The sequence below is a fragment of the Dipodomys spectabilis genome, unplaced genomic scaffold, assembly GCF_019054845.1.
Source record: "Dipodomys spectabilis isolate Male_0828 unplaced genomic scaffold, ASM1905484v1 ptg000169l, whole genome shotgun sequence".
In the NCBI taxonomy this organism is placed as follows: domain Eukaryota; kingdom Metazoa; phylum Chordata; class Mammalia; order Rodentia; family Heteromyidae; genus Dipodomys; species Dipodomys spectabilis.
Window position 1 is genome coordinate 460,765 of NW_024870846.1, and position 71,448 is coordinate 532,212.

The following is a 71,448-nucleotide window of genomic DNA, read 5'->3' on the forward strand; positions in this document are numbered from 1 at the left end:
CCAACTGCACACCTTGTGTCTCTCAGGGAAAGATATCTGATATCTGGTCCTTAGTCCATAGATGCTGACTCTCTTTGCCTGGAGTAGGAGTTGGGACTAAGTTTTTTTAAAAAATCATTTCCCTCTAATGTGCTTTCAAGATGCAAAATCATTGCTCTAGAAAGGATTTAAAAAATATTGTAAAGGGGCTGGGAAGGTGGCTCAGTGGTAGACCGCTTGCCTTGCATGCCTGAGGCCCTGGGTTTGATTCCTCAGCACCACATAAGCAAAAAGAAAAAAGCCGGAAGTGGCGCTGTGGCTCAAGAGGTAGAGCGCTAGCCTTGAGCTGAAGAGCTGAGGGACAGCGCCCAGGCCCAGAGTTCAGGCCCCATGAGCAGACCCCCCCCCCAAAAATATTGTCAAGGTGATGTGCAGAGGGGTTACAGTAACATAAGTCAGGTATTGAGTACATTTCTTTTTGAACAGAGTCACTTCTTTCTTTGTTTTCTGCCAGGTTTTTCCCTCCCAATGCCACTCCCCCACAAGTTGCACAGTTCATTTTTAATGTAGTGTCTAGTGACTATCACTGTTGAATGAGTTCCCTTTGTTCCCTCATTTCTGTGCTTCCCCTTCCCCTCTTCAAATCAGATAAGCTTAAGTACAAGACAAAAGATACAGAAATGAAAAACAGGGACAAAAGGGGAAAAACAGAAACAAACTCAACTAAACAAAAAGTAAAATAAAAATGCTACTTTTCCATAAGAAATGGAGTTCCATTTTGATGAGTATAATTTTATATGATCATAAGCACATAGCTATTAAGCCCTTGTGATCCTCTCCTAAGAATATCATTTCTTTGGTCTCACTGTGAATGTTTAGAGTCCTTAAACAGGATTTTTCCCCTGAATGATTCTCAATATCATTGGAGATGAAGGAAGGTACTCTCATGCCCCAGCCCCTCTGACTGGTCATAATTCATTATACTTTGTCACTTCATCATTTTAATTCCTTCCATAGTCTTATTTTGTGCTTCTACTTCTAGTCTTTATATTGGTTAATTTGGGTGTCTTAAATGGTCAGGTTCCAAAAAAGCATTTCTCATTGCTTTTTGGAGATGTTGGAATTCCAACTTGTTTCCCCTCTGCCGAAGTGCATACTTATTTGAGCTGTAATTAAAATACACTTGTTGACAACTTCAAGTATATGATTTATAGCTATAAGGAATATATAAAGAATGAAGCCCTCAGTTTTGACATAAAGTTTGCATGCCATTTTTATTAGGGAACTTATCATTGAGAAACCAAAGGTTGTTTCACTGGAAATACAAACTGTAATGACTAGGGAGAGGCAGGGAGAGAGAGCTAGAGCTATAAATTAAGGACTTCAGAAACTCATTTTGCATAGGTCCTTGTTCAGCAGCCTTTGTGTCTCCAAGAGCTGGGTAAGTTTTTTCTCTCCAGCTTAAGACTTTTGTATTGTGAGCACAGCATGTGTGTTGATTTGAAATAAATATTTTTATTGTGCGTAGACATTCTTTGAGGTGGCTTTATTTAACTCAATACTTACAAGGCCATGGTGCTGGATCTTCTTTGTTTTATTTGACTGAAAGTTGATTTGTTTGTGATTAAACCTTCCAAGAGTCTCTGTAAGGGAACTGACTGGAAATGGAAGCTGGGTGCAGTGTGGGTTTCCTTAGGGGATTAACCTCAAAGGCATCCAGAGTACATGGGTTTTCAATAACTTTATTCTGCACTCATTTTAATTTTTCCTTCAGGAGTCTTTTAAAAAGCTTTTATTAAATAGTTACAAAGCAGGTAGTGAAGAAACCAAACAGCATGCTCATGTTGTTATTTTGGTAATATGAGCTGCTCTTATAATTTGTTTATTTTTGTGTTTGAGAGAGAGAGAGAGAAAATCTGTTAGGTCACAAGTAAAACCAGAACAACCCAGAAAAATACCAAGAGCAAATCCTTGTACATTCTTTAATGACCTATGCCTAGTTGCATTAATAATCCCTTGCTTTTTAGGGAAAAATTCAGCCCAGAGTCACGTTTTCAAGGGGTGAATGGTTGGGGCTTAAGAGAATGAGTCTGGGCTGCCACCTTCTGGCTTGGATTTTGGGTCATCTGATAAACAGGAAGCATCAGATAAAGGTGTGAGCGCTTTCTTATTGTTAGCCTGGATTGGGGACACTGCTTAGACTTGGGGCTAGCGGGGGTGGGGGGGTTGGGGGGGGTGGGGGGAGAGGGCTTCCCAACTCCACGTTCTCACAGGCCGAGCAGCTGCCAAGCCAGATCTCAGTAGAATGCAGGGTTGCGTGTGGGAAACTTATCTCCACGAGGTCGGCGTGTTCAGACAGAGAACAGGAGAGAGAAAACCATTAAGGAATTAACCCTGCTCCCTAGGGAAGCCAGGGGACTTCATCCCCCTTGAGGAGGGGGCCGAGGCGGACACAGGAATCTTGCACTGGGGGCGTCATCACCTTTTTCTGGACCCAGGGAGGAGAGATCCTGAGACTCAGAGAAATGGACCCCAAATCTTCAGTGTTAACTTGCTATTGTTGCGGTTCCAGGTCTGCTCCAAGTCGTCATGGCTCCTTTCAGTGCAGCCTCCGCTCAATTCGGCTTCGCTCTTTTCAAAGAGCTCAAGGAAATACAAGACGGCAACATCTTCTTTTCCCCACTGGGCATCTCAACCGCCATTGGCATGATTCTCTTAGGGACCCAGGGAGCCACCGCCTCCCAGTTACAGAAGGTGGGCGCCGCCTCCCTGGCTTTGCGTGCAGGGTCTGGGTTCTGGGCGGGCGCTGACGTGTCCCACATTCCCTGGAAAAGATGCTCATCTCGCCCCATACACCAGGAAACAGACCGCGAGACATGCAGTGCCTTCAGGAGTGTCTCATTCCTTTCCCCAAACATCATCACACATGCCCCTTGATGCTTGGGACGCCTTTGAGTCGGCGCTGAGTGAGTAGTGGCCTTGTTCAAAGCCACGACTCTCCTAATTAAAGTCAGGACATGAAAGACAAAAAGGACTGGGAGGAGCAGCTCAGTGTAAAGCACACATCAAAGATGAACACAGAGACAGCTCCAGGGAGGAGATGCATGGGCAACTCACATCCTCTGGGGACTTTGAAAGGAGAGAGCTAGCTCTGAGATGTCTAGTCCACTCACCCTTTCCCCTGATAGGCTCTGTGATGTTTGCCCTTCTCTGATCTGCCATATTTTCTCTCTACCAGGTGTTTTACTCTGAAAAAGACACAGAAAGCCTTATGGCAATGACTGAAGACAAAGAGGTGGGAATATATATTTTACAACCTTTTTGTATGTTTGCTTTTAAGGTTGGTTTATTGAGACAAAGGACAGGCAAAGTCACAAAAGAGTAACACATTGACTTATTGATACCTGTGACCAACTTACCAATATTATAAGTCACGATCAACTTATCAAGTAACACTTACGAATAAGCAATAACACTCAAGTGGCCACATAAAGTTGCTGAATGGACTAGCCCACTTTTTGTTGCTATACAAACACACTGTTGTCTGGGTACTTTATAAAAGGAAGAGGCTCTTCAGCTTAACGTGTTGGAGACTGCACATCCATGCTTGGATGGTCTTCTGTGTTCAGTTTCTAGTACAGTACGTTGCACGTACCTTTGTCGATAAGGGGAAGGAGAGCTTGCCGCATGCCGAAGGAGGACAAGCTCAGGGCTGTCCTTGCTCGAGGACAACCCAGTCATGCAAGAACGAGCACACTTTGTGAGGTAGTGTTAGTCTTTGCTGAGGACAGTATCTCTGGGGATCTAGCCACAGGTCCCTCGAGGATCTCTTTCTCTGCCTCTTATTATCATAGAACCGGGCAACCAAAGCCTTTAGAAAATGATCTCTGGGAGACAAACCACTTTCAACTCAGAGTGCATGACAGTAGTAACAGATATTTAAAGGTGAAGAGGAGACTACCACCTTAATGGACAATAACTACTATAAGGACTAGTAGATGGAAACGTTCTTACCACAGTGTAGAGGGGCTTTGGAATTTGAGCTCTGAGTTCTAGCATTGACTCAGTAACACTAGGGCTAGGCTCCCTTGGACAAGTTACTACCATCCTTGAGGCTCAGTAATGTGTCTAGTAGGAATCTGGAACACACAGGTGATAGAGTGGTGATGATCGCTGTTGGTGATATTATCAGTAAATTTCATCCATGCTTGGTCCCTTCTGCTGCTACGTTATTTTAAAAATATTGCACAGGACAATTGGTCTTCTGGGTTCTCTTCCAGCTCTGGTGCTTTTGTGTAGCTTGGTTATTCTTGCCAAATGGGAGCAGGGGAGTAAGTCCATTGGGTCCTGGCTGATAGATGGTCAGAATTTCCAGGACGGGCGCAATTGCTCATTGCTCTGACGGTTGTCATCATCCAGTTCGGTGCCCTCCTAAGGGCACAGTTCAAACCACCCAGAAATGTGAGCTGTTCATTTCATAATCGCCAAAGGCTGGGTTTTCTGGGCGGCTCAGCTGCTTCTGTGGAGAGTCAGGTTATGTTCTAGGCTTTGCTCAACAGAGCTCAACAGAATTGGCTGGGCATTGTTTCCAGGATGCTTTCCATCCCAAGTGTGGTAGTTCATGCAGAACCTTCATGCAGGTTCGCCAAGGGCACATTCTCATGCTCCTCTCAGGATGGAGGCTTGCTGACTGGGTGGGGCACAGCCTCTACAATCCTGGGAAGCAGCTCTGTCCCTTCCCTGGTGTTTTGTGGGAACTGCAGTTACAAGGAATGGTAGCCATTCTAGGGGCCATCAAACTCTTAACCTTAACCTCACAATGCTATCTAATAGGGAGGAGCTCTCATTTATACATTTATCAAAAAGGCATTTGCATTTCTTTTCTGGTTAATTTGATAGTTTGATAATTTGATAATTTGGGAAAAGTGGCTTAAAGCATCTGCTCCTAGCACCTTGCTAGTGTCACTTACTGAGAGTTTCTTTTTCTTTTTTTCTTTCTTTTTGGTTAGTTGTAGGCCTTGAGCTCTGGTCCTGGGTGCTGTCTCTGAGCTCTTTAGCTCAAGGCTAGCACTCCACCACTTGAGCCATAGCACCACTTCCAGTTTTCTGGTGGTTCCTTGGAGATAAGAGTCTCACAGACTTTCCTGCCTGGGCTGGCATTGAACTGCGACGCTCAGATCTCAGCCTCCTGAGTAGCTAGGATTACAGATGTGAGCCACCGGCACCTGGCACTGAGAGTTTCTTGCATGAAGATTTACACATAGCTGCTGTTGTTAGGTCATGCTTGCCTCTGCTTGTCTGAATGAATGTTAAACTATATACTGAATTAGAAGCAGATACTTTTCTCAACCCTTTGAAGACAACATTCCATCCTTTATTTCTAATATTACTGTCACTAAGTTGATTTAATTGGCATCCTTCATAGGTAATTTATCTCAGCTCTTTTATTAAAAAATTACTACAATGTGTCTAGGCAGGTATTTCCTTTATTATTTATCATAACTTTGATTTGCTTCATGTTCTGAATATGAAAATATATACCTTTTTTAATTCATTCTCAAATGCTTCATTTTTGAGGGAGGAGGTAGGTACTGGAGTATGAACTAAAGGCTTTCCACTGGCTGGGCAAGTATTCTGTCATTATAGCCAGGCTTACAGACTGTTTTCTGCTTTATTTATTTTCAGGGAGGGATTTTTTTTGGGGGGGGCAGCTTTGGATCATGATTCTCCTACCCATGCCTCTCTTGCAGCTGGGATTACAGCTGTGGACCATCATATCTGGCTTGTTCGTTGAGAAAGGGGCTTTGTAACTTTTTGTTTGGACTTGTCTTGAACTGCAATCCTACTCTTCATTCCTATAGGAGCTGGGATTACAGCATTATACCTAGCCTTACTTAAATCTTTAATAATTCATTTCCCCCATTTTCTACTTTCTTGATTTTTGAAAAAATACTAGAATTTTATTCTATTGCCCATATATATATATATATATATATATATTATTCTATTCTCTCTCTATATACATACATACATATATATATATATATATATATGTAGTCCCTACTTTTTGTTTTTGTGTTGAGTTTTGAGACAATTGCTTAGCTCAAGCTTTAGTTTACTTAGTAATATCTGTCAGGCAGTTTAATCCTTTATTCAGGTATTTTTGTTTCCTTGAGAGAATTTTCCATGCAACCTAGTCTGTCTGAATTTCTGTAACATTGGCTGCCCTTGAACTTTTCTTCCCCTTGCCTCAGTTTCTTGACTAGAGGCCAGGACTAGAGGCACATTTCACCATGCTTACCTCCATGTATGGAGATTTTATATTTAATACATATTGAGCAATATCTATTTCTAGAAATTTTAGCTCATTGTTAAACCAATCTAAACACAGAATAGTTACTTGTTCCTTAAATATACTTTCTCTTTCAAAGGGGTTAACCTTCTCACTATAATTTTATTTCTCAAGGGGATAATGATAACATCAACTTCTAAATTCCTTGTGGCATTTTTATAAATTTTCTTTTTTTTTTTTTACTGACTTTTGATTTGGAACCTGTTTGTTCATGATTTATAATTTTGGAATATGAGTTCATTTTTGACTCATACTCTGTGAGTTCAGTGAAGCCTGTGATAGAATCCTTTTTCTAATGAATATATATACATGTGTGTGTGTGTGTGTGTGTGTGTATTTTTTGTGGAGTAAGGTCTTTGGGTATTACTAACTCAGGACCAATTTAAGTCATTTTCTTCGCTTAGGTTTCCCAGGATATAGAGGTAACAAAGTCAAACACAAAACCTGTTTGACAGCAGGCCTCTCTTTCCTTCCTTCCCCCCATTATCAGGTCAACTCAGTTACAACTTGTTTCTAGGAGAAATATGCTTACATCAACCCCTCCTCGCCCAAAGGCTCCAATACCTTGACCTGCTCATAGCACACCCCAGTCATTATAGGTAGTCAACAATAATGATTGTCAGCTACTTAAGGCTTAGTAATAGGAAGCAGTTGAAGGTCAAATTCAACCTCAGAGGCTTTTGCTACATTTTCAATTTGAATGTTTTTAAAGAATGTTTATTACTTATTCACAAAGATTAACTTGTCTACTAGTTGTCAGATACTGTTAGGCATTGGGGAACCAGAAAGGAAATAAAATGACAAAGCAAAGAAAGAAATGAACAATGGTACATGTAGAGGAAGATATTCATTCCATTCTCCAGGAACAGGTTGTTCACTGCAGATCTATAAATTCTCTCTCTTGTCTGCACTGTGAGTTGAAACAGACAGACACCATGCAACAGTCAGTGGGAGAATGACCCCCTCAGGGTCAGCTGGCTTTGCCATAGAGAGCTTTCTAGAACTCCACCAGAAACCTCATAGACTCTACAGGATATCCATAAAAGTATGATTCTCTTCACCTGCCTAGGATCAGGGATAAATCTTATTTTAGTCCAATGTCTAGCTCTATCAAGTAGCTACACAATTCATCAAGGAAGACTATTTTTATCAGTGATCTACAACATAAAGGTATAAACTTTATATATGATAAGAGATTACCTAGAGATTATGTATGAATCATACTGGACAGTTGAATTTATGACCAAAAGTACAGCCTAAATTAGAAAAATTGTAGTGCTGCGTTAGTGGCAAGCCTTCCTGTGGAGTGAAATTAGATGTGACTTGATTATGATTTGTATAGAAGTCAAAAAATAGTCATGAATATGCCAGAAAAAAACACATGCTCTACCTTCAAGGGTGTCAAACTCATGAAAAAAAATAGGCTTTCTTTTGCCAATAGAACTCAATGAGTTTTTGTGTTTGAAGACTGAGAAGACAGAAGAGATACACCAACAATTCCAAAAGCTTTTGACTGAAATGAGGAAACTCACGAATGATTATGAACTGAACATAAGCAACAGGCTGTTTGGAGAACAAACCTACCTCTTCCTTCAAGTAAGTGACTGTGTTTATAGCACCTTGACTGGTAGCCACAAATGGTCAAATGTCACTGTTAGCACCCGAGATCCTGGGGACAATCTGCCTAGGTTGTCTGCCTGGATCCATTTAAATCATGGTGGTCTCTATGGTCTGCTGTCCAGACATTTGGCTGCTTTTGAGTGCTGGGAATTTTGTACCTGGTCTATTTTGCCTCAGTCTCTTTACATTTATATAAAAATGTGCAGAGGGGTGATCTAAATCATCATCCTAAGGTTTTGAACATTTGTTCTTGTGTTAGTTGTCCTAACAAGCAGAGACATTTATTTGGAGATGTTGACAATTGGTAAATTGACTTTCAACTTCTTTCTATTTCTTCCCTATTTCTCCTATAGAAATACTTAGATTATGTTAAAAAATATTACCATGCATCCCTGGAACCTGTTGATTTTGTAAACGCACCAGATGAATGTCGAAAGAAGATTAATTCCTGGGTTGCAAGCCAAACAAATGGTAGAGTATGGATAGTTTCTTCACCATTAAAAAACAAAAACAAAAACAAACCAACTACCAGAAAACACTTCTTGCCCACTGGCTTTGAGTGAGATCCGTGGGCTTGCAGGGCACCAGGGAGACGTGTGGGGAGGGGACTGGAGATGAATTCTGCAGAGCTGAAAAGGAAAAGGTGGGCAGAGGGGAGGGGGAGGACACTGCCAATGTGGAGAGACTCAAGGGGAAGCAGCCACGGGGGAGCAATGGAGAATTATTTGTGCATGACCGTAAGACACGTGCCTTTAGGACTCCTGAAAATGCGACCATGCTTGCCTTAGGCTTATGATCTTTTCTTAATCGGAGGTGTGGTTTTGTTTCTTTTTTCCTTTTCTTTCCCCATGCGTCTGAGTGCCTTAATCATCATTATAGAGAATTTCATGTCTTTTTGATAAGTGAGAAACAGATCCTTCAAAGACCATCCAAACTTATCTTTGCTACCTGTGGCTGAGGTTACCTGGTCTTGTCTCCATTTGAGCATCATGCAGGGCAGGTATAATTTTCAGACCATCCAGCAGAGAATTTGGTGTATCTCTCACCCTGCCTTTTTCTCTTATCCCTTAGTATGAGCCAAACATAAAATCCTGGAGAGTAATGTTAATATAGATATATACTTTGAGTAATGTTAATATAGATATATACTTTGATGTGCAATAAAAGGCACTATTTGGAGTGCTCAGTTGCCTTTTTATTTCAGTTATTAAGAAGCTCACGATGATTACAGAGTGCATGTCTCATCTTGCTTCATCTAAATAGAGAAAATACAGAAAATAAGAGTCTATCCAGAGGTAGTCGGAACAGTATGATCTAGAGTTTAGTGTGGGAGGAACCAAAACCCAGAGCCTAAAATATCAAGTCCTTATGCAATACAATCAGTAGCATCTGAATCTCAGGTAGGGCCTACATCATGTAGGTTTGTATAATAATTAACAATGGGTACTGGTGGTGTGCTGGGTAGAGTTTTGAGGTTTTGTATCTATTAAATCATTCCCTCCTTCAATGACCCTACGATGGAGATTTGATGCTGACATTAAGCTCAGAGAGCTTCATAACTTGCCTAGGGTTTCTCTGCACATTTCTCTGCATTCTCATGAGGCAACGTGAACTCAGAGCCTGGACAGGCAGCCACTAACCCAGTGTATCCCCTAGGAATGAAGAGATAATGGGAGAGTGAGATCTCTACACCCTCTCTTCAAGTGAACCCTTTGTTGGAAAGGCCTGTAGGTTAATATCAGTCCAGTCTGTCTGCTTTGTTTCTGCTGCACATTAACAGACTTTTCTGTTTGTTTGCAGAAAAAATCAGTGACCTCTTTCCAGAAGGCTCCCTTAACAGCTCAACCAAGCTGGTGTTGATAAACACTGTGTATTTTAAAGGGCAGTGGGACAGGGAGTTTAAGAAAGAAAATACCAAAGAGGAAGAATTTTGGGTGACTAAGGTATGAGGCTTCATTTATTCAGTGTGCTTATGTGGAACGTAAGTCTTATCTGAGCAAAGATATGCTGTTAGACAGCAAGTGTTCATTCTGTGACTCTAATCCTGAGCAGTATTTTAGGTCAAACTGGTCCTTTCAGTGAGCAGCTTGGTAGCTGTGCTCTCACTCTTACGTCTTTGACATCGGATGCTCTGTTGGTTTGTTACAGAGCACAAGTAAACCTGTGCAGATGATGGCACAGAGACAAAAACTCAGTTTCGCCTCCCTGGAGGACCTGCAGGCCAAAATTGTGGGGATTCCATACAAGAACAATGACCTCAGCCTGTTCGTGTTTCTGCCCAATGACATAGATGGTCTGGAGAAGGTAAACAAAACACCTCCTGGTCTATTTCCTTAGACTTCTCATCATTTCCAAGGCTTTTCAGGAAAGCCACTGAGTGAGCCTGCTCATGACGTCTGAGTGGATACTGGTGCCCAGCATATCACGTAGAAAGTGTACCTCATCCTGCAGCCATAGATGCATATCTAATGAGGAATATTGATCAGTAGTAACTTGATTAAGATGAACCACTTAGCTGAAGTGAACATTGAAGGTTAATGTGGGAGTTCCGAAGATTCTCTCACATTCGAAGAATGTGGTTAGTACGTATAGACTCTCCTTTCCTGGGAAACTATTATAGAAGCACCGATAGAGCCAATTTTGCTGCTATTCAGCAGGCCCTTGGAGCTTTGACTTTTTTCCTTGGACCCTTAGTATAAAATTCATTGACTTAGACCCACCCACTTTATAATTTTACATTTTGTATTCTGGAAGTCAGGAAGAGTTTGGTTCAAATTCTTGTTCTTTTAAATTCTTTATCATGAAACCTCTTAACTTCCTTAAATCTTAGTATTTTCCCATCTGTTAATTGGGCTCCATGGTGCTCTATGGGTTGTGTTGTGTGGTTAGCAAAACATAGCCTGGAATGTGCACAGAACATAGAATGCACTCCACACATTATAGCCCTTGGCTGGGAAGCTTCTCTAGTGGCATTATAAATTGGAGAAATCTTCAGAACAAGTGGCAATATATATGAGAGGTTTAAGAGTATTTATACTCTTAAGTCAAAAGATTCAAGTGTAGTAATTACTCTTAGGAAGTAATTCAAAGATAAAAATTGCCTCTGAGTCAAAATCAGTAATTTCAACATCAAATACATTAGGATACCCAGTTTGAAATTTCCAAAGTGCTGCTTTTGTGTCTTCTCGATCTATCAGAATTCCCCACAATGCCTGATACATGCTACATATTTGAAAAGTGAATGGATTGATGAATGTTGGCCAGAATTTATCAACTGGTAGAAGGAATGTTAACAAAAGCAGTTTGGAGACATTTGGGGGAGATATGCAATAATGTGGAAAACTGAATTTTATAAAAGGGTGTTCCTGGTGGCTGCAATTATATATAAATACATACTATATCAAGTGCATGTGTTATATTACATATGACCATGTGTATGGATATACATACATTTATACATGTATACCACATGGAACACATGTGCACTCATAACAGCTGTACATCTATTACATGCATTCATGTAACACATATTAATATACAGTATGTATATCAGTATCTTCACATATATGATTCACTTTGTATTCATATACACACACACACACACAATCACAAATACTAGAGGTGGATAATAAGATAAGAAATGACATTTTAAAGGTAGTATGGTGATGCATGTCCATAGTCCCAGCACTCAGGAGGCTGAAGCAGAAAAGTTGCAAGTTCAGAGCCAGCCTGGGCAGCCACACAATGAGACCTGTGTCACAAATAAAATCAGAAACCCAAACTTTACCAAAACCCAAATGACAGTTTTCAATCTTTAAAAATGTAGCGGGTTTTCATGACTGCACAGATAGAGAGATGGAATCATGAAATGGAGAAACGTTAAGACAATTTAGCCTTCTACATACAGAGTCACATGGTGGAGTGCATGTCGGAGACACATCCTTTCTCATGGATACAAATCGGGGTTAGCCTTTCTGAAATGTTTAACTGATAACCGCGCTGATCTGGCTTCCAACCCTGTCGTAAACAGATCATAGACAAACTGAATCCTGAGAAGGTGGTGGAGTGGACCAGCCCTGGGCGCATGGAGGAGAGGATGGTGGACCTCCGCCTGCCCCGGGTGGAGGTGACCGATGCCTATGACCTGGAGCCGGCGCTGCGCGCGCTGGGGATGTGCGCAGCCTTCAGCGAGCACGCCGACTACTCGGGGATGTCCGTGCGCTCCGGGATCCGCGCGCAGCACCTGCTGCACAGGTCTGAGCTGCTGCTGAGTGAGGATGGCGCACAGGCGGCAGCCGCCACGGGTGTGGACTTCGCCCTATTCTCGGCCCCCAGCCAGGAACATGTCCACTGCAACCATCCCTTCCTGTTCTTCATCAAGCACGCCAAATCCGACAGCGTCCTCTTCTTTGGAAGGTTTTCTTCTCCTTGAGGAGTGCCTCTGAATTTTGTCCTACATCTTGCCTTCGGCTTTAGGATTAAATCTGTGATGGAAGGGCTGTAGCCAGGTTTATTGATTAGTGATCTTGTCCCTTCCTTTGAAAACAAAGCAGGGTTGCATACGTTTTGTGTGTCCTCTGGGGAGCAAGGCCCCTCTGGGGGGAATGCATTCCTTGGGATTCTGAACACTCCTTTTGGTTCCAATGTTTTGACCTCATACTCCATTTGCATGTTTCTTTTTTCTTTTCCAGAGGATATTTTGATAATCTGGGCCTAGGAAAGGTAATTTAGAAATATTAGCAAACTACAAAATAAGATTCAAGAAGCCAGATAGAATTTTCTTTCTTTCTTTTTTTAAAAATTAAATTGTTATTATAAAGGTGGTGTACAGAGGGGTAACAGTTACAAAGTCAGGTAATGCGTACATTTCTTTTTGGACAATGTCACCCCTTTCCTCTCTCTCCCACCCCACCCACAAGTTGTATAGTGCATGTTAAACATAGTGTCTAGTGGGTAGCACTGCTGCATTTGTTCACTCTTTCAGAGTTTTCTTAATCTCCCATTCTAAGTGCTTTAGAAACTTATCTTTGTGTCTCTCTGGGTAATTACTGGGATTTTAACTCAGGGCTTTTGAGTTCTCAGTCTGCCACTTGAGCCATGTCTCCAGATCGTGTTTTTGCTGGCTGAAAGGAGATAGAGTTTAGTAGACATTTCTTCCCCAGATGGCTTTGGACAGTAATTCTCCCTGTCTCAGCTTCCTAAGTAGCTAGGATTATAGGAGTGAGCCACTGGTTCACTTAACAGCCTAACTATCCTATCCTAAACATTTTGATTTTAGAAATATCTTTGATTATTGAGAAGATAAATGTAGGTGATCAAAATTCCTACTTTTTTACTCTTTGGAAAGTAAATGTTTAGAACAAATTTTAGAAGAATAACTGTTTTCTTTCTTTATTCACATTTATGTTTCCTGCTATGTTTATGTAAAATGATGTTTTAGAAAAATCTCAGAGTCAATTGCTAGTGTTCTTGATTGTGAACTTTCTAATCAGTTTTTTTTTTCTGGTCCTGGCCTACACACTGTCCCCGAGCCTCTTTGTGCTTAACGCTAGCATTCTACCATGTGAGACACAGCTCTACTGCCTTTTTCTGAGTAGCTTATTAGAGATAAAAGGCTCATAGACTTTTTTGCTTAGGCTGGCTTTGAATTCTAATCCTCAGATCTCAGCCTTCTGAGTAGACAGAATTAGTTTTAAAGTTTTTTAAGCTATAATTTACCAACCATGACATCCATGCATTCATTGTAACTTGCAATTCATTGAGTTTTGGTAAATCTCTGGAGGCTGTCCATTGATCACCATACTCCAGTTGTAGATTATGTGCACTGCCCTAAGAAGTTTCTTCAAGCCTGTCATCATCTCCACTCTTAAGCAACCAGATGTTTTTCTGTCTTTATGAGTTTTCCTTTTCTGCATCTCATATGAATGGAATACTACAAAATGCATAGTATTTTGTGACTGCCTTCTTTCACTTAATATAATGTTTTTGAAGTTCATCCTTTTGTGGTATGCATTGATTCTTAATTCCTTTTTATTGCTGAACAGTATTCCATTTCATAGAAACAACAGTTTTCTTTATCCATTCATCAGAAGATTGGTTCCACTTTTTGGCTGTTATGAATAATGCTGCTGTGCACACTTGGATAATGTGCTTGGTACATTCCTAGGAGTAGAATGGCTAGGTTATATGGCAAGTTGTTTAGCTTGTGCTTGTTTCATTTCACATTGCTGCAAGCAAAGTGGAAATTGTCCGATCTTTACAGAAAACATGAATATTGCATCTTCACATGTATTTATAGTCATTCTAGTGTGTACGAAGGAGTGGTTTTGATTTGCATTTCTCTGATGAGTAATTAAGTTTAGGCAGTTTTTCATGTTCACATGGGTTATTTGTAGGACTCCATTTGTGAAATGTATTTTCAAACCATTTGCTCATTTTTCAATTGAGTTGTCTTGTTTAATTATTAACTTGAAATTTCTCTTCATATATTTTGTATACTTGTCCTTTTCAAATATATGACTACAACTTTCTAGTTTTTTTCAATGTATGTATGTATAATCAAATTTCCACAATGTGTATGATTCAGTGATTTTAGTATAGTTGCAGAGTTGTGTAAACATGTTCATAACTGATTTTAGAACATTCATAACACTCTGAAAAATCAACTCCATACCCATTAACTTCTTTCTTTTCCAACTCATGAAAATACCATTTTATTATCAGTCTTAAATTGACATCATATATTTCATCTTTTGGAACTTGATTTTTTGTTTCACATAATAGTTTTAAGGTTTATCTAAATTATAGCCTGACTTAGAATTTTATCCTTCCTTATGATTAGTATTGGATAAATGTATGAGATTTGTAGGAACTGCCAAATTGTTTTCTAAAGAAGCAGTTCCATTTATTCAGTATCACAGCAAAACAGAATGGACTTAATTTCTCTACATCTTTGCCAATATTTATAGTCTTCTTTATTTTATTTCATTTTTTAGCTATCTTAGTGACTGTAAAATAGTTTGTCACTACAGTGTTATGGGACTTTTTGGAGCATAATCAGATCTTGCTTATCAATGTAACTGTTTAAGGATCACACATTTGGTGTTGAAACTAAGCCTTGCTCCTAATCCATGACTGACTAGCTTTCTTTCTGCTTTATTCTAGTAGGTCAATAGTCCATGGGTTATTTATTGTTTATGTATATGTGTGTGGTGGGGTAGGGGTGAGGTAAGTGTCTAAATTCATTTTTAATATTTGCATATATACATGTAATTGTTACAGCATTGTTATGTTTTGAGACTGCCATTTTGTCTTGGCATTTTTATGAAAATCAATTGATTTTAAATTTAAGGTTATATTTCTGAGCTCTCAGCCAATTCCCTGGTTTGATATTGCTGTTCTAAAGATAATGCTTTCTTGACTACTACAGCTTTATAACAAGTTTTCAAGTCAGTGAGTGTACTATGTTCCTTTTCAAAATTGTTTTGATTACAACAGGCCCTCTGCCTCCCCTCCCCCCTCCTTCTCTCCCCTCTCCCTCTCTCTCTTCTTTTTTAATCTTAACTCTATGGCTGGCCTCCAGCTCATGATCCTCTGATCTGAACTTCCTGAGTGCTGGAATTACAGGCATGCATTAACCATGCTGGAACCCTCTACATTTCCATATGGAATTTAGAATAAATTTGTCAATTTCTGTTTGAAGCCTGTCAGTATTTTGTTATGAACTGCATTAAATTTATATACAATTTTGTCAGTTTTGTCCTTTAGCCCACACTTGGGAAATGTCTCTCCAATTATTTAGAAATTTCATTTTTTGCAACAATATTACATAATTTTCAGTATACTGAAATTTATTACTGAATTTATTTTGAGTCGCTTTTCATGCTTCCATGGATGGAATTATTTTCTTAGTTTTACCTCTGACTACTCATTATTAGCCTATAGAAGTATGACTGAGTTTTTATATTGATTTTATTTTTCGCTTGCTAAACTCATTTATTAGTTGAATTACATTTTTCGTAGATTTCTGAGATGGAAAAAAAAACCTGTACCCTAGATATTGTTTATCACAGTAAATATAAGTAATTCTTTTCTATTCCTAGTTTGTTGAGTTATTATTATTGTTATTATTATTATTTGTAGTTGTTGTTGGTCATGGGGCTTGAACTCTGGACCTGGGCTCTGTCCCTCACCTCTTCAGCTCAAGGTGAGTGCTCTACCACTTGAGCCATAGTGCCACTTCTGGTTTTCTGGTGGTTTATTGGAGATAAGAGTATCATGGCCTTTCTGCCTGGGCTGGCTTTGAACCGCAATCCTCAGATCTCAGCCACCTGAATAGCTAGGATTACAGGCGTGAGCCACCAGTGCCCCGCTATTATGATTATTTTTGTTGAATCCTTAGCTTTTTCTTGAGATGGTTGTATATTTTGTTCTATTTTTCTATTAATAGGTGTACTGTATATTAAATAAGTCCTGAATTCCTTGAATATCTACTTCTAAGTTGGGTCTCATAGGCTCTGGGTTATTGGATTCATTTTAATAATATTTTCTTAGAGACTTTGCACTTACGTTGCCAAGGAAGAAGGCCATTATGTTCATAGAGGCCTCAAGTGACTGGAAATGGACTCCCTTCTCAAACACAGGATGGGAAGGTAAAACCAGTTCTGCTGCTTCCTCCACTCAGCTGGCCACCCCTTCTCAGTTAATTAAAAAAGGCAGAAGAAGAGAGAGGCGGTGATTCATCTATGTTGTTAGTAATAAGCCTTTCGGAAGTGCAGTGACTCAAACTGCATTAGGGATCGGCCAACCAGTAAACAGCTACCACAGGGGAGTGGACAGTCACAACAGCAGCCCCGGTTCATGATCAGGGCCTCCCCCAACAGCTACAGAAACGGGGCCTCATCTCCCCCCACACCCTGGAGTAACCATTTAAGTTTTCTTTCCTTGCGTTTACAAGTGTCCTCAATGGGTCTGGGCATCTCTGAAATGGTAAAAAGATGATATTGGGAAAGAAGCGAGCAAGCCACATAGTTTGCTTGGCAAAAAGAAGAGGTGTTTCTGGTTAAACCCTGTCTGAGTGCCACGTGGTGCCCATTACAGTGTACCCAAAGTCCAACTGATCATAAGGGTCAGGCCTGGCCAATCGCTGTTCAACCACAAAGAGGGAAGGATGGGGCCTGGGACTTGATGGAAAATGATGAGAGAGATTCTATCCTTCCTTGGGGGCTACCAAGGTGGAATTGAGCTAACCTAGGTATGGTTAGAAGACATTTACAATTTTATTCTCCTAATCCAAGGGAGAGGACAAGGTGAATACTGAGAAATAGAACAAAAAAGCAGATCTGTTCATCTCTGTCTCTGTCTCTGTCTTGCTTTGTGCCTCCCTTTGTCTCTGTCTGCCACTGTCCCTGACTCTGTCTCTGTCTCTCCTCTGTCTGTCTCTATCCTCCTCTCTCAGACACATACACAGAGAGAGGGGAAGAGAGGGAGGGAGAAAGATGGGAAGAGAGACAGTGGGAGCTACAAAGCGAGAGCGCGCATGATCTACTGTTCTCAGTTCCAGACACCAATGATTTCCTGCAGTGCGTTCAGCTAGTTTTAGAGTTTTAGCTGGATGTTATGACTTGGTACTGAAAGAACCTGTGGAATACGGAGCCTCCTTAGACAAACACCTGGCAATGCAGGCAAGTTAGGGCTAATGTCCAGGAGATGGCTAAAACCATATTCGTTTGGAGGAATTCATTGACAAAAAGCACTTGCTTTTGGGATTCATGGTGCCAATGGCACAGCTAATCCATTTGTGATGAATGGAAATCTTGACATATTCCTTTCTAGATAGAAAACTCCTACTACAGGAGAAATAAAAAGAGAAAAATCTTATAATTAAGCCATAGAATTTTCAACCTAAGTATTCATTTTCAGATGAATATCTTATTTCTTGTTCTCATGTGTGGTGCTTTGTGAACTGGATAATTCATGTCTGTTAGAAAGTTGGAGTTTGGTAAGATTTGAGTGCAATTTGTCAAACTCTGTAAGAGTTCATCAGAATGAGCTCCGAGCTCTAAGCACAGAAGAAAAAGAAGTAACCCAAGATAATTGAGAATCAAGTGTGCATGATTGCTGGTTGATTTATGATAATGACATTTTGGCTTTTATAAGTATGAATCACCTTTACAGGAGTATTTGGGTCAAATGTAAACTACGGCCTCTGTTGCGTTCTTTGGAGGCTGTCTTTGTCTAGGAAGGTGCAGAGTGGCTGAAAGACTGGTCATTGCTGGGATGGGTCATGGTGACGAAGGGAATGAGGGGAAAATGCTTCCAAATGAAGATTCTGGGGCAGATGACCTCAGCTGGATTCTCCATCCTGCCACATAGTCACTGCATCGCTTTTAACACATCTGCAAAATTCAGAAATTACCTATTAAAATGCTTGCAGACAGACTTGGAGATCAAATAAGACTGTTTATTCAAAGTGCTTAAGAAAATATCTAGAGCTTAATAAATGCTCAATGCTCATTCATTCTTTTTATTATTATTTTTATGGTGTTCTTTTTCAATGTCAAGGAGATGTACAGAGGGGTTACAGTGACATAAGTAATGAGTACGTTTCTTGTCAATTTTGCAACCCCTTCCCTCATTTTCCTCCTACTTTTTCTCCTCCTAACCTCTACCCTTAAGTTGTTAGATTATTTCCAACATATTGTCTTGTGTATATCGCTGTTGCATTGGTTCTTGCTTTTTCTCTTCTCTCCTTAGACTTGAAATCTTCATCTTCCTTTCCTATCTATTGTTTGCAGTTTGAGGAAAAAGATGACATATGCAGTTACAATTATGAGTTTGAATTATTTTTCATATAAATTTAAACTTAGAAGCACTTCAGATTACAGAAAACACACAAAGTCAGTACAGTGAATTGATTCATGTACCTACCCATTATTCCCTAATAGTTATGGTACCTTTATTCCATGTAAGAAAGCAACATTGATCTATCATCAGGGTAAGCAGCATGCTAAGATGGCTCCTAAGACTCCAGGGCCTGATATAATCATACCTTCTCTTTCAGTTATTTAAACACTAATTTATGTGTTTCTCTGAAGGAACTTGAACGTTAATCACAGGAGCCCTTTCCATTTTGGCCTAGTAGTTAAAGACAGAGAAGGTAGAGAGAGGCAAAGCTTGGAATGGATTTGACAAGAGAGAAATTTTCTTACTAGCTTTGAAGGTAGGAATTCCAAGTGTTAAGAGGAGTCTCTAGTTCTGACAGAACTTCTGCTTATGAAGAAATGGGAAGCTCAGCACTATAGTGGCAGAAAAATGACTTTGGGGGCAGGTGCCAGTGGCTCATGCCTGTAATCCTAGCTACTCAGGAGGCTGAGATCTGAGGATCATGGTTCAAAGCCAGCCCAGGCAGGAAAGGCCATGAGACTCTTTTTCCAATAAACCTCTAGAAAACTGGAAGTGGTGCTGTGGCTTAAGTGGTAGAATGCTCTCCATGAGCTGAAGAGCTGAGGGACAGCGCCCGGCCCAGAATTCAAAAACAAACAAACAAACAAACAAACGAAAAATAAAAGAAAAAAAGAATTTGGGTAGCAATTCTCTGGGTCTCCACAAAGAGCCAACATCTAGATTTCTGCTTTGTAGAATAAAGAGCTGACAACTGGGCCCACACTGGCCAGGACTTTAGAACAGAACACAAATAAACCAGTGCTGATTTGTTAGGCAGAGATGGAAAGCTAATGCAAGTATTGTTAGATAAATTTCATGATTATAGTTAACTGGTGTTTTAAAATTAATATTCCTTTTTTGTAACCTCTGTTGTACAGGGTATTAAAAATGCATTTAGTTACCATGCCATAGTATCCTCTAATCTGAACTGTGACAGGTTTTTAGACTTTCCCCATTTTTTTATTACCTTGCATGTTTTGAGGGGCAGAAGGAAGGTATTTCACACTTTGGGCATGGCCCATGGATTTTCCCACTGGCGGAAGGGGCTTATGAGTGATGGGAAATGAGAAGTCATTTCATCATGAGCACTCCCTGATGTCTGTGCGATGTGCCTGGAGATGTTGTCTTTGACTATAGGATTTCAGCCGTTCCCGTTCCTCCAGAGAAACGTTTTGCTTGTTCCTTTCCTCAGTCTCTATTGTTAGAGAACAAGTCACTAAGTCCAGTTTCACCTCCAGAAAGGGAGTGTACCTACATATATTATTAGAAATGAGTTTTTTTGGTCTGAAAAAGGTAGATGAGACTTTTAATAATAAATATATATTGAATTTATCAAACAGTGTATGTAAAATACATATTTGCTAGACCATATAATATATATACACACACAATGGGTGCACACACACATATACATATATAGCAGTGTAAAAGCATTCTAGCTGCTCATCATCCCTACGTAGGATCAACCTTCATGAAGCCATACTATAATTCTTGTTCTAGATTTAATTTTTGCAATTGATGTATGACTACTTATGTTGCATCTATTTTTAGGTTCTAGCTGGCCCTGTGCCTACCCACTTTTATGAAGTGTTTATTCATATATGGGTCCAGTTAAAATTCTTATTATTAATCTTACCATTGCTTTAGTTTCTTTTAACATATTCTGAATAAAAGTCCTATATGAGATGTGTGTATCACATTTTCTTACTGGTATTTTAAATGTTGACTAAGACCATCATGGGCTTTTTATTTGCTGGCTTCTACTTTTCTCTATCTTCAATAAGAAGTTTTTTTATAAAACCAATCTAAATTTTGTTAAAAGCTATTTTTTCCCTAGAAATTTTATAGTCTCTGCACTTGCATTTAGACCTATGGTTTATTTTGAAGTAATTTTTGTGAAACAATATTTGCAATTCACTGTTTTCTGAGTCAGTTGTTTCAACTGTGTTCACTGGAAACATTCCCTTCTCCAATGGATAAAGTCCCTTAGCTACTTTGTGACAAGTGAACACATGGGTATGTTTATGAATCATCTGTCTACAGATCTCTATCACAAGCATCCTTTGAATTCCACTCCATCCTTGATAATAGTATTTGTGCTGACATTTAATTGGTCTCCTATTCGTGTAACCTCTCAAGCTTTCATTGGTTAGCATTGATTATTTCTTTTCTCATTTTTTTTGGAATTAGATGTGTCATTGTATTTACATAAAGGTTTAAACAAATATTACATAGCTGGAAGCTGTAGTCAGCCCAGGGAGATTGGAAGAATCCCATCTCCATACAACTGATCAGTTGTGACCGAGGTGCTACACATGCGCCCCCCCACCCCCACAGAGCTCCCTGGAGAGGGCAGGGAGGGTCCCACAAAGACTTGTGAAAACATTCAGGTCAACTGGTTATGGCTTTTATTGTAAAAGGGCGGAACAGGGTGAGGATTTTTACCATGGGTAGGACTTGCTCGGTTTGACTTTCCCATGGGTGCCAAGAGAGGGAGCTCCAGAGCTTTCTTACCTTACAGAAGCGGCTCAGAGGAAGAGAGAGGGTGGGTGGTTTGATGCTGCCAAATATCAAAAATGGAGTCAGACTGTTGTACTGGGTCTTGCTTTGTAATGCAGTTTAATAATTATGCCAAATAATGCTTAACCCATTAACTTTTGTTGTTAGTGTACTATACTGCAGAGTGTTTCCTGCTGGTCTCAATGTTCTGTTGTCCTCTTTTCTATTTTGCTGGCTTCTTTCTTATTAATTTTAGTGTTCTGTTTCATTTTGTAGGGTTTAATATATATAATCATATATATATATTTCACACATCAAAGTTTGTCTTTACATACACATCTTATTGTGTGTGTGTGTGTGTGTGTGTGTGTGTGTGTGTGTGTGAGTGTGTCAGTATGGGCTTGAACTCCTAGCTTTGTGCTCTTGCTCAGCTCTCTTGCTCATAGATAGTGCTCTACTATTTGAGTCATGCTTCCAGCCTAGAATTTTGCTGTGTTTGCTTCAAAATTTAGTCCTCCAACTTGAAGCCTCCTGAGTAGGCAGGGTTACAAGTGTAAGCCATTGGCACCCAGTTACACATCATAACTCTATGTGACAACGTTAAAATATTCTTCTTTGCCACCTTATCCTTTGTGTTCTACATTTTTTATGAACTCCTCAGTAGCTCCTTAGCTCTTTGCTTCAAACAGCCAGTTATCTTTTAAAATGAACAAAATTTCCCCATGTACTAACTTTGATTACTCCTCATTGTTCTAAATATATTCAAGTTTCTATTTAGTGTCATTTTCTTTATATCTAAATAAATTTAGGGGAGAATTCAAATTCTTGGATCATAAGTGTGAAGGTACCCTAACTTCTGAGATTATGTAATGAACACATGAGGATTGACCACTGGAATTTTCTCATGTCTGAGACTGTGAATTCATGAACAGAAGCATGGAACAGAAAGCAAGAAGAACCTTTAAACCTGTGTTCTTCAATAGGACAGCCACGAACTATATATGGCTACATTTATGCAAATGAATTAGATTTACATATTTATGCATTGATTGTCATTGATTCATAAAAAGCATACTGAAGTGCAGCAACTCACATTTCCTGTTGGTCAGGGTCTACCAGCCCGATGAATAACTCTGTCTCCCATGAAACCATGATCAGATGTCAGAGCATACTGGGTATCTCTTGGCAACAAGCACTGCAAATATTGAAAGTTTATTTTTCTGGTTTGCTTACTGTTTTTTTCTAAGAAGAAATATACATTGAAAGGCTTCTAAAGTAATCCTTCTACATTTCTCAAAAGATTCAATGACCAGTGGGATGTTGCTAGGGATATTAGAACTCATCGATTTAATTCCATTAGTTAAACAATGAGGAACAGAAGGGCAAAGGGATCAACACGAGGACAGGAAAACCTTACCATGACAAAAGTACTATCCAATGTACCAGTTTGTCCTCTTTAATTAGTACAATCTCTATAAACTTACACTCTCCAGCTGTTGAAAACTTGACTTTTATCCATGTGTGTTAGTCAGCCTTTCCTTACAGTGATAAAACAACTTGATATAAACAAACTAACTCAGTTTTGGCTCATGGTTCAGGGATGTCAGTACATGGTCAGCTGTCTCCATTGCTTTGCAGTCCAAGGCAAGGAGAAACATCATGGCAGAAGCACATAGCAGAGGGGCGTGAAGGAAGGACTCTGCTCACCTCGTGGCAGTCACCTCATGGCAGTCAGGAAGCAGAGAAGTAATAAGAGAGTTAGACACAAGACACAGCCCTCAAACGCACATTCCCAGTGATTAGCCTTCAAGTCCTAGTTTCCACTGCCTCCCAATAGTTCCATCCAATTGTGAGCTATGAAAAGATCCATTTACCATTTACCAATTAGGTCAGGAATTTCATGATCTAATCATTTCCCAGAAACTCCACCTCTGAATATTGCTCTGTGAATGAAGTCCTCTCTCTATGCCTGAGACTTACTTTCTGGGTCCACTTCAGAGGTAAATCAAAACACTAAGAGTCAAGTACTGAGTGAATCCCTTATTGGTTTGTTCTTTTGTCTGGCAGGTAAATACACTGTTGTATTTCCTGGGCACTGGTGGCCTTTGCTTAGTGCTTTGACAGGGTATATAGCTAGGTGATCCAGAAGTGGGAACGTATGGTCTGTTATTATGACTCTCATTGATAGTAATCAGGATGCAAGACTGATGTGTGTGTTTTTGCCACATGGGTCCAGCGGAAGCCAGAGAGGGGTGGATTTAGTGAATACAGAGTATATTTGTAATAAGTTTAACAAGTCATCAGACAATTTCCATCCTGCTAATTAGTTTTTTATCAGACTCACCACCTTGGAATAAGATTATGTGCAAAATCCAGGGGTTTGGACCAGTCTTACTTGTGAGTTGGGTTTACTTGAATAGAATAGAAACCCAGGATATTACAGGATCTAGTCTCAGTTTTATGGGATCAAATGCATTTGTTGTTGTTTCCACAGCAGATCAGATCCATGGGACCTAGTTCAGTTACCCTAATATCTCTCAAGCACTTACAACAAAGAGTATCACCATGACCAGGGCAGACATTTTGTAAAGATGTCCATGAGTGTTAGAAAAAAAATACATGAAGAGAATATAATCACATGATGAAGTTACTGATCTGAGACTTGCCCTTAGTTCAGTGGGAGGTTAGACAGAGCTCACACTGGGAAGGACTGGGAAGACTTTTGGGAAACAGCTTGTCATAACTCAAATCCCCATATATGACCTATCAACTGAGAACAGGGGAATTTATTGATTTATTGTCCGGCTATATTGTAAGCTGGGCATAGTTATCTTTTAACATCTTCCTTTTGGACAAGTATGCTTATGGACAATGAGTATAGTTTGAAAACGTGCTTGTTAAGTGAAGGATTCAAACAGGAAATGGAAGTTACCTGTGATGCTAATTACACACATAGAGACCATTGCTTTTTTTCTGCAAGGCAGCTGACAATGGAGAGCTCTTGGAAGCGACACGACTGGTTTGCATATGGAGTGTTTCCCATTTGCTACCAAAGGAGCCTAGAAAGGAGGTAGTGGTATGGCATTCTATCCCAGATTTCAGTGAAATTTGTGGCAACCTCTTCTACTTAAAATCAGCTTCTGTTGCAGAAAAGAAGCACTGATTTCCTCTTGGGCCCATGAACTAACTGAAAGCAGGGCAAAAGCTAGGTATCCCAACATCCAGCTCATGGCTGTGTCCTTCTGTCTGAGCCATTCTCTCCTGCCATGGCTTCTGAAGCACCTGACAGGACCAGAACAGCACCTGCCAGCAGCTGTGCCTCTTACTGCTGACACAAGGCCCCACCTGATTCACCTGACCCATCTTGAGATAATGACCTACCAGTCCACCAGTGAGTGCCATCTAAGCCTTTGGGGCACCTGTGATTGGGACAGCTTAATAATAATAATAGTAGTAACAGAGAATTTGTCTCTTGTTCTAGGTTTCTTTGTGTCCTTACAAACTTGACATGGGCTTTATGTCTTTTTAACAGAATATTCACTGAGATTTTGTTATGACCCTGACATCATAACTCAATCACCAACTCATGTAACGCAATATGGTATTCGTATACTTTTGTATTGTTTTCTTTGCTATAAATATTTTTGTTTCCTCTCTCACTATTTGTTATCTGAACTAGCATTTCCAGATTTTGTTAGCTAGTTGTTCAACCTGCATTTTGGAAGTAGAGTATAATAGTACATCTTTGTAGACAGGAGTAATCTAGTATAATTACAGAGTATTCTCCTTCAACATATGTTATTCTAGAAGCCATATTTAGATATGCTCTGTTTTCCTGGAAAGTTGGTAGTGCCTTAATGGACTACAAGTTAGTCCTAGATATATGAGTAAAATTGATGAATTAGTTAACTTTTGTTGTTGTTGTTGGTTGTGGGGCTTGAACTCAGGGACTGGGTGCTTTCCTGATTCTGTTTGCTCAAGGCCACTGCTTTTCCACTTTGACCATAGCTCCACTTCTAGTTTTTGAATGTTTAATTGGGGTTAAAAGCCTCCCAGGGACTCTTCTGCCCAGGCTGGTTTTGAACCACAATTCTAAGATTTCACCCTCCTGAGTAGCTAGGAATCCAGGTATGAGCCACCATTGCACAGAGCTAGTTAACTTTTTATTAATGTTGATTTTATTGATGTTTGACAAGGACATGCACCTTACTCAAGATGCAAAAGATAACAAAGCACTTACAGTACCAAATCTCTCTGTCACCCGTGTCATCAAATCATTCAATCATCCTCCCTCAGAATAAATGTAGTTTCCTTTTCTTTTTTCTGTTTTAATTTCACAGTGGTCCTCGTGGTTGAACTCAGGGCCTTGAGATTGCTGGGGAGACTCTATGGCTTGAACCCCGCCCCCCACCAGCTCTTTTTTTTCTGCTACTTTTCTGAGTAGGGTCTTGCATTGATGTCTAGGTTGATATGAATGGTGATCCTCCTGTTTTTGCTTCTCATGTAGGCGGAATAACAAATGTTCACACCACACTCCATCTTATTGGTTTAGAGCTCAGGAAGCTTTTTAGCCAAACTGGCCTCAAATCATGAGCCTCCTGGGGTTAGAGGCATGAGCCCTGCACCTGGCTGTTGTTTCTTATATATTCCTCGAGACATAGGTTGTATGTATACACCCAAATACGTGTACAGAGTATATTATTCTCAAAAACAAAAATGACATCACAGTATAAACTGATCTACTCTCTCTTTTAAGTGAATTTATTGTCAAATAGTTGTAATATTGATTTTCTATTTACCATTCAAACTCAATTCTTGTAGTATTTCCTATTCAATTTGATACTTGATTTAAAATTTTGGTAAATTTTAATGGATTAAAAAGTCTGGTTTATTTTGTTAAGAACATTACAGGGTCAGCATAGAAGATCTTCTCACTTCAGTGACCACAGCTGCTCAGAGTCTGTGATGATGGAAATGTTCAGGAAGCACATGCTTACTATGGGGTCTGCTAGCCATGTGCAAGTAATTTATGGTTAGTGAGATGAAAGAGTCACATTTTTAATTTTGTTTAATCTTAATTTTAAATGATCACATGACTAATGATTACTGCTTTGGACAGTACAAGCTTCTATAGTGTTTCCTGACATCTACTAATATGACAATTATATTAATCCATTTTCTTAGGTAGATATCTGTAGCTATTGTCTTGTAGAATTCTAAGTTTTCCTTGGGCTGGGGTTTAGCTCGGTGGTAGAGAGCTTGCTTAGAAAGAATAAGGCCAACCCTGGGTTCAGTCCTCATCGCTACAATAAACAAACAAATATTTCTTCATTTGAAACAACATACAACGAATATCTAAAATAAGCTACCTGCCTACTGGTCCAGCATGTCTGTATTGATTTTGAATTTTTATTTCTGATATCTTCATCACTCATCTTTCTAAGATGATATTGGTCATATGCATTTCTTGAGGTTAATAAAAGGCAAAACCACAGATATATGGTATGACATTGTTTATTGATATTATATTTTATAGAATCACAGACTAAGAAATATAAGCAAGTTCTCAGATATTTCCTAAATTCAGGTAAATCAGAAAGTGTGGGTAAATCAACTCTTAGACTTCTTTTAAAGATAGTCTTTTTAAAAAAATTTGTATTATGAAAATACCATACAGAGGAGTTACAATTACATGGGCAAGATAATGAGTACATTTCTTATCAAGCATTGTTGTTTTCTCCTTTGTTTTCCCTTCCCATCCCTTCCCCATATCCCGTTCCCCCCACCCATATCACCCCTCTTCCCCCCTCCCCCATGGAGCAGAAAGATTTCCACTTCTACTCCCAACCCCACCCACCCCCCCCCAAAAAAAAAGAAGGAAGAGGAAGAGGAGAAAGAGGAGAGGGAAGAAGAGGAGGAGGAAAGAAGAGGAGGTCCACCCCAGCTTTTCCTCATCTCATAAAGATAAAGACTTATTTGGTTTGTTTCATCTAAAACAGGTCACAAACAGATCATTTTTCAAATTTACAAGAACCAGTATTGAAATATCACTTTGTCCTAACTTTGTATTTTTTGTGTCAAGAGAATTTGTTATGAGAAAAAGAGGAGTTGTATATATGTGGGTTGAAAGGGAAAAATAATCCTGCGCCTCCCACTCCTGAGTTTCAGTGGTGTCTATGAAACTGGAAAGGAAACGAACGAAAGGGAAGCTGTTGTCTTCATCCATGCATTTACTGGGATAACTTTTGTGAGCTTTTCCCAAAAGTAGGGACAAAGCCATCAAGGGGAAGCAAATCTGCCAATGAAGAGGATGCAATTGGTCTTATTTTCCTTGATAAAGAAGAGGAAAGGGTGATCACAGCAAAATTCTTCGCGTGTCATTGCTGATGTCTTACTAATGCGTACACCTGTGGCCGCTGCAGCCTCTGTTCCTTCCTCAGTAACCTCCACAAAGGACTGGTGCAGGGCTTTGGTCACTACAAGACCCCCTTTCTGACTCATGCCTGAGAGGTCAGCCTTCTTTGGATTGAAGGTGTCAGCCATCCCCAGGCGTACCAAGATGTTCTTGAGGTCGTATTTCTCTGCCATCTTGAACCGCGGCAAATATAAGTTCACTCGCATCTTGGACATGTTCTGTGCACTTGTCCAGTCTAGTAGTTTCTCAGTGGTGAGACTATCTTGAAGCTGTAAGAATAGGAGAGAAAGCAGCTAAAATTAAAGATCTATAACACCTTTTAAAAATGAACTGAGCAGGTGGGAAATCTTTAGCAATAAATGGACTATAGGGATAATTCAACTTATTAGCTCTTGTTCTAATAAGCAAAAAGTCCTGACTACATATACATATTTAATATATTGTGTGAGCATTGTATATGTATGAACAAAGCCAGAATCAGTACATTATTCTGTGTAGAAAGGAAACTATATCATTGCTCTTACTTCTCTTACCAGTGTGACGAATGTATCATTTTTTGGTAGGCTCTCCTTTTATTTTTCTGTATACATTACTTATTACATAGTGAAATTATCAAGTATCCCTTATTGTTATTTTTTACTTCATATATTTGCAAACATCTCACACAATTCTCTGCTCTCTCTACCAAAGTTAAATTGCTGTCCACTATTACCATCAATTGATAATACATATGTATAACTCTAGTAAATTGTTTTGTGTCCGACTGTAAATGTTTGCCTTTCAAAGAGGAAACATCATTTCTCAGCTGGCATTTTTCATTACTCTGAAGCTCCTTGGTCTAGAAGCTGGTTTAGACCTGGCAGTATAGGAAAGAGGGCCTGGAGAGGCAAGTTTCACCTTCTGCAGCCCATCCACTTCATTGGGCAGCAGGACAATCATGCTCAGCTCATTGCCTTTGTAAGGCATTTCCAGGATCTTGGCCTGCTCAGCCTCCAGTGATGCAACATTGAAATGCTTAGTTTGTTTCATCATCTGCACGGGTTTGCTCACATCCTGCAAGAAATTAGAGCATCAAAAACTCAATGAGACAGAAGAGGCAGCAGAGAAGTCTTCTGAGATGCCACACACATCTTTGTCGTTGGAAGAGCCAAAACAGGAATTTCATAAACTAGACACACGAGATTCTTCAGGTATTTCTAACTAAATGTAACTACTAGAATAAACTAGATATCCACAAATTTTAATGGAAAGCCTAACAAGTATGCTTAAATTGCATCTTTCATTTAAAACTACCCTATATCATGTAATTAAATTAACTGTTACCTTGTTCAGCCAAAAGTTTCCTTCTTCAGTATATTCTTTTTTAAACCTCTCCTCCCACTGCCCTTTGAAATAGATTGCATTCACCAGAACCAGGACGGTGCTTGAGTCCAGACTATCAACAGGGAACAGGTCTTTGATTTTGTCTGCAAAGGAAAGAACATAAAGGCCTGTCATGCAGGTACAAGCGATCTGTCTGGGAGATGCTATGTGAAAGTGATGACTGATCATTAGTTAATTTAGCTCCTAGGGACTCACTGGCCTGCTCCCCAGCTGCAGCCTTCTTTGTGGTGCCGACCTGGGATGGAGACAGAGCTTCTTGTGATGGGAGAGCAGGCTGGACTTTCTGTAGGGTGATTCTAGCCATTTCACATTGAATACTGGCAAGCATGTTTTGTTGACTCTGCCAACTTATTTCTTTCCCTACTCCCTTCCCATCTTCCCTTCTACTTGATTTCCCAGATTATATCATGACTCAGAGGAAATGGAGCCCAACTGCACATTAATCTTGAAAAACATGAGCTCTCTGACTGGACATGTACGCCCTGTTCTGTCAGGCACTAGTCCTTTGCTGTGGATGCATTTTCAAGTTGGGCTGCTGGAGCCTTGGCTTCTCATGAGAGTTGGAGGAAGGAGAGATATGCAGAGAACAGGCAGCTCTGATAAGCCCCCTGCTGAGGAAGGAGAACCTGTGTGTACTTGTCTAGGAGGTGTGGGTAAAATGAGCCCAGGGAGCTCCAGCTCAGGTGGCAAGCATTGTGGGTTCCAGGGAGAATTTACACTTTCTCAGCTAGAGAGAAGAGAAAGGATTCTTTTCTTGTGTATTCTCTTAACTATCCATAATGAAAAGCAATCCCTGCTTTCAAGGAAAGGATAGGAGCTAAAAACAGCTCTGATATGGACTCAGCATGCACAAAGACACTGTCACCCAGGGCCTGTGCCCTCCCGTCCCCGAATTCTCTCTCCATGCCTGGGACCCCACCACATCTGCAGTGCCATTTCCTCCCTCTCTCCAACTCCATCTCCACATCCTCCCACAGTGCTCCTGCACATGTCACGTGCAGGACTCGCGCCCAGGGTACTCAAAATGTTTGTGTAGCAGGCAGCCCTTTCATACTCTACCATTTGTTTGGCTTTCCACCCAGGCATTAATCTTCTTCCGGTTTTCTTCTGTATTGTTTACAAAATCGAGTGATTCCACATTGGCTAGGTAAAATTTCTTCAGTTCATCCAGATATTCCTTTGAGATGTAGAGAAAGAAAGGAGGAATGAAGACTAATGCATGCAGTAGTTAGCTTATGAGTGTGGTGAGCTGATGCAGACCGTGACCACATCCACTATTTCTGGCACATTCTTATTTGAATAGAAATGGCATGCAGGCATTGTAAGAGGGAAATGCAGTGTGGCACAAAAGAGGAAGATACCAAAGGTTGAAAGTATATAACATAAGAAAGGAGAATGGAGGAAGAAACAAAGATATGCACCATTAGTAACAAGATGCTCTTAAGGAAAAGCATTGCTCATGAGAATTCTGACTGGTAAATCTGACCTTCACATTTTTCATCTCTGTGCATATGTCCAATCCTAGGAATACCATATTCCCTGATATGTCCCCAGCTCTCTCAAGGGACAGATACAAGTGTCTACACATTCTAGAGACAACTTAGCCAACATTTCTCTCCAAAACATGTTCCCTGTGTCTGTAGTAGTTCAGTTCATCATAGTCCCAGTAACATCCTCCTTGGGGAATTCCTGTGTTCACAGGTGACATGCACTGTCTGGTTCTGGGACACTGCTGTGAGGGTGAGCTGTGGTGCTGGAGCAAACATTCCCCATCCCAGTCAGTCCTCGCTCCCCCCATCTGGCCTCAGAAATGGGGAGCAGAATGCAGATGAAAGGTGTGGAAGGCAGGCAAACTTACCTGAAGAAATGGAAAAGTCTTTTCTCCATAAAGACTGTTGGCAATTTTCAGCTCGAATGCATCAGTGGGTGTGTTTAATTCCGTCAGCATCTTTTGAAACTGATGGTGTACAATTTCTGAGTCTTCAGCCTTCAACATCAAAGAAGATGCTCATTGAATTAGGCTGTCAGTGAAATTCAGACCCCAGGAGCAATGCCTAAATGCCAGTAATCTCAAAGATGACCTTTGGCTTCTTCCTTTAAAATTGCTGTAGTCAACCTTAAATACCCTGAATATTCTCCTTTACCTTCAACAGGAGGAAATTCATTCCTCCTGCTCTCATACACTTAGCTCTAGTCTATCTCATGTAAACTGACCAGGCTCAGCCATTGGGTTCCCTCCTTGATTTTAGGAAGTGTAGCACCCCAGTTAAACTCTAAGTTTCTTTATGGAGAAGTTTGGCATATTTAAACCTATTAAAACAAATGAAAATCTGTTATACTTCCTGGTGGGAAAAACCTTAAATTTGTTGGCCATAATATATGGCTCTGGCCTTGGTGGATTCTCTGTATTAACATCTATGTGCTGAGTCCTTTGATCTTGGTACTTTGATTACCTGTAAGCTTAGTCTACTTGAGATGAAGCTAGGAAAGCCCAGAGCATTAAAGGTCTTTTCTCATAAGACACCAATTAGCTGAGACAGGTTTCTAATATATGCTGGTCTGAAACTGGAGCCTTCTATATTGGGTAGCTAACAGTTTGTCACTATTTAACCCTAGACTCATATGTGTGCTAGTGACCATTTCCCCAATTATCTTTGGACTTGAACTTCTTCCTCTTGAGCCTATTCCTGAGTTAATTCACATTAAATTGTCTTAGTGACATTGCGATTATGAGCCTTGTTAATTTTATAATCATAGTAACCTTTACTGAGCTTTTTCTTGAGAACATGGTAGGGCAGTGTTAGAAATGCCTGCACAGGAGGGGCTTTTTAACCCCTTTCAGCCCCTTGTTCAGTGAGATGAAGTCACTGACTCAGAGCAGCTGTGTCTTGCTCATGTAAACCACCTGTGAAGAGCAGTACTGGAACCTGAGCCCGGCCTGCTCAGTGCCATCCCCGTGTTCTTCAATACACAGGAATGTTCTGGGACTCACGTGGCTGGTCGTGCAGGTTTTCTTTGTCTCCCCTGTGACTTCACTGAAGTGAAGGACCTGAAAGGCACGAGATGCAGACAAGAAAACTTCACTGAGAAGACCAGAGGAAAGAACACAACCATCACCTCAGAAGAAATGAAAGCTCACAGGAACAATAAAGACACAAAACTAAAAAAATCTCCCAGCTTTAGGAATGAGTTTGCTCTTTGAACAAAACACTGTAGAACAAATCCCATTTTGTCATCAGCTCCTTCAAAGAACGTTCATTCATCATTTCTGATTCAAACATGTCTGATGATGTGTCCCTTGAAGTCACCCAATGAACCAGTAGTCTGCACATGTTAAGCTCATCTGTTTCCTCGTGGGTCTAATAAGATAGCCCAGCTTCCAAAGCACAGCCTGGCACAAGGAAGTAGAGGGCAAGAATTTGGGAACTGTGACCACACAGTTGTAGGCATACGTGCTTGGCCTCCTGTGCCTCCCTCAGGCCTCCTACTCAGAACTGTCCATCTGTATGCTGGCTTAGCCAACCAGCAGGGGAGAGAAGACCACACAGGTCAACAGAAGGAAGGGAACACCTACTTCCTTAATCTGGTGTGCAGTGTTTCCCTTGGCCCCCAAGGAGACCATGGAGAAGGCTGAGGCGATGCTCAAAGGGGAAAAGAAGGCATTGTCTGCCGAAGGCCCCAACTCCCGCAGGAAGTCAACCGCGAACTTGGTGTTTGCCACACTGAGGGAATTCATGATGATCTTGGCAGGGTTCTGCAACTCCTAGAAAAAGGAAAATGACATTCATTGTAGAATCGAGTTACAGAGCAGAAGCCTATTCTGTGGTGAAAGTTTCTTAAAGAAAATAATATATCTGTCATGTAGGATTTTGGTAATGACAGCTTTTGTTCTTTTCACTTTCTCAGATTTCCATAAGGGACATATATCAATCTCCTACTTAAAAAAGATGAATGAAAGCACTACTATCAAACAAGCAATTAAATGTTATTGAGTTTTCTGTTCATCGTTGTCTGAATAGAAAGATTGATAAAGAAGGCCGTGGTAAACATTTCTGTGGGTAACATCCAGTCAGTTGTCCAAAGCCTCCTCTTTGGCTTTTCCTTCAAGGCTCTTCAGCTGCCAACCAGTCTACATGCTTGTAAAAATGCATTGAGCTGAGGGAATAACTGGAGCAAAGGAAATTTTCTATTTTCCCCTGACACAATACAGAAAAACAGTCAGATCGAATAAAGTACATGCATGACATAACACTCTGAAAAGTAATTCATGTTGTTGTGCCGTAACAGCCAAAAGCGCTTACCTGTGTTCCTGCTTACCTGTGCTGCAAAGGCAAACTGAAGTCGTTGGGGAAGCTGTGAGCTGATGTTGGTGCAAATGAGATTTGAGGTATAATATATAGCTCTCCTCCTGGCGCTTCTGCCTCCTCATATTAGTTCAATTCAAGAAATCCAACTGAAGATTTCACAACCAGGCCAGCTTTCACCATTGTGTTTACGCAACTTTGTGGGCAAAGACAGTGAGAGGCCCCCCCTACTCAGGGATCAGCAATTGCTGCAGGCCACTGGCTCATCTAAATGCATGCACAATCTCATCTAATATGAGTCACCATATCACTTCCCAGCTTCTTTCCATACCCTCACCTCACACCCTCTGCATGTCCTTCATTCTGTAAAAGGAATCTTTCTTTATTTGGATGTCAAACGGACTTCAAGAAAGACTCTGATTACAAACAAAGTAGCAAGACAAAACAAGTAGAAAACAAAAGCAGCAACAATGGTAACGAAAATGTGTCTTGTTTCCTGTTCTTGGAGTTCATTTCACAGAATGTAATTGATATGATCCTATGCACATAGCTCTGAGCCTTTGTCAGCCATTCCTATGCATATCCTCCTTTGGCATCTCTCTCTATAACCATATATCATTATGTGTGTTATTTTGTAGATTTATAGTCACATTCTAGTTAGCACAGATGAGGCAAAACTTCCAGCCTACGTTCCCTTGGCTCTGGCTTACTTTGCTTAATATAATTATTTCCAGGTCTTTCCATTTTTTTATGAGTGGGAATGAGTAGAATTCCATTATATATGTGTGTATATATATCAAACATTTTCTTGATCTATTCCTTTTAAAAAGTCTCACAATGACCAGTGGAATATTGCCATGGACACTGGAACTCATTGGCTCTTCCATTAGTTAAACAATGAGGAACAGAACGGCAAAGGGATCAGCACTAGGACATGACAACTTTACCATGACAAAAGTTCTACCCGGCCTAACGCTTTGTCCTGTTTAATTAGTGCAGCCTCTGCAAACTTAATACTCTCCAGCTATTGAAACCCTGACTTTTATCCATGAGTGACAGTCAGCTTTCCATTGCTGTGATAAAACAACTTGAGGTGAACAATCTAAGTGTCTTTTGGCTCATGGTTCAGGGATGTCAGTACGTGGTCAGCTGTCTCCATTGCTTTGCAGTCCAAGGCAAGGAGAAACATCATGGCAGAAGCACATAGCAGAGGGGCGTGAAGGAAGAACTCTGCTCACCTTATGGCAGTCACCTCATGGCAGTCAGGAAGCAGAGAAGTAATAAGAGAATTAGACACAAGACACAGCCGTCAAACGCACATTCCCAGTGATCAGCCTCTTCCCACCAGCCTTCAAGTCCTAGTTTCCACTGCCTCCCAATAGTTCCATCCAATTGTGAGTCCATGAAAACATCCATTCATCAATTAGGTCAGGAATTTCATGATCTAATAATTTCCCAGAAGCCTCACCTCTGAATATTGCATTGTGAATGAATTCCTTTCTTTATGCCTGAGACTTTCTGAGTCTACTTCAGAGGTAAATCACAGTAAGAGTCACGTACTGAATGAATCCCTCACTGGTTTGTTCTTTTGTCTGGCAGGCACTGGTGGCTTTTGCTTAGTTCTTTGATAGGGTGCATGGCTACGTGATTTCAGAACTGGGAATGTATGATCTGTTATCATGACTGTCTTTGATAATATTCAGGATGCATGGGTCCAGTGAAACCCAGGTCTGAATTTGGTGAATCCACAGTACATTTGTAATTAAATTTAACCAGATGATCATCAAACCATTTCAGTCCTGCTAGTTAGCTTTTAATCAGTCTCAACAACTTGTAGTAAGATTATGTGTGAAATCCAGGGGTTTGTGCAACACTGACTTGTAGGTTGGATTTGCTTGAATAGGACCCAGGGTATTACAAGATGTGCTCTCAGTTTTATAAGATCAAATGCATTTGTTGTTGTTGTTGCTTCCATAGCTGGTCAGATCCATGGGACCTAGTTCAATTATCCCTAATATCTCTTAAACACTTGCTACAAAGAGTCTCACCATGACTAGAACAAACATTTTGTAAAGATGTCCATGAGTGTTAGAAAAAGATACATGAGGAGAATATAATCACATGATGAAATTACTGATCTGAGACTTGCCCTTAGTTCAATGGGAGGTTAGACAGAACTCACATTGGGAAGGACCGGGAAGACTTTTGGGAGACAGTTTCTCATAACTCAAATCCCAAGGTAGTAACCTTAGAACTTCTTCCTTTTGGACAGGTATGCTTATGGACAGAATATAGTTTGAAAACTTGCTTGTTAAGTGAAGGATTCAGACAGAAAATGGAAGTTATCTCTGATGCTAATCACATACATAGAGACCATTGCTTTTTTTCATTTTTTTTATTGTGAAAATACCATACAGAGGGGTTACAATTACATGGGCAAGGTATTGAGTACATTTCTTATCAAGCATTGTTTCTTCCTCCTTTGTTTTCCCTTCCCCTCCCTTCCCATCTCCCCTCCCACCCTCCTACCTCCCCACCCTGCACCAAAGTTGTCAAGTTTGTTTTTTGACATAACGACTTGTAGATCTCATTGTTGCAATGGGTCCACCTGTATCCCTATTTAAACAATTTGTTTTTTCCCTTCCCCTCCTCCAATTATACCAACATCAAATACAGTGAAAACAGGGGTTATACCATGGGGGAGGGACTTACAAAGCAACAAAGAAATCATCTTATAAATATGTTAGAAACAATCGCAAGAAAGAAAAAAACATTTGAGTCCTTACCCTGGGGTTCATTTCACCTAACATCAACTTATCTGACTGTTTCTGCTTGTCTCAGACATATACTAGTTATTGAGACCATTGCTTTTTTCTGCAAGGCAGCTGACAATGGAGAGCTCTTGGAAGAGACATGACTGGTTTCCTATTTGCTACCAAAGGCTGTTCTACAAGAGCCTAGAAAGGAGGTGGCGGTATGGTGTTCTATCCTAGATTCAGTGAAATTTGTGGCAACCTCTTCTACTTAAAATCAGCTTCTGTTGCAGAAAAGAAGCACTGATTTCTTCTTGGGCCCATGAACTAACTGAAAGTAGGGCAAAAGCTAGGTATCCCAACATCCAGCTCATGGCTGTGTCCTTCTGTCTGAGCCATTCTCTCCTGCCAGGGCTTCTGAAGCACCTGACAGGACCAGAACAGAACACACCTGCCAGCAGCTGTGCCTCTCACTGCTGTCACGAGGCCCCACCTGATCCACCTGACCCATCTTGAAACAATGACCTGACAGTCCACCAGTGTCTGATACCTACAGGCTCTGGGGCACCTGTGATTAGGAGTGCTTAATAATAATAATCTACTACTGCTACTACTTCTACTACTACTTATGCTTCTCCATCTGCCTCCAATTCTTCCTCCTATTCAAACCCAAAGTAATTTTTATAGGAAAGATGGGTTGAAATATATACCTCTCTTCTTCTGCCATGACCCATAATACACTTATTCTTCACCCTAAGTCATCCATTCTCATTATTTGGCATGTTGGAGTTAATAAGTGGACTTTACTTGTGAACCCCCAATAGTCGGGTTCTGTGAACATTCTTCTTGTTAAAATTCAAACTGTGTGTGTGTGTATGTGTGTGTGTATGTTATGTTTGTGTATGAGAAAGAGAAAGAGAGAGAGAGGGAGAGAGGGATGGAGGGAGGGAGGAAAGAAAGGATTTAGGTTTATTGATGACCTCCAACCTGGCTCATATATGAATCTCTGTAATGTTAACTTGTTGAACTAAAATCCTGTGTACCATGTCAATTTTAGACAACTTTGTAAACTTTGAATTGATATATTGTTGCTTTACCCTGAGGTCAATAGTACTCTGGAGAATAACCAGGTGTAGTAAATGCTTCAAACCACTGAGTAACAATGTGTGTGTGTGTGTGTTGGGAGGGAGTTCGCCAGAGAAGGAAGGATAGCATTTGGTCTCACCGTTGGATCTATTCTCTCCCTGTCTATGACTAGGATGGTAAACATTCAACTAGAGAATCTCTTGGGGAGGAGTGTTAAGTGATTTTTTTGAATAAACAAAATCACTTTTTCAAAGATAGGCTAATGAAGAGGATTTTTATTACTTCAGTGATTACTTAAAAACTCATGTGATGATTTTAAACTTAGCTTGATTGGAACAGGTACAGATAGTTTATATTTCCAAGAGGAAACAAAACCAATGCTTTAGCCACTCCTCAAGCTATAAAAGCTTGCAAGGATTCTCCCCAAGAGTAAGTATTTCACACAGATTTTTCTTCTCCACCATTGACTGGTCAGTGTTTCCCATATATTTGGGAGCTGGGATTTCAAACATGTGCCCATGTCTCTGAGGACAGCATTTCCTAGATAGGTAGCTGCTCCAAGAATGACACTTTAGAGGTGAAGGTACCACACCTCAGACTCCCCACCATCCGGTTCAGTCTTGGTGTGCTCCTAGCCCTCATGCCCTAAGTCCCTTGCACTCAAGGTAGAAGCATCATCATAAAATGGTACATGACTGACGTGGGATATTGAAACAGGGGGCTGGGGCTTACAGGGTCAACCACATGAAGATGGAGGATATGTGCAGACCACAAATCGGCTCAGTCACACAGACTTTTTCTATCTGATCACCCCAAATGCAGCTTTTCTGGATGTCTGTAGATCAAATCAGCTTGCAAACTGGACAAAAATGCCTCACCGTGTGAGGTATCTTCATGGGAAAACAAGACTTGCCCCCCTTCCCCTCCACTTGGCTGTGGTCACTAGGACACGGGGTTTTGAAAATATCCCCTGATGGGACCCTGGTGGGCTGTTGTAATTGCAATGCGCTGGGGAAATACAATTGAAAACATGACATCTTGGCTGGGTGCACTTGCCATCCTGACTGCTCAGGAGGCTGAGATCTGAGCATTGCCGTGTTAAGCCAACTGGAACAGGAAAGTCCTTGAGACTCTTATCTCCCGATAATGAGGCAAACGCCCGAAGTGCAGCTGTGGCCAGTGGTAGACGAATAGCATTGAACAAAACAGCTGAGGGTCACCACCAAGGCCCTGAGCTCAAGCCACAGCATAAGAAAAAATTTTTTTATCCCCACCAGTTTTTTTGGGGGGGAGGTCTGGTCATGGGACTTGAACTCTGGGCCTGGGCACTGTCCCTCAGCTCTTCAGCTCAAGGCTAGCGCTCTACCACTTGAGCCACAGCGCCACTCCTGGCTTTTTTCTTTTTTTTTTTGCTTATGTGGTGCTGAGGAATTGAACTCAGGGCCTCAGGCATGCAAGGCAAGCGCTCTACCACTGAGCCACCTTCCCAGCCCCAAGAACATTTTTTTTTAAAAGGACATCTTCCCTGTTCATAAAATCAAGCAGATACAATATATTCTCTACAAGGTTTCAAGCTACGTAATAACTAGTCCTCCAGTAAGATACCTTGACAAATGTATTTGTCATGTGTATTTCACTCTAGAAATGGGGAGGATAATTAGTGTTCACAAATGGACTGCAGCCAAAGGAAACATAAGCTTCCACGTTGAGGGCTGGAAGCCATTGTGTAATTTGGCTGGTAGTCCTCCAAAGAAAGTGGGAAATAGGGGCACTACTTGTAGTGAAACGAGTAAGATGGCCTCTTTGGCATCAAAACGGCACTCGTATACTTTCAATTATTGTCTTCTTTACTATAATTTCTTTGTTTCCTCTCTCACTATTTACCTTGAACTGGAATTACCAGATTTTGGTAGGTTGTTGTTCAACCTGCCTTTTGGATGTACAGTATAATAGTGCATCTTTGTAGACAGGAGTAATCTAGTATAATTACAGAGTATTCTCCTTCCACATGAATCATATCTGATTCCAGTAGTCATATTTAGATACGCTCTGTTTTCCTGGAAAGTTGGTAGTGCCTTACTGCACAACTAGCTAGTCCTAGATATGTTAGTAAAATTGTTGAATTAGTTATGGTGGTGGTGGTTGTGGGGCTTAAACTCAGACCCTGTGTACTCTCCCTGATTTCTTTTGCTTTTCTACTTTGATGAAAGCTCCACTTCCAGTTTTGGAATGTTTAGTTGGAGTTAAGAGTCTCCCAGGGACGTTTCTGCCCAGACTGGCTTTGAACCACAATCTTCAGATTTCACCTTCCTGAGTAGCTAGAAATCCAGGTATGAGCCACCATTGTGCAGACATAGTTAACTTTTTACTAATGTTGATTTTATTGATTTTTTTTGACAAGGACATGCACCTTACTCAAGATGCAAAAGATAACAAAGCACTTACAGTACCAAATCTCTCTGTCAACCATGTCATCAAGCCATTCAATCATCCTCCCTCAGAATAATTGGTATAGTTTCCTTTTCTTTTTTCTGTTTTAATTTCACAGTGGTCCTTGTGGGCCTTGAGTTTGGTGGGGAGACTCTATGGCTTGAACCCCGCCCCCCACCAGCTCTTTTTTTCTGCTACTTTTCTGAGTAGGGTCTTGCATTGATGTCTAGGTTGATATGAATGGTGATCCTCCTGTTTTTGCTTCTCATGTAGGTGGAATAACAAATGAACAAATGTTCACACCACACTCCATTTTATTGGTTTAGAGCTCAGGAAGCTTTTTAGCCAAACTGGCCTCAAATCACGAGCCTCCTGGGATTAGAGGCATGAGCCCTGCACCTGGCTGTTTTTTCTTATATATTCCTCGAGACATAGGTTGTATGTATACACACAAATACGTGTACAGAGTGTATTATTCTCAAAAACAAAAATGACATCACAGTATAAACTGATCTACTCTCTCTTTTAAGTGAATTTATTGTCAAATAGTTGTAATATTGATTTTCTATTTATCTTTCAAACTCAATTTTTTTGTAGTATTTCTCACTCAACTTGATACTTGATTGAAAATGTTGAAATCTAGTTTCTGTTGTTAAGAATCTTCCAGGGACCACATAGTATATCTCCTCACTTCAGTGAACATGGCTGCTCAGAGTCTGTGATGTTGGAAATGTATAGGAAGCACATGCTTAGTCTGGGGTCTGCTAGCCATGTGGTAATTTATGACTAGTAAGATGAAAGAATCATCTTTTTAATTTTGTTTAATCTTAATTTTAAATGATCACATGACTAATGATTACTGCCTTGGACAGTACAAGCTTCTAGAGTGTTTCCTGACATCTACTAATATGACAAATATATCAATCCATTTTCTTTCTTTCTTTTTTCTTTTTTGGTCGGTCATGGGGCCTGAACTCTGGGTCTGGGCACTGTCCCTCAGCTCTTCAGCTGTAGACTAGGCTCTACCACTTGAGCCTTAGCCCCACTTCCAGCTTTTTCTGCTTATGTGGTGCTGAGGAATCGAACCGAGGGCCTCAGGCATGCAAGGCGAGCACTTAATCACTGAGCCAACTTCCCAGCCCTTCAATCCATTTCTTGGGCTAATATCTGTAGCTATTGTCTTGTAGAATTCTAAGTTTTCCTTGGGCGGGGGTTTAGCTAAGCGGTAGAGAGCTTGCATAGAATGAATAAGGCCAGCCTTGGTTTAGTCCTCAGCACTGCAATAAACAAATAAATCTTCATTGAAAACAACATAAAATGAATATCTAAAATAGGCTAATTGCCTACTGTTCCATGCTCAGCATATCTGTACTGATTTTGAATTTTTCTTTCTGATATCTTCATCACTCATCTTTCTAAGATGATATTGGTCACGCGCGTTTTCTTGATGTTAATAAAAGGCAAAGCCACAGATACCTGGTATAAGCCATTGTTTTATTGATACTATATTTTATAGAATTGTAGACTAAAAATATAAGCAGGTTCTCAGATACTTCCTAATTTCGGGGAAATGAGAAAGTGTAGGTTACTCAACTCTTATACTTCTTTTAAAGATAAGGTCTTATTTGTTTTGTTTAATCTAAAACAGGTCACAAACAGAATCATTTTTCAAATTTACAAGAATCAGTATTGAAATATGATCCTAATTTTGTACATTTTACATCAGGATAATTTTTTATGAGAAAAAGAGGAGGTGTATATATGTGGGTTGAAAGGGAAAAATAAAGAATCCTGCGCCTTCCACTCCTGAGTTTCAGTGGTGTCTATGAAACTGGGAAGGAAACGAACGAAAGGGAAGCTGCATTTACTGGGATAACTTTTGTGAGCTTTTCCCAAAAGTAGGGACAAAGTCATCATACTTAAGGGGAAGCAAATCTGCCAACAAAAAGGATGCAGTTGGTCTTATTTTCCTTGATAAAGAAGAGGAAAGGGTGATCACAGCAAAATTCTTCACTTATTGGTGCTGATGTTAAACTAATGCCTACACCTGTGGCCGCTGCAGCCTCTGTTCCCTCCTCAGTAACTTCCACAAAGGACTGGTGCAGGGCTTTGGTCACTACAAGACCCCCTTCCTGACTCATGCCTGAGAGGTCAGCCTTCTTTGGATTGAAGATGTCAGCCATCCCCAGGGATACCAATGTTTTCTTGAGGTCGTATTTCTCTGCCATCTTGAACCGCGGGAAGCATAAGTACACTTGTATCTTGACCATATTCTGTGTGCTTGTCCAGTCTAGTAGTTTCTCAGCGGTGAGACTATCTTGAAGCTGTAAGAACAGGGGGAAAAGTAGCTAAAATGAAAGATCTATAACACCTTTAAAAAGTGAACTGAGCAGGTGGGAAATCTTTAGCAATAAATGGAATATAGAGTTAATTCAACTCCTTAGATCTTATCCTAATAAACAAAAATTCCTGCCTACATAAATATATTTATTTTATTGTATACATATTATATGTATAAACAACATCAAAATCAGGACATTGCTCTGTGTACAAAGCAAACTATAACATTGCTTTTCCTTATTCTACCAGCATGAGAAATGTATCATTTTTGGTCGACTCTCCTTTTATTTTACTATATGTATTATTTATTACATAATGCATTTATCATATATTTGTTGTTGGTTTTTTGGGGGGTCCGTTCATGGGGCCTGAACTCTGGGCCTGGGCGCTGTCCCTCAGCTCTTCAGCTCAAGGCTAGCACTCTACCACTTGAGCCACAGCGCCACTTCCGGCTTTTTTGTCTTTTTGCTTATGTGGTGCTGAGGAATCGAACCCAGGGCCTCAGGCATGCAAGGCAAGCACTCTACCACTGTCCCCTTGTTGTTATTTTTTTTAACTTGACTGTTCCCAGGACTTGTTGTTATTTTTTTAACTTGACATATTTGTAAACATCTCACACATTGCTATAATTTAATCTCTTGACCAAATTAAATTATAGTATACCACTACCATTAATTGATAATAAAAATGCATAACTCTAGCATATTGTTGTATGTCTGGCTGTAAATGTTTGCCTTCCAAAGAGGAAACATCATTTCTCAGCTGGCATTTTTCATTACTCTGAAGCTCCTTGGTCTAGAAGCTGGCTTAGACCTGGCAGTGTAGGAAAGAGGGTCTGGAGAGGCAATTTTTACCTTCTGCAGCCCATCCACTTCATTGGGCAGCAGGACAATCATGCTCAGCTCATTGCCTTTGTAAGGCATTTCCAGGATCTTGGCCTGCTCATCCTCCAGTGATGCAACATTGAAATGCTTAGTTTGTTTCATCATCTGCACGGGTTTGCTCACATCCTGCAAGAAATTAGAGCATCAAAAACCCAATGAGACAGAAGAGGCAGCAGAGAAGTCTTCTGAGATGCCTCACACATCTTTGTCGTTGGAAGAGCCAAAACAGGAATTTCATAAACTAGACACACGAGATTCTTCAGGTATTTCAAACTAAATGTAACTACTAGAATGAACCAAATAATGGCAGACATGAAGTCTCCAATTTGTACTTTCAATGGAAAGCCTATCAAATATGCTTCAATTACATCTTTCACTTAAAACTACTCTATAGTACATACCTAAATGAACTGTTACCTTGTTCAGCCAAAAGTTTCCTTCTTCAGTATATTCTTTTTTAAACCTCTCCTCCCACTGCCCTTTGAAATAGATTGCATTCACCAGAACCAGGACGGTGCTTGAGTCCAGACTATCAACAGGGAACAGGTCTTTGATTTTGTCTGCAAAGGAAAGAACATGAAGGCCTGTCATGCAGGTACAAGCGATCTGTCTGGGAGATGCTATGCGAAAGTGACGACTGATCATTGGTTAATTTAGCTCCTAGGGACTCATTGGCCTGTTCAGCAGCTGCAGCCTTTTTATGGTGCCGACCTGGGATGGAGGCAGAGTTTCTTGTGATGGGAGAGCAGGTTGGATGTTCTGGATGGTGATTCTAGCCATTTCCCACTGAACACTGGCAAGCATGTCAACTCTGCCAACTTACCTCTTTCCCTACTCCCTTCCCATCTTCCCTTCTACTTGATTTCCCAAATTTTATCTCATTACTCAGAGGAAATGGAGGCAACTGAACTATTGTCTTGAAAAACATGAGTTCTATGACTTGACATGTATGCTTTGTGCTATCAGACACCACTCCTTGGGTTTGGATACTTTTTCAAGTTGGGCTGCTGGGGCCTTGGCTTCTCATGAGAATTGGGCAGCGGGAGGGGGGAGAGATGCACAGAGTGAAGGCAGCTCTGTAAAGCTGCCTGTTGGGGTTGGAGAACACATATGTAATGATCTAGGAGGTACAGTTGGAGACATGGCCCTAGAAGGCGCAGGCCTGAGGTCAAGAAGTGCAAGTTGAGGAAGAATTTAATTTTCTCACTAGAGAAAGAGGAAAGATTTCTTTTTGCATTTTAAATATCCATGGTGAAAAGTTGGCTTTAGTTTCCAGGGAAAGGATAGGAGCTCAAAAGAGCTTTGATATGGACTCAGCATGCACAAAGACACTGTCACCCAGGGCCTGTGCCCTCCCGTCCCCGAATTCTCTCTCCATGCCTGGGACCCCACCACATCTGCAGTGCCATTTCCTCCTTCTCTCCAACTCCATCTCCACATCCTCCCACAGTGCTCCTGCACATGTCATTTGCAGGACTCTCGCCCAGGGCACTCAAAATGTTTGCATAGCAGGCAGCCCTTTCATACTCTACCATTTGTTTGGCTTTCCACCCAGGCATTAATCTTCTTCCGGCTTTCTTCTGCATTGTTTCCAAAGTCAAGTGATTCCATATTGGCTAAGTAAAATTTCTTCAGCTTATCCAGATATTCCTTTGAGATGTAGAGAAAAAAAAGGAGGAATAAAGACTATGGAGGAGGAATGAAGATATGCACCATTAGTAGCAAGATGCTCTTAAGGAAGGCATTGTTCATGAGAATTCTGACTGGTAAATCTGACCTTCACATTTTTCATCTCTGTGCATATGTCCAATCCTAGGAATACCATATTCCCTGATATGTCCCCAGCTCTCTTTAGGGACAGATACAAGTGTCTACACATTCTAGAAACCTCTTAGCCAACATTTCTCTCCAAAACATGTTCCCTGTGTCTGTAGTAGTTCAGTTTATCATAGTCCCAGTAACATCCTCCTTGGGGAATTCCTGTGTGCACAGGTGACATGCACTGTCTGGTTCTGGGACACTGCTGTGAGGGTGAGCTGTGGTGCTGGAGCAAACATTCCCCATCCCAGTCAGTCCTCGCTCCCCCCATCTGGCCTCAGAAATGGGGAGCAGAATGCAGATGAAAGGTGTGGAAGGCAGGCAAACTTACCTGAAGAAATGGAAAAGTCTTTTCTCCATAAAGACTGTTGGCAATTTTCAGCTCGAATGCATCAGTGGGTGTGTTTAATTCCGTCAGCATCTTTTGAAACTGATGGTGTACAATTTCTGAGTCTTCAGCCTTCAACATCAAAGAAGATGCTCAATGAATTAGGCTGTCAGTGAAATTCAGACCCCAGGAGCAATGCCTAAATGCTAGTAATCTCAAAGATGACCTTTGGCTTCTTCCTTTAAAATTGCTGCAGTCAACCTTAAATACCCTGAATATTCTCCTTTACCTTCAGCAGAAGGAAAGTCATTCCTCCTGCTCTCATATACTTAGCTCTAGTCTATCTCATGTAAACTGACCAGGCTCAGCCACTGGGTTCCCTCCTTGATTTTAGGAAGTGTAACACCCAAGTTAAACTCTAAGTTCCTTAACAAGAACCATGTTTCATTTCCAACAGCCATGCACAATATGGTTATGGGGAAGTTTGGCATATTTAAACCTGTTGAAACAAATGAAAGTCTGTTATACTTCCTGGTGGCAAAACCTTAAATTTGTTGGCCATAATATATGGCTCTGGCCTTGGTGGATTCTCTGTGTTAACATCTATGTGCTGAGTCCTTTGATCTTTGTACTTTGATTACCTGTAAGCTTAGTTTAACTGAGATGAAGCTAGGGAAGCCCAGAGCATTAAAGGTCTTTTCTCATAAGACACCAATTAGCTGAGGCATGTTTCTAACATATGCTGGTCTGAAACTGGAGCCTTCTATTGGTTAGCTAACAGTTTGTCACTATTTAACCCTAAACTCCTGTGTGTGCTAGTGACCATTTCCCCAAATATCCTTGGACTTGAACTTCTTCCTCTTGAGCCTATTCCTGAGTCAATTCACATTAAATTGTCTTAGTGACATTGTGATTATAACCCTTGTTAATTTTATAATCATAGAAACCTTTACTGAGCTTTTTCTTGAGAACATGGTAGGCAGTGTTAGAAATGCCTGCACAGGAGGGGCTTTTTAACCCCTTTCAACCCCTTGTTCCGTGAGATGAAGTCACTGACTCAGAGCAGGTGTGTCTTGCTCATGTAAACCACCTGTTTAGAGCAATACTGGAACCTGAGCCCAGCCTGCTCAGTGCCATCCCCGTGTTCTTCAATACACAGGAATGTTCTGGGACTCACGTGGCTGGTCGTGCAGGTTTTCTTTGTCTCCCCTGTGACTTCACTGAAGTGAAGGACCTGAAAGGCACGAGATGCAGACAAGAAAACTTCACTGAGAAGACCAGAGGAAAGAACACAACCATCACCTCAGAAGAAATGAAAGCTCACAGGAACAATAAAAAAACACAAAACTAAAAAAAATCTCCCAGCTTTAGGAACGAATTTGTTCTTAAAAAAAAAACAAAACACTTTAGAACAAATCCCATTTTGTCATCAGCTACTTCAAAGAACATTCATTCATCATTTCTGATTCAAACATGTCTGATATTGTGTCCTTTGAAGTCACCCAATGAACCAGTAGTCTGCACATGTTAAGCTCATCTGTTTCCTCGTGGGTCTAATAAGATAGCCCAGCTTCCAAAGCACAGCCTGGCACAAGGAAGTACACGGGGAAGAATTTGGGAACTGTGACCACACAGTTGTAGGCATATGTGCTTGGCCCCCTGTGCCTCCCTCAGGCCTCCTACTCAGAACTGTCCATCTGTATGCTGGCTTAGCCAACCAGCAGGGGAGAGAAGACCACACAGGTCAACAGAAGGAAGGGAACACCTACTTCCTTAATCTGGTGTGCAGTGTTTCCCTTGGCCCCCAAGGAGACCATGGAGAAGGCTGAGGCGATGCTCAAAGGGGAAAAGAAGGCATTGTCTGCCGAAGGCCCCAACTCCCGCAGGAAGTCAACCGCGAACTTGGTGTTTGCCACACTGAGGGAATTCATGGTTATCTTGGCAGGGTTCTGCAACTCCTAGAAAAAGGAAAATGACATTCATTGTAGAATCGAGTTACAGAGCAGAGCCCTACTCTGTTGTGAAAGTTTCTTAAGCATATCTGCCATGTGGAATTCTGGCCATGAAGGCTTTTGTTCTTTTCATTTTCTAAGAGTTCCATTGTGGACATATATAGAATTCCCACTTAATAGATTAATAAAAGTACTACTAAAAGAGACTTCTGTAAACAGATGATTGAATGTCATTGTGTTTTCTGTTCATCATTGTCTGAATAGAAAAATGGATGAAGAATGCCATGGTGAATATTTCTGTGGGTAACATCCAGCCAGTTGGCCAAAGCCTCCTCTTTGGCTTTTCCTTCAAGGCTCTCCAGGTACCGACATGCCTACATGCTTGTAAAAATGCATTTGTTTCCTTGGAAACCAGTTATTGAGTTGAGGGACTAATTGGACTAAGGATGAGTTTGTGTTTCCCTCTGATATGATACATAAAACCCAGATAGAATAAAGTGCATGCATGACACAAAAGTCCTGGAAATAATTCATGTTGTGGTGCTGTCACAGCCCAAAGCGCTTACCTGTGTGTGTGCTTACCTGTGCCGCAAATGGAAGCTGAAGAGGTTGATGAGGCGGTGAGCTGATGGTGGCAGAAGGTGAGACCCTGGTGTAATATATAGCTCTCCTCCTGTCCCTTAGGCCTCGTCATTTCAGTTGGTACTTCAAGAAATTCAACTGAAGGTTTCACAATCAGGCCAGCTTTCACCATTGTGAATAGGAAAATTTGTGAGCCAAGACAGTGACAGTTCCACCCCCCTCCACACGGCTGCCCGCCCGCAGGGAAATGTAGACCTGCAATCACGGTGAGTCACTGACTCATCTCAAATTTATGTTCAATCGTGTCTATACCAGTCACAACAAATCAGACTCCTCAGCTTCTCCACGCACCCTCCCCTCCATCCCTCCACACACTCCTCATTCTTTAAAAACAATCTTTATTTGGATGTTGAATTGCCTTCAAGAAAACACTGCGTCCACCTACCACTCCACAAAGCTGATTTCTGCCTACATTTTAGTTCTGAAAGTTTTTATGGTTTCTACCAAATCTTCATATATATGTGTGTGTGTGTGTGTGTGTGTGTGTATACACATGTGAGAATAATTATAACTATAGTCCAAAGGATATTGGCAAAAGATGTCTCAGCAAATTTGACACAGGATTTTATTGGTCCCCTGCCCCTATCCAGGCTTCTGCCTTGGTCCATTCTGCTACCTTTCCATGTTATCTCTCCCTACAGCCATTCCATATTTTTCTGCTGCTTAAGCTCAGAGAAAAGATTGTTCATCTTTCTTCAATGTCATGCTGTTGACAAGAAGAGCAATTGGAACACACAAGGGTCTTCTACTTTTTCATATAAAAATAAACAGAACATCTCTGGGCTGTTAGGATCACAATATGTTTCTGTACACATTCCTCTCTCAATATTTCTTTGTCTCAGCCTTTGGTTTGAGAATTGGGGCCTAAAAACAATTGCATTTAAGGAATAATGGTAAGAGGAAGTTGGGTGGTGTTTTCATGCTATTATTAAGTCTTTTTTCTCTGAAGCCTTCTCTTAATTTGTGTGATTTTCTTGAAACTGAATATGAAGGAAAGAAACTATTTAATATCACCAGGGATTTGTTTAAATCTAGACAGAACTTGGATTAATTGAGATGAGAAATCATCCCATACTTTTCTCTTCCCTGTTCCTAGGGTGTGTTTCCAGAATTTGACAGGCAGGATTGTAACATCATTATCCTACACAGTCACAGAACACTTAGCAATCCTGGGTTTGCATAAGAATATTCATAATTATCTTTATTGCTTTATCATGTCATGAGTTGCCCCAACTTTATTAGTTCTAGGAACCCAAGAATGAAAGACCAGTAACAAGCAAAAAGAAAAAAAAACCCAAACCACACAGAATTTGCATTTTCACAAAACATCCTGTGATTACTAATATTTTTACAGGTTGGTTATGAAATATTGCCTGGATTTTCCTGAACCTTAATTTTTGGTGAGAGGTACAAAGTGTTCTAATCACTAGTAAGTTGTAAAGCAAAAGTAATAATTCTTATTTAATTAAGTAATTCAGAGCACAGTCTATTTTCTCTCATATGTGGAGGTTACACCTAGCTTATAAATATATGTGAAAACATGTATAGGGCCATGATGATATGGTATATTCTAGGGTGCGTTTCCTGATAGACTCTTTGTGAACAATTAACAGACAATTAAAAAATAGGATTTTAAGGAGATTAAACCATGTCTTATTTGAGGGGGTTGAGGGTCCAAGGGAGGGAGCAGAGAAATGGAGAGAGGGATGGTGGACACATGCAGTTGTAATTCTCAAGGTATTTGTGTGAGAATGGAGCAGGGAACGTGAGGTGGTGGGTGGCATTGGTGTTGATGGGAGGAGGAAGGGGGAGGAGGAGGGCTGACCTTCGTCAAGATGCATGGTCCACATGCAGGGTCATATCACATTGAAACCCCTTTGTACCACTATTTGCAGATAATAACCAAAAAGATAGTATTTCATTCTTCCTTCTTGTCAAGTAGGTGCTTGTGACCGTGTCTAGAAAAATGTCTAGTGGAAAGGATTTTAAAGTATTCACCCTTATGCTCTGTGGTAATTATCGTATTCCTTAGGATTTCAGTACAATTGTAGGTATACAAACGTAGGTACTGAATATCCTCTGAGTAAAAATTAACCAGTCTTCCCTTTTAGTTTCTCCAGAGGTAGTGAAAAAGCAGTTCTGGTAAGTTTAGAAGACAATTTAAGGAATCAGTCTCATAGATAGTAAGATAGAATAAGAGCAACACGATATTATCTCTCCAGCCTACCTCCACCCCTCTCCCACTGCACAGGACTGGCATCATTCTCTGTTTAAATCACGTTTAATCTTGTGCCTTCACTGGTCACCGGTAACTCCCTCTCTGATTTCTCTTGGCAGTTTTGTTTTATTGCAAAGACATATCAATATAAATGCTCCCCCCTGCCAGGAACTATCCCTTCCTCTTTTATTATCTGAGCTACGTATTTTCCCTGGCAACTGCAGGCTCTGTAATCTTTCCTCGCCAGTATCTTCCCCCACCCCCATACATATACCAGAAATCCAGGCCTTTTTTATTCCCACAACCTTTCTACCTGCTGTTCTCTTCTGGTCTTCAATTCCTGTTGTGCTTTCCGACTGCACATGTGCCCACAGACCATCTCTCACGTTACTTTTTAATAATAACTGAGGAATCCATCTCCTTCCTGTTCTCCCAGACTTTTCCTTTTCATCCCAACTGTTGCCATTTTTCTGAGTGACTTCAAAGCTTTCATTTGATGGATGATAAATGGCACCTCGTCCATATTTTAGCTTATATCTCTTTCTTGGGTAAATTCCTTCTTTCATGAATTGCTTTTCTTTTGTCCTTTTGTTCATGATAATCTTTATGAGTATTATGCTCACAAACCAATTGAGTATAATAGATATAGAATACTTTAAAAAACTCCAAGCAGCAAAGGGCACATTTGTCTCAAGTGAACATGGAACATATATCAGGGTAGATCATCGGTTAGGCCGAGGAAATTGTGGCCCTGATTCTCATTAGGGTGGTGGTTACAGGAAAACAGAAAACTGTAAGTTGTCGTGAAGAAATAGGAACCACTGTGCATTGCTTTCACGAAGTTGGTGCAGCATACCTGAAAATCAACAGTGTTTCCTCCAAAGGCAGAATTACCACATGACCCAGGAGTTTTGCCTTTATGTGAGTACCCAAAGGGGCTGAAGCAGAGACATGAATTTGTATGTGCCCACCAGTGACACAGTAACCAAAGGTGGAAGCAACTCACATAGTCTATGTGCGGACCAGCAAACGCATATGTTAACAAGTACACATACACACACACACACACACACACACACACACACACACACACACACACACACACACAATGTATCCTTAAAATAAATTGAATTTCTGATACAGGATCAAACAGGATATATTCTGAAAATGTTTTGCTAAGTAAAATAACCCAGAAGCAAAATGTTTATTATTCCACTGATCTGAAAGACCTGCAATAGTGGAATTCATGGAGACAAAAAGTAGCAGAATTGTCGTCATGGTTGAGGATGGATGAATGGGGAAATAGTATGTGATAACGGACACAGAGCTTCTATTTGAAATGAAGAAACTCGTGCGGCCTATGGTTGATTGCACAACATGGCCATGTGTTTAGGGCAGTGGAACTGTGCAGTAAAACATAGGTAAAATGGTAAAACTGATATTAAGTACAGTCTACCCTCATATAAACATATGTACCTGAGTGAGTTTGTAATGGTTCCCTGATAATACCTTCTCAGTTTTGAATTCTCCGACCCATTTGTCTTTGTTGACTTTCCTTCTTAAAATTCTGTTTTTAAGTTATTCTCTATATTTGATTGAAGACTTCCTGTTTTCACCCTCCTTCCCATTGCCACCTACTATAAGCAGACATTTCCCAGGCATTTTATCTAATCTTCTCTTCCCTCTGCAGCTCTAGTGCCTTGATTGCAAGCTCTACATGTTCTCAGCTCTTCCCTTTCCCCTTTCTCTTTTCTGACATTTTCTGTGTCCAGCTCCTTTAACTAGTCCTTTCTTCCCACTTATTTTAATGTTGGCGGGAGGGAATGGGTACTTACATTATTTTACTCAGTCCTTAGTGAAAAATTCATTCCATACTTCTTATCAGGAAAATGACCTGAGTTTCTACTTTTGGTTGTGTGGCTCTGATAACATTTCAGTAGGACAGCTACTGTTCGGTAGAGTGCATTAATTTAACAAATATACATATATGTTATAGATATATTTATTATTTTTTCCAATATGCACCAGGTCTGGCTGTAACCAGCAGTCTCTGACTACAGCTGTTTAGAATTTTGATAAATGCTTTGGGCCTCCTTGAAACCCAGGGATGGCTACATAGCAGGTTTGTTTATAAGGGCTATTGAATGACCCTTTCTCCATATACCACCAAGACACGAGCCAAAAGGAAAATCAGCATGGCATTATTTTTTTAAAAATGACTCACTTACTAGACACTTGGTATAGCAAACCCAAATAATGCAGAAATATAGGCAGGGAAGTGTGAGAGTGGCAGAGTTAATGATCATTTCCCCGTAAGCCTCACTGCTTCCGGTACTAGACGTAGGTCAGGATTGAACTCCTGGCTGGTGCTAGTGGCTCTCAACCATGACCCTAGCTACTTGGGAGATGGAGATAAGGAAGATTTCTATTCAAGATCAACTTGGCCCAATAAAAATCTCATCAGACCCCTTTTCAAGGAAAAGCTGGGTGCCATGTTGCATAGCTGTTTTTCTAGCTACTAGTATGCTTAACAAAGGTAGCCAGTACCCAGGTCCATGCCTGGTAAAGAAGCGAGACTATTTCTAAAACAATGAGCAGAAATCAGGGTTGGAGGCATGGCTTAGTGGTAAGAGTACCTTCTTAACAAGCACAAGGACCTGAAAATGGAAACAAAAATGACTCTAGAATCTAATGTGATATTTTGTATCTTAAACTTATGTATACACTTTGAGTTCAGAGAAGCTAACATCAATCAAAGACATTTCATTGTAAAAGTATATTGCAACAGGGACAAATTCTTTGGAGAAGAAGCAGTAAGAAATACTATTTCCAAGTTAAAAAAAGAGAATGAGAAAAGGGTGACATTTAATCTAGAGGCACTGTATTCATAAACCACTCTGTTGAATGGCAACTCCTTTTGTTCAGCTACTTAAAGAAAATCAAAATTAGCTATACAACTTGTCAAGGGCGGTTAGGAGGGAAAACGAGGGGAGAGGTGACATTGTCCAAAAAGGAATCATTACCTGGCGTGTGGAACTGTAACCCCTCTGTACATCACCTTTACAGCTATTCTTAATTTTCTAAAAAAAGAAAAGTATATTGAAAAAAGTAAGCAAAAAAATCACATAAAAGTCTGAATTTTAGAGGTTTTTCCCGTCTCTTTATCATTATATTCCACTGGATGCGTAAAGCTTTTTTTTTTTTAATAGCAGCACCCACAAATTTACCAGAATGGCTATCTTTTGCAACTCTATAGATTATGGGGAAAATTTATTTTTAGGTGTCAACTTTAAATGTACAAGGAGCACCTGTTTTGTGTTTTGAAAAAGAAGGAATGGGAACTCTTGAGGAGAGATCTTAGAGAGCTTTGATCTAGGGGCTTAACAATGGGGGGTTTTCAACTGCTGCCTGTGGCTAACCACATCAGCCGGTGACAGTGAGCCCTGGCTGCCACCAGAACACAGCAGCGCAGGACTTCCTGACTGACAGCTCAGCAAGCTTCTGGATTTTCTTCTGCAAGCCCAGAAGAATGCCCTCTTCCTCCACACCCATCCTGTGGAAACACCCCATGGTGCGTGCAAGATGAGTGATCCAGGGGAAGAGGCTGATATCACCAGACACAGGGATGGGGATATCTGTTACTCCACCTGATTGCGAAAACTCATATTTATTAAAGTCTGACTTCCAGCTCTTCTCTCAACAGTGTTTCCAAACCTCGAACACTGGGGTTAATTTCCCTTTTCCATTCACTTCAAAGGTTTTATAAACTTCCTTCCCTCTCTCATAGTTTCTTCTTACTCCAGAGGAGAAAAAGAATGCCAAAGTATCGCTTTAATTTCATGTCCTTGTCTCTTACCTAGTTTATTAAAGTAAAAAGGGAGAATAGTTGTCCAGAATTTAGTTGAGTCATCATTCTTTCTGCAGTATAGACTTGGCTCAGCTTTTCCTTTCTGTGTGTGTGTGTGTGTGTTTAATTTCTATCTTTCACTTGTTTTGGAATCATACTTCAACATTCATAAGCTTAAAAATATTATCTTTATTTCTATTGTATATACTCCCTTACATAAATCAAAAGACACCCCATCCATCCATCCATCCATCCATGCAACTATTATTTTATGGTTAATGTATTCTTCTTGTTATTCTGGTTTGGAGAGTCAAAGCTCAGCACCTCTGTCCTTTGCTTCTGTAATATGGCTTTGCTCTCAAACATGTCATATTGTATTTTTTGCTTACATTCACCATGAAGTTTCTGGTCAAAAGTTATCCATGTTTCACCCACAGATAGATACTGAGATACCATTTGTCTTTTAAATATGTTGTAAATTGTTCTACTGGTGCTGAAATGATGGACAGAACTTCTGGCGATTTAGTACAAAGCAGAGTAGTAGCTCCAGACTGAACCAGAGGTCACAATTCCTTGATTCAAACAGAAATGTCTTTTTCTACTTCTGAATGCACTTGGTAGAACAGTGAAAAAGTGTGAATTTATTAAAGTTCAACTTTTCTGTGCACATCTTTTCATATCGATTGTGATAATATGGGAGATATCCTAAAATACAAATTCACAAGAACTTATCAAAAACCATATGAGGAATTTCTGTGCACCCTTCTACTTGGTTTCCCCAATAAGTACCATTTTGCATAAGTGTAGTAGGAACAGACACCAAAGTAGTTCAGGCCATTCACGTAACCAGTGGGAAGAAGTTTCAGAGTTAATTTCTTAGAGATCTTTTTTTTTTTTTTAAACTGAAGAAAATGTTCAGACTTGTGTGGGAGAAAAGCCAAGAGAGAAGCCAGCCAAGATAGATAACACTCTTCACTTTTTCCTATATGAAAGCAATTAATTTTGACATGATGGTAGATTCAAGTCCAGTGGTGTGACATGACATGGAAGGAAGGTAATGATAATGTGTAGACAGGAGTTGCCATTTAACAAAGAAATTTATGATCACAGTTCATCTTGTTCGATGAAGGACTTCGTTCCTGTTGTGTAGGTATTTCCTCCCTCATCTTCCCCTTCAAGAAGTTCCATGCAGGCCAGAATGACTGGTTTACATCTTAGAGTGTCCAAGTTCCTGTAGTGTAAATTATCAATACTCCGGCGTGGTCTTTTCTTTTTGTACTTCCCCCTTACTGTGCCACCTGCCTATTATCTCCCCAAGTTGGGGATCAGTCTCAGAAGAGCATGTCCCTGGCTAATTCCTCTCTGGAGAGCTGATAATGGCTCAAGGGGCCAGAGGCTCACCTGGCAGGCCAGCGAGTTCTTGTTCAGCCTGGAGGAGTGAATTAACATGGGCTGCTTCCTGGAGTCAGGAAGGGCACGGCCTGAGCCTGCCTCCTGGTGGATGGGAGGGACAGGACGTGCTGCTGCTGGGCTGGCCCTCTAGGGTCATGAGCCAGCTTGCGTTGGTGCAGCACTTCTTGTGTATGCCCTTGACTGCCTCTTGTGCAACAGGGTATACTAGGGAGGTGTGCTAGGCGTACTGGGGAGGATGAGAGAGAAAAATGTGCACTCTCTCATCTGGACCGAAAGTCCCTCCTTCGTTTTCAGGCTCAAATATACAATAGTTTATTTATTGATCAATTGACTTACATGTTCGTGTTGTAAATGAGAAAGCCTAGCCCCAACTTTCAAATAGGGTTTGGTGGGTTGGACATGGGCAGCTATTGAAAGTAAGAAGAATTTCTGTATCAAGCAAGAGATCTAGGAGCTGTAGTAGGGATTACAAACCAACTTGTTCACATTCCTAGCTCAGTCTCTAGACAATAGATTGGGTTCAATCAATTGCCAGCTTTCTCCTTCTGTGAGATATGCTATCAGCAGGTCAAAGTGAACTTTGAGTCTTTCAGCAGTTCCATCTACATGCTGAAACCCGTCCTTTTTTTAGACTGACTATGGGGGGAATGCAGGCCATGTTTATTCCAGAAACTTCTCCCAGTGATTGAAGTAATCAAGTATGGTGAAGACAGGACCGAGAGCTCAGTGCTGGTGTATCTGTTTTCACCAGAACCACAAACGTTTTGATTACATGCCCATTCATAACTTATTTGCCCATCTGTCTCCTTGTTCCTAATTAGTTAAGTTTTGAACCCTGACTTGAAACCAGTATTCTCTAAAATACAAAAGTCAGAGGAGACCAATTGTACCCTCACGTTGTTCTGCATTTTACAGTATCTTCCAATAAGTGAACAAGTATACTTATTGTATAAATAAGTACCTTCAGAGGCCAAGACCTCAAACGTGGTTAGACTCAGCATGGAAGATACCAGCCAAGGACTCTGGAGCTATTGCTCTACTACAGCGAACCCAAAGCCTCAGTGTTCTGTACTCTCTAGCCTAAGCGAGCAACCTGCAGTTACTTGCGCACTTTTGTTCTTAACACTCTGAGCAAACACAGGCCACAAACACGGTTACAAGCTGTGTTTGAAGAAGAAATTCTAGTTTGTCTCTTCTTTGTGAAGTTGCTGATTTCAGTGACACACCGATCTTTTAACATTTGACCTGGGACATTATAGGATCTCAGGGTTAACAATGGAGAGTGTTGCTTGGTTAATAGACACTGTATCATTTCCTAGGAAATAATATCGTATTATGATGAGAAGCAAGTAGTCAGATGCCCTTTGCTTCTAAAAGTCTCTGATTAAGAAATCAGAGACTGAAAATAAGCAATCACCGTAAATTCAGTTACAGCCAATTAACAACTTAGTAAAAACCAGCCAGGCATCAGTAGCTCAGAAGGCTGAGATCTGAAGATCGTGGTTCAAAGCCAGCCCAGGCAGGAAAGTCTGTGAGACTCTTATCTCCAATAAGCTACTCAGTAAAAGCTGCCAATGGCGCTGTGGCTCAAGTGGTAGAATGCTCACCTTGAGCAAAAGAAGCCCAGGGACACAGCTGAGAGGCAGATTTCAAGCTCCAGGAACGGAAACAAAGAGAAACAAACAACAACAACAACAACAAACAACAAAGAAAATAGCAGTAGCCTGAGTTATTTCACAAGGCTGCTGAACTTCAAGTCTCAGCAAAGGGGCTACAACCAGGACAGGGAGAGGGGTGGAGGTGGGCGTGGGGGTGGGTGTTCTAGAATGATCATTTGATTCAACAACCTTGAGTTACTACTTACAAAAATGAAGCCAGGCGGGTTTTACTAGGATGGCCAGGTAAAAGGGACTTACAGTCTCACCCCTGTGGGAGCAAAATGAGGGGCAGACCGGGCCTCAGAGCTGGGGCCCACGGTCTGAGAGCCCCTCTTCTGCCACCTTGTCTCTCTTCTGTGTCTGGCCTCGGACACCTCGCTGCTCCCGCCACACTCCATGGACCCCGCCCAAAGATTCTAGCACCTTCCTCTCTTCTTTCCTTGGCATCCTGAAGGAACTTTTAGTGTCTTGATCCTTATTAAATCAAACACACTGATTTGAATCGTTCCTATTTTACTGGTAGCCATGTTACATATTTCATCTTTTTTAAATAAAAAGGCTGCATAGATTAAGTTCTGTATGATCTTACACCCTTACCGCTGTGATTTCATATTCCTGACAAAGGAACTATTTTCTCCCTGCTCTCTTCCTTTCCTTTTTCTTTCCCTCACGACTTTCCCTCCTTCCCTCTTTACCTCCCTTCTTTCCTCCTCCTTTCCCTTGCCCTTATTCTTTCCTTTCTTTTCTCCAGTTAAGACTCTTGGGAGCGCAAAGCTCAGCTACGATTAACACCTGACGTTCACTACGCTCTGCTGCTGCATTGCCTTGGGACACGGGGTGGCGCATGCTCAGGACCAGCCTGGTGCTGAGATGCTTATCTCTGCTACCCCACCCGACAAATACAAACCTTGTGTGGTGCAGACTTGAATGAACACAGAAACGGCCGCATGCTTGGACAGGGCGGAGGAGTGGTGAGTTTTTCGAGAGACTGAGAAATTCAGGAGAAAGATCAGCTCTGATAAATTGAAACAGAATGTTCTAGAAACCACAGTCTAGGACCATCTTACTATTGGTACCATAGGTGTTCCGTTTCATTCCAACCCCAGCCTTCCATGGCTCTGGCCACGGAACAGGCAACTGAGCAAGAGACTACACTCCAAGATGGAAGCTGTGGGGCAGGTGGGGTGCAGGACAGGGGTTTCTGAGCCCAGGGTTTTCCTAAAATAGCAGACATTAGGGAGCTGTGGAAGAAGAGATTCATTTTCAATACAGCTGAACTGTATGCTATGCTATCTGAACTATAGATGAAACTCAGAATTTTCTCCAGGCTACATGTGAACAGCTACAGGAAACACCCTTGTGGCAGGGGCTTTGTTGTAGTCCCTGCTGTATGCACCATTCTAAACTAGGACTTAGTGTGTAGTAGGTGCTCAATTAAATAGTGGTAGCTTCACCCAAGTTGTGGATGAGTCCAAGTGAGGGAGGATCCTCCTTTGTTGTGTCTATTTAGGCTTGTCATTAAATATGCTCATTCCTCAGAGTGAGATCAGCTTTCTCTGACTCTTCTCATAAAAATCTCTCAATTTTATAAGTAGTTATTAGAAATGGGTGCAACTATCTTTGTACAAACTTTAGACTCAAAATGGATCAAACACATCAAACAGCCCTGAAACTTTGAAATGACTAGAGGAAAATACAGAGTAGACACTTCAAGATATAAAGAGAAGCAACAACATTCTGAATAAGACCCATGATTTCTCAGGAAATATGAGCAAGAATTGACAAATGGGATTTCATCACATTAAAAAGCTTTGGTATATCAAAAGAATCCATTACCATAATGAAGAGACGGTCTACAGAATGGTTGTGAAACATCTTTCTCAGCGATTCATCAGACAAGAGAGTAATAATATGCAGAATATATAAAACGCTCAAAAAATTAAACACCAACAGTACAAAGGTACACAGTGTCTAAAGAGCCAAATAAACTGAATGGACAGTTCTGAAAATAAAGAAGTACAAATGACTAATAAATGTGTGAAGAAACGTTCTACCTCTTTAGGTATAACTGAAATTCCAATAAAAATGACACCAAGACTCCATCTCAACCCAGAAAGAATGGCAATCATCAAGAAAACAAATAACAACCAATGCTGGCAAGGATGTGGGAAAAGGAACTTATATTCTGTTGGTGAAAACATAAATTAGTCCAACTTCTATAGAAATCAGCATGGAAGTTCCTTACGAAATTAAAAATAGAACAGCCACATGCTTTGCTACAGGAACCCGTCAGCACACGATAGAGACCTGCACACGTCTGTGTATGGCAGTAGTTTTCTCAATAACCAAATTATGGGATCCGCTTAGCTACCCAACTGCTGATGAATGGATAAAGAAATGCCTATGTCCACAATGCAGTATTATTCAGCTATAAGCAAGACTGAAACTATTTGCGGGAAAATGCTACTGGAGGTGATCGTATTAAGCAAATTACGTCATATTGAGAAAAGATAAATGTTAAAAATGCATGAAACCTATGAGGTTACCTTGAGTTTCTTTCTTCCTTTTTTTATTTGCTGGTCGTGGGGCTTTGATTCAGCCTCAGCGCTGTCTCTGAGCTTCTTTTGCTCAAGGGAAACACTCTATCTGTGCCACTTCTGTCTTTTTTGAATAGTTTATTAGAGAGAAGAAGGTCATGGAATTTCCTGTCCAGGCTGGTTTTGAACCATGATCCTCAGATCTCAGCCTCCTGAGCAACCTTGATTTTCTTCTAAGCTGTCTGTTACAAGTTTTATAGCTTTGCAGCTTGGGGTCAAGTCTACAATTAATTTTGGGTTAATATTTGTAAAATGTGTGAGGTTATTATTAAGTTGTATTTTCTTTTTTGTTTGTCCGTTGTCCAGGTATGATTTGTTGAGTCATTGAACTGAGTCCAAATTCATATGACTCTATACTTGTCTAGATCTAGTTCCTGGCTCTTCTAGTTCCACTCATTTGCTTGCTCATTCTTTTTTTGTTTGTTTGTTTGTTTGTTTTAAATAAGTTTTGTATTGCGAAAATACTGTACAGAGGGATTACAAGGTAATGAGTATATTTCTTATCAAGCATTGTTTCCTCCTCCTTTGTTTTTCCCTACCATCTCTTCCCTCCATCTCCACAACTACACTCCGTCCCCCCTCACCTAAATAGTAACGTTCGTTTTTCAACATAGCGTCTTGCACATCTCATTGTTGCAATGGGTCCACCTGTATCCCTGTTTAAACAATTTGCTTTTTCCCTTCCCCTCTCCAAATTATACCAACATCAAATACAGTGAAAACAGGGGTTATGCTGTGGGGGAGGGACATACAAAGCAACAAAAAAAGCATGTGGTACCTTATAAATACGTTAGAAACAATACCAAGAAAGAAAAAAATAAAACACTTGTGTCCTTATCTTGGGCTTCATTTCGCTTACCATCATCTTGCTCGTCCTTACCCTAACAACATGTTGCCTTCATTATGGAAGCTGTAAAATGAATTTTTAAAATTTGTAATGTCAATTCTCTACAAAAAGGAGTGGTTTTTTTACATTGTTTGTTATTGTGTTTGGTATTCTGTGTCTTTTGCTTATTTAATCAAACTTTAAGTTGCATGTATGCATGCAAAGTCTCTTTTTAAAAAAGAGGGGATAGATCAAACCTATAAATCAATTTGTGAAAGACTGAAATTTAAGTGATGAATATTCTTATCCAAGAACATGGACTATCTTTTCATTTATTTTGATCCAGATTGATTTCTTACATCAACAGTTTTGACGTTTTCTATATTTAGGTCTTGTATAGATTTTGTTAGATTTGTAAAGAAGTGTTAATTTTTTATGACAACCTAAACAATGCTATGGTTTTAAATGTCAGTTTCTAGCCTTTAATTTCTAGTGTATAAGAAAAAGAATAGACTTTTGCATATTAACAAAACTTCATCTTTGATAAAAGTAACCAAAAAAATCCCAGATATCCTTCACTCAAGGAGAAGTTAAAGTATCTTGTGTTATATCCCTATCATGTAACACTTCTCCAGTGTAAAAAGAAACTGTTGGTAAAGGCAACAATGAATCTTCAGAAAATTAAACTGAGTGACAAGCTGCCAGGGCCCAAAGGTTACATACTGTACGGTTCCATCATCACTGAGGTAACAAACTCTAAAGATGGAGGTCAGACAGGTGAATGCCAGGGTTCAAGAATGGGTGTAGTGACTGAAGCAATGAAAAAAAGCACGAGGAATGCTTGTGGTAATGGAACTGTTTTGTATTTTGAGTTCGTTGGTGTGAACATCCTGGCTGAGACATCGTATTGTAGCTTTGCAAATATTACTATTGTGAGAAACTGATCAAAGGATCTACAGGATCTCTATTATTTCATAAATTGCCTATGAGTCAATAATCTCAAAATGAAAGGCTATTATTGACATACAGTGATTTGATTCATGCATGGACATGCATTAATCCAACAGGAATGAAGCATTTCTATTACTCTACAAGCTTTGTTTTATCCATTTCCAGCCAATCCTCCTGAAGACAGCTGTTTTTTGGGTTTCATTATTTTATTATTATTATTTTATTTATTTATTGTCAGTTGGGGGCTTGAACTCTGGGACTGGGCACTGTCCCTACACTCTTCAGCTCAAGGTGAGTGCTCTACTGCTTGAGCCATAGCGCCACTTCCAGTTTTCTGGTGGTTTATTGGAGATAAGAATGTCATGGAGTTTCCTGCCCAGGCTGGCTTTGCACCGTGATCCTCAAATCTCAACCTCCTGAAGAGCTAGGATTACAGGCATGAGCCACCAGTGCCTGGCTCGGATTTTGAAGTATATGTATTCTCTGAGCTGGACACTGGTAGCTAATGCTTGTAATCTTAGCTACTTTCGAGTCAGAGTAAGAATGGGAGGATTGTTGTTCAAGGCCAGCCTGGGCAGAAAAGTTTGTGAGACATTTTCTCAATCTGTGGAGATTGGTACAGTGGTGCATGCCTATCATCCAGGGTGACATCCAAGGCTGCATTTGGAAAGATCATGATTCCAGGCCAGCCTGGGCAAAATAGTCATGGAGACCTTGTCTCCAGAGATGGAAAACTAGACACAGTGTTGTGTGCTTGCAATCCCAGCAACAGCATAAGGCTTAACTATAGTTGGCTCAATCCAGGAGGGAAACAGAGCCCTATCCTAAAAGCAGAAATAGGAGCAGGAGCCAGCATAGCTCAGCAGACAGGCAAATGTGAGGCCCTGCCTTTAGATTCTCCAGTATCCCTCTCTCCCCACAAAAACAGTATGCACCGTGTACAATTTTTGTTTTAAAGCCTGGCTTATTTCCACTGAGGTGATACATCAGTATTTTGTTCATTTTTAATGCTGGATTTTGATCCTCTGTAAGAAGGTAAATTAATTATTTTTTGGATTTTCTACTTGATGGACATTCAGTATTTGGTTCTCACATTCAAAACTGCTATCAGGAGCTGGGCATGGTGTCTCCCAGCTGTAATCCCAGCATTTGGGAAAGGCAGGTGGAGGCAGGGGGACTGTTAAGTTTGAGGTCAGCCTGGACTTACATAGTGAGAACAAACTTGGGATGTGGGGAGCAGCGATCCACAAATAGCTGTCTCAGGTAAGTACTTCAGAGGAATTGGAGGAAGATGTTCACCCTTAGGTCACAGGGTAAATGTATTCTTGACTTCTGGAAAGAATCCGTCTGTTTTCTGAATGGAATCACTATTGCTGGAGAGTTCTGGTTCATATTCTTGTCAACTTAGTATAATCAGTCTTTGTGATTTACTCATTCTTATGGGTGTGATGTGGTATGCCTTTGTGTTTCTAACTCCCTTATTGTAATGACTCATGGTGTCAAGTATTTTGCTAAATGTTTCCTGTCTCTTTACACATATTCTTTTGTGAAGTGCCAGAACAAATGTTTTGCCTGTTTGTTTTTCTTTAATTTTTTGAATTATAGGGTTTTTTTGGGTATTCTCTATGATATAACATTTCTGTGTGGTAAATAACTTCTCCCATCTGGATTTTTTTTTTAAGTTTCTTGATAGTGTCTCTTGATGGGCTTTATAGGTTTTATTTTTACAAGACCAATTCTCTTTTAGTTTATGTTTTGACTTGTGCATTCCTGGATTCCTTTTGACTTACCTGAGAAAAAAATGTTCCAAGCGTACACATGAGAGTAAGATTGAAAACATCCACACTTCTAGAGCCTAAAAGGGCTCATTAGAATCGGAGGGCTCTCCACCGCCTGGAAAATAAAGCGGTAGCATTGTTGATTGTTTTTCTGGAGACGGTTCTCACACACTTTCTATTTTTTTTTTTCTTTTTGCGTCTCTAGGTCATTGTCAAATGCTAGTCTGACTACATGGAAAGTGCTCTGGGTGATGCTTTAAAATTCTTGATTTTCACATGGCATGACTTCTGTGGAAGGAATTGTTTTATGCACAGGGGAAGAAAAGAATTACAATGTCTTATTGAAAATTGCCCCATGGGTTTTATTTTCTTTGAAAATATTTTCCAAGATAATGTTGAAATGTTGGCAAAAAGTGGAGACTCTTTGTGGGGAGCATATTCCAAGGGTCTTGGAAGCCCAATTGCTGAAGACTTTGTAACTGACAGCAAAATGCATTTGTAGATACCTGGAAAATAAAGGGTGGATCTGGCCACTCCTGGTATTCAGTGAGGAAGCCTGTGTGGGTTCTTGAATTAGTATAGGCTAATAAAAATATTCAACTGAAAAAGATAGGTCAGAGGATGCCAATTAGGCACATGAATTGTTGGTTCCAACAATGGGACTTCTGACTCTGGTTCTATGACCTACACCAATGCATGACTTATAGTCAGGTTGGCCACTGGCATCTCATCATGAGCTCTGTGCTGGGAAAACCAAAGGCAAGAGGAGTAGGTAGGAAAGCACATGTCCTCTGACACCTGGAACCCACAGGAAGCTAGTGGAGGGCCATACTCCTCCGAATTCACCAACAGAGTATGCCCTGGATGGATGGGCTAGACACCACTGATGGACCCCACGGATGCTGTCATCAAACCCCTTGATGCATCTATGACTGAGACTACCAGGGCAGGGCAGGAATTACACCTTGACACTACGTGCATCACATCTTGCTTGGAACTTCAGGGCTTTAATACGTGAACTGCATGCCTGACACACACATAGTGTAGTGTGTGTTTGCACACATGGAGTCCTCTGTGACCAATGAAATAAAAGCCAATAACTCTACCTTATTTTTACCTATTGGTAGACATCTCTGAGAAACTTTTTGTAAGGCCCCTCTAAAGGCTTGAGGGATGTATTAACAGTGATAAACTCCAATAGAATAAAATTAAAAAGCAAAGAAATAGGAGAGAAAGCAAAATAGAAATGGAAAGCTTCTCCACTAGTTGCTATGGAGTTGATCACTGATAACACAGGCCTTCAGTGAGGCCTTACAAAATGGGGCTGGGAAGGTGGCTCAGTGGTAGAGCGCTTGCCTTGCATGCTCGAGGCCCTGGGTTCGGTTCCTCAGCACCACATAAGCAGAAAGAAAAAAGCCGGAAGTAGCGCTGTGGCTCAAGTGGTAGAGAGCTAGCCTTGAGCTGAAGAGCTGAGGGACAGCGCCCAGACCCAGAGTTCAGGCCCCACGACCAGACCAAAAAAAAAAAAAAAACCAAAATGTTGTATATATGTGGTATATCTCACCCCCCCCCCCAACACACACACAATGGAATTCTGTGCTTCCATCAGAAAGAATGATACCATTCCATTTGTTAGGAAATGGAAAGACTTGAAAAAATCATATTAAGTGAAGTAAGCCAGATCCAAATAAACAGGCCCCATGTTTTCCTTATTTGCAATAATTATTATATGTCTAGGGTAATATTATTATATAAGTAGAAAAGCTCAAAGGCTATGTACATATGACCATATAGGATGATGCTAAGCGAAATGAACCCTAAGATATGGACACAAGAGGTTTTCCTTTGCTGTTGTTGTTTTTAATGTACTATGTGATCAATTTTTTTTTGTATTTCTTCCCCCTATGGTATATCCCTGTTCTCACTGTATTTGATTTTGGTACCTTGCATCTTGTATACACACTTATCTAATTAGGGGAGGGAAAGGGGAATAAACAAAATACTGAACCAAGGACCCAGAATGACCCATTGCAACAATGAGATTCACAAGACACTATGTTGGAAAAGAACTTTACAACTTTGGGGGGGTGGGAAGTGGGGGAGGTGGAGAAGGAAGGGGTAGCAGGAGAAAAACAAAGGAGGGGGTAACAATGCTCGACAAGAAATATACTCATTACCCTACTCACTTAACTGTAACCCCCTCTGTACAACACCTTCACAATAAAATAAAATTAAACAATTATTCTAAAGGTAATGTACAGAGGGATTACAGTTATATAAGTCAGGTAATAAGTACATTTCATTTTGAAGTTTCACCCCTTCCCCCATTTTCTCCCTGTTTTTCCTCTCTTGACTCTTCTAAGTTTCATAGTTCATTTCTTACAGTGTCTAGTGAGTATCACTGCTGAATTAGTTCACCCTTTGTCTCACTGTTTTTGCACTTTCCTTTCCTCTCTTCAAATTAGATAAACTTACATACAAGACAAATGGTACAGAAATAAAAAATAGTGACAAAAGGGAATAAACTAAAGAAAAAAAGGAAAAAAAGAACCACAAACTTCTTGCTTGTATTTCTTGGAGTTCATTTCAATAAGCATCATTATATATGATCATATGCACATAGCTGTTGAGCCATTGTGATACTCTCCTAAGAATACCTTCCTTTGTTCTCACTGTAAGAATGTTTAGACTGCTATTTAATCATGTCCAAGTGTAATTATTGTCTTTTGCTAGCCATTGGGTTTACTTGTAGATTTATGGACACATTCTAATTAATACAAATGAGAAAAAGCATGCAGCCTATGTTTCTGTGGGTCTGCCTTACTTCTCTTAATATAATTTTTTCTGTCTTTCCGTTTCCTCATGATTGGGGCAATGCTATTCTTTCTGCTGGAAGCATAGAATTCCATCGTATATATGCACCACATTATCTCGATCCTTTTGTCCACTGAGGGGCATCTGGATTGATTCCATAGTTTACCTATGGTAAACAATGATGCAATGAACATGGTTGTGCTGGTGGCTTTAGTGCGGTCTGGTTGTGGTCATTTGGGTAAATACCTAGGAGTGGGATTGCTGGGTCATAGGGAAGCCCTATGCTTAGTCTTTTGTTTTTCCCATATTTCAGTTCCCTATGAATAGAAGTACATGCTTGTGAGATGTTGTTTGATGTTGTTTGTGACTCTGAATTCTGGTCATAAACTTTGCATGGCTCTATTCTTGAAAATCCAAGTTAAGACTCAGAGGCAGGAGGAATGAATGAGAGGATAAAGAGAGGCACAGAGTATTTGGGGAATTGATGTTCCATTAGGAACCAAACATCAGAAATAAATGATTCCTTTACCATGGGGAAAAATAACAGGGATACAATGTAGATGAGTGACAAAGCTATCAAAGATGACTTTCTTTGATGAGCCTAATTCATAGGAACAAAGAAAGCCAGGAAATTCAATCCTTTTTTTATGGGGTCTCAATAGAGATCAAAACAAAATCAAGAGGTGCACTTGAGCCTGGCAAACCAAGCTGCCACATTGGCTCATATTAGAAAACACTTGCTTTGAGAAGAGAGGGAAGAAAGGTATGGGATCCATTTTAGTTTTCTAATTAGTTGTATACAGTCATTTTTATGAGAACGCTGCGGACTCAATGTAAATTAGGAGCATACTTTTAGATCCAGGTTTTTTGGTTCTTTTTTAATATATATTTTTTATTGTAATGATACTGTACAGAGGGGTTACAGTTACGTGGGCAAGGTAATGAGTCCATTTCCTATTGAGCACTGTTACACCCTCCTTTACATTTCCCCTACCATTCCTTTCTGCCCCAGCTCCCCAACTCCTCCCTCCCCTTTCCAATCCTTCCCCCCCTGCAAAGTTGTAAAGTTCATTTTCAGCATACTGTCTTGTACATCTCATTGCTACAATGGGTCATCCTGTATCCTTATTTCAGCATTTTGTTATTTCCCTTCCCCTCTCCAAATTAGAAAAATGTACATACAAGATGCAGGGCACCGGAATTAAATACAGTGACAACAGGGGTTATACCATGGGGGAAGAACATACAAAAGAAACAAAAAAATTCACATAGTACATTATAAACATCAAGAAGAACAGCAACAAAGATAATACCTCTTGTGTCCCTATTTGGGGTTCATTTCATTTAGCATCAGGTTATATGGTCATAAGTACATAGCTTTTAACCTCTTCTGCTTGTCCTAGACTTATACTAGTTATTGCAGATAAGGGAAACTATGTTTCTTTGAGTCTGGCTTACTTCACTTAATATAATTTTTTCCAAGTCTTTCCATTTCCTAATGAATGGGGTGGTGTCATTCTTTCTGATGGAGACATAGAATTCCATTGTGTGTGTGTGTGTGTGTGTGTGTGTGTGTGTGTGTGTGTGTGTGTGTATCACATTTTCTTGATCCATTCATCTACTGAGGGCATCTGGGTTAGTTCCATCTCTTAGCTATGGTGAATAATGCTACAGCTTTAGTATGGCTTTGTTTGCCTATCTAAAATACATTTAGAACTCAAAAAATCAAATCCCTCAAAAAACAAATCCTCAAAGAAACCACAGCCTGATTAATAAGAGGGCTAAAGACTTAAAGAAACTTTTCTGAAGAGAAAATAAGAATGGCCAAAGGACATATGAAGAAATGCTCAACTTCTCTAGCCAAAAAGAAATGCAAATTCCACCTCACCCCAGTTAGAATGGCTATAATCAAGAACTCTAATAACAACAGATGCTGGAGGGGATGTGGACAGAAGGGAACCCTACTGCATTGTTGGTGGGAGTGTAAACTTGTTCAACCACTTTGGAAAGCAGTATGGAGGTTCCTCAAAAGACTCTACATAGAGCTCCCCTATGACCCAGCAATCCCACTTTTAGGCATTTCCCCAACGATCACAAACAAGGTTTTCTGGTTCTTGTGTCTTGTAGAATGATTTTGTTTTGACTTAGGAGAGGATTACTGCACACTAAAAATACATGGACATAAGACTCTTTCTCCTACCACAAACAGGGAAGTCTGTCTGCACCACTTTGGTTGGAAGTGGTGTGATTTTTCAGGGAGATGTATGGTATATTATATGGACAAGACTGGCCTTTGGCAAGCCAGTAAAGGCTTCTGATCATACTAATTCTGGCTACTGTACCTTTCAACATTTTGTTTCCAGCTCTCATCCCTATCCTTGAACCTTTTGTTTTTCTGCCCCACGTCTGAGTTGTACCTCAGCCTTAGACCTCTAAGTAGTGGTTGCTTGTTGTTTCTCTAAGCTTTTAAACTGAAGCCACAGAATAGCTCTTTCTTGAGTATACTCTGTGTTCTTTTTTATGGCAAGAAGAATTTGCTTGCCAGCAGATTGCTGAAGTTCCACATAAAAATGAATGCTACACACAGAAGAGGCCAGGTTCCTGTTCAGTTGCTTTGTGTCATGAACATGGACACTAGAAATCCATGAAATTTTGAATTTGGCATTGCCAATTTGATATGTTGATGTCATCCTTTTTGGAAAGGCAGTTGTTTTTTTCTTGACTAGAAGCCAGACTTGTGTGTGTGTTGAAGGAGAAGAGGAGGAACGACTAGCTTCTGGAAGCATCAGGAAGCCCTAACCTCTGTAGTTGTAATCTTTAGAAGGACTTCCTTCTTAGGGCTGTCCTTTCCACCCAGGAGGTTGGGAGCTGAATCACTAAGGATACAGGGAGGGGCAAAAAAGTGAAGGCTTATATTTCCTTTTGAGGGACACAGCTCCAGTCTAACCTGCCAAACTGTCTACATCACCACTGGGAAGCAGCAAAGGTAAAGAGAAATGCTTCTGTACTTCCAGCTTGTTGTCAGGGGGAGCAAATGTGAGTAAAATGTGGCATTTGGATAGGTGTGTGGTAAGACCATGAGGGGGTAGCTTATTGTTTAATGTAATGGGTCCTTTTGTTGACTTCTTGAAGAGTTCATTGACAATGTACAGTTAAAAATCTTTGAGCCAGGCTCACTTGATTTCATGTAGCTGATTTACTTGGCAAAAGAGCTCTGTTGGTATTTTCTATTTCAAATCCTAATAATCCTTACTCAGGACAGAGCAGGTCATGAGATAGTTGTATGATTTGTGTGATGAATGAAGCTATTTCTAAACCCTTAGAAGATCTGGTTGTCTTTAGGTGATAGTCTTTAGGTGTTCTCTGATGTTTGTGTTTGTCTTGTGACTTGAAGAATTAGGCTCCTAAATTATATTTGTACTCTTGGGCATGGGTGTAAAATGTCTGTTTTTTGCTGGTGGTGAGGTGAGTTTTTGGAAATTTCTGTTGCTTCTGGGGAGGAGCATGTATAAAATTTACCATGGTGGGAGGACAGAGAGTGAGGTTAAAGAGTAGCTCTGGTGGCTGGTGGCTCACGTCTCTCATCCCAGCTACTCAGGAAGCAAAGATCTGAGGATCACAGTTCAAAGCCAGCCGGGGTGGGAAAAGTCCGTGAGACTCTTACATCCTTGTAAGCACTGGATAACCAGAAATGGAGCTGTGGCTCAACATGGTAGAGAGCTAGATGGGCACAAAAACTCAGGGACCGTTTCCATGCCCTGAGTTCAAGTCCCATTCAGCAGCAGCAACAACAACAACAACAACAGCAAACAACAGTAAAATAGCTCTGTTTTAGGAAGAAGTGTCTGGGAGGGCATGAGGTAAGGAGTCGTGGGATAAGAGGCCTGGATATGGGTTTCACCCACCTAGACTGTGTTCCAGGTGGTGTGGAGCTGGTGCAGCCTCCCGTGGGCAATCCCTTCCCTTCCAGCCCTTGAATGTCACTATCTCCTTGGGAAGCACGATCTCCTCCTCAGATTTCTTGACTGGACATGTCTTTTCAGGACACCTTTCTAACCTGAAAGGGCCACAGGCTGAGGAATCTTTTCCTTCCTTCTCTCTTGTTACAAACTCCAGAGGACACCTCCTATTTGTCTGGCAGATCTATCTATCTATCTATCTATCTATCTATCTATCTATCTATCTATCTATCTATCTATCTATCTATCTATCTATCTATCTATCTATCTACCTACCTACCTACCTATCTTTCTCCTAACAAGTAGACAGAAAGGCTACACTCAAACAAGTTTTCTAGTATTCTTTTACTCTTTGGGGATTCAATTGGCAGGCACTTCGACTTTCACCTTTCCCTAACAGCCTAGTGAGAGGTGCTCTTGGTTGTGTCCCTAGGATCTTATCAGAGAGCAGCAAGTGGGAGGAGCTTAGATCAGAGGCCACGGGCGGCTCCCCATTCAAATCCTGACTCCTTTCCCTGCAGGGTGTGGTCACCCCTGCCCAAGCCCTCATGGCCTCCCCTGAAGTACAGAAGACACACGGCTCATCCTCCCAGGACTGAAGATCCTTCAATATGTCCATGTCTATGAAACCAGAGATTTAGTCCCCATGGTCTGGGGGTGGAGCCATTTGGTTATCTGTCCCCAGGGAAGGGATACACAAAAATGTGATTGATGGAAGAGCAGGAAGTGAAGTAACATTGTTGTTTGAGTACCATGGGTGAGGGCTAGGGATGTAGTTCAGCCATAGAGCCCTTGCTTCACCTTCACAAGGACCTGGGATCCATCCCAGCGTTGCCAAAACAAAAAGAGACCAACACTAAACCACATTCCAGAACCTCATTTCTGACCATTAAAAGAGCATTAAATAACAAAAACGGATATTTTTATAAAAACACATGTTAAGGGGATATGTTTAAAGCAAATTAAAAATGCTATCTGTGGGGGCAGAGGGATAAGAGAATGAATTAGGAGTAAGGCTATAAACAAGGGAAGGAATGGCTTTGTAACAGATTGGTGGCTTGTGTCCCAAATTGAAGATTGTGCTGGGGTCCCATGGCTCACACCTATAGATTTCAACTCCTTCTGATGTTGAGAAAGGAAGGATTATAGATTGAGTCAATTTGGGACAGAAAAGATCAACAGATCCTATCTTAAAAGTAACCGGCTAAAACAGGGCTGGAGGTGTGGCCCAAGTTGGACAATGCTAGGCTAGCCAGCACTGAGTCTGAAGTTCAACCTAAGTACTGCACAAGTTCAACTTGAAGTTCAACTTCAGTACTGCACAAAACAAAACAAAGAAGAGAACCAAAGACTGTGATTACTTCAATCTCCTTTTCTAATGCTTATAAAGGGAGAAACAAAGAAACACATCTACAGTAATAAAAGTGCCAGCAGACAATGAGTGCCCTAAGGAGTATGCTCCAAGTCCTTTGGAACTGTAAGGGCTTAGATAGATAGATGTGCACAGACTCTCTTATAATAACAATATGGCATCAATTTAATAAATATAAATTTACATTTACTCATACAATTGAAATTACATTCTAGAACATGAACACAATCATCTGAATGCCATCATAAGAGTATCATAAGAAGAGCCATAAGAAGACTTGCTTCAT

The 71,448-nt window shown here is 40.6% G+C and overlaps 4 protein-coding genes across 4 annotated transcripts in view; 2 read left to right on the forward strand and 2 right to left on the reverse strand.

The window, feature by feature from the left end:
- Positions 1-2,568: 2,568 nt before the first annotated feature.
- LOC122119452 (serpin B13-like) lies at positions 2,569-12,383 on the forward strand. Its single transcript, XM_042693509.1, has 7 exons — positions 2,569-2,733; positions 3,218-3,274; positions 7,799-7,927; positions 8,305-8,422; positions 9,752-9,894; positions 10,100-10,255; positions 11,982-12,383. The coding sequence occupies exons 1-7, from the start codon at positions 2,569-2,571 to the stop codon at positions 12,381-12,383; spliced, it is 1,170 nt and encodes a 389-aa protein (XP_042549443.1).
- Positions 12,384-27,288: 14,905 nt separating this feature from the next.
- On the reverse strand, positions 27,289-33,551 carry LOC122119449 (serpin B4-like). Its single transcript, XM_042693502.1, has 8 exons — positions 33,510-33,551; positions 32,767-32,955; positions 32,185-32,241; positions 31,051-31,179; positions 30,252-30,369; positions 29,133-29,275; positions 28,707-28,862; positions 27,289-28,078 (listed from the first exon to the last, which is right to left on the reverse strand). The coding sequence occupies exons 2-8, from the start codon at positions 32,926-32,928 to the stop codon at positions 27,674-27,676; spliced, it is 1,170 nt and encodes a 389-aa protein (XP_042549436.1). The 5' UTR covers positions 32,929-32,955; positions 33,510-33,551; the 3' UTR covers positions 27,289-27,673.
- A 7,766-nt stretch (positions 33,552-41,317) lies between these two features.
- Positions 41,318-47,093, reverse strand: LOC122119447 (serpin B4-like). Its single transcript, XM_042693500.1, has 7 exons — positions 46,905-47,093; positions 46,313-46,369; positions 45,139-45,267; positions 44,522-44,639; positions 43,407-43,549; positions 42,960-43,115; positions 41,318-42,089 (listed from the first exon to the last, which is right to left on the reverse strand). Exons 1-7 carry the CDS (start codon positions 47,064-47,066, stop codon positions 41,685-41,687), a joined length of 1,170 nt encoding a protein of 389 aa, XP_042549434.1. The 5' UTR covers positions 47,067-47,093; the 3' UTR covers positions 41,318-41,684.
- A 21,679-nt stretch (positions 47,094-68,772) lies between these two features.
- Positions 68,773-71,448, forward strand: part of Serpinb11 (serpin family B member 11) — a 15,875-nt gene continuing 13,199 nt past the window's right edge. Inside the window, exon 1 of the mRNA XM_042693531.1 lies at positions 68,773-68,817. The gene's annotated coding sequence lies outside the window, so the exon portion shown is untranslated. The remainder of the gene's footprint in view (positions 68,818-71,448) is intronic.

Bases quoted from the DNA above. Each gene is read 5' to 3' on its own strand.
- LOC122119452 (XM_042693509.1), top strand. From the start codon at position 2,569: ATGGCTCCTTTCAGTGCAGCCTCCGCTCAATTCGGCTTCGCTCTTTTC. The intron at 3,275-7,798 runs GTGGGAATATAT...TTGTGTTTGAAG, and splicing joins CAATGACTGAAGACAAAGAG to ACTGAGAAGACAGAAGAGAT. The intron at 7,928-8,304 runs GTAAGTGACTGT...TTTCTCCTATAG, and splicing joins AAACCTACCTCTTCCTTCAA to AAATACTTAGATTATGTTAA.
- LOC122119449 (XM_042693502.1), bottom strand. From the start codon at position 32,928: ATGAATTCCCTCAGTGTGGCAAACACCAAGTTCGCGGTTGACTTCCTG. The intron at 32,242-32,766 runs GTAGGTGTTCCC...CGTGCCTTTCAG, and splicing joins CTGCACACCAGATTAAGGAA to GTCCTTCACTTCAGTGAAGT. The intron at 28,863-29,132 runs GTAACAGTTAAT...AATTTCTTGCAG, and splicing joins GAAACTTTTGGCTGAACAAG to GATGTGAGCAAACCCGTGCA.
- LOC122119447 (XM_042693500.1), bottom strand. From the start codon at position 47,066: ATGAATTCCCTCAGTGTGGCAAACACCAAGTTCGCGGTTGACTTCCTG. The intron at 44,640-45,138 runs GTAAGTTTGCCT...TACATCTCAAAG, and splicing joins AGACTTTTCCATTTCTTCAG to GAATATCTGGATAAGCTGAA. The intron at 42,090-42,959 runs GTAAAAATTGCC...CTGTTCTTACAG, and splicing joins AAGTGGATGGGCTGCAGAAG to CTTCAAGATAGTCTCACCGC.